This window comes from Achroia grisella, unplaced genomic scaffold (assembly GCF_030625045.1).
Source record: "Achroia grisella isolate CSIRO2021 unplaced genomic scaffold, CSIRO_AGI_Agris_v1 utg8986, whole genome shotgun sequence".
NCBI classification, from domain to species: Eukaryota; Metazoa; Arthropoda; class Insecta; order Lepidoptera; family Pyralidae; genus Achroia; species Achroia grisella.
In genome coordinates this window covers 8804-70291 of record NW_026713058.1, presented here as the reverse complement: position 1 = coordinate 70291, position 61488 = coordinate 8804, and the positions used below count along the sequence as shown (strand labels likewise).

At 39.2% G+C, this 61488-nt stretch overlaps 3 protein-coding genes across 3 annotated transcripts; 1 reads left to right on the top strand and 2 right to left on the bottom strand.

The window, feature by feature from the left end:
* Positions 1 to 11806: 11806 nt before the first annotated feature.
* On the bottom strand, positions 11807 to 14657 carry LOC131853153 (sterol carrier protein 2-like). Its single transcript, XM_059203975.1, has 2 exons — positions 13545 to 14657; positions 11807 to 11971 (listed from the first exon to the last, which is right to left on the bottom strand). The coding sequence occupies exons 1-2, from the start codon at positions 14655 to 14657 to the stop codon at positions 11861 to 11863; spliced, it is 1224 nt and encodes a 407-aa protein (XP_059059958.1). The 3' UTR covers positions 11807 to 11860.
* A 418-nt stretch (positions 14658 to 15075) lies between these two features.
* LOC131853152 (sterol carrier protein 2-like) lies at positions 15076 to 19809 on the bottom strand. Its single transcript, XM_059203974.1, has 2 exons — positions 18649 to 19809; positions 15076 to 15339 (listed from the first exon to the last, which is right to left on the bottom strand). Exons 1-2 carry the CDS (start codon positions 19753 to 19755, stop codon positions 15229 to 15231), a joined length of 1218 nt encoding a protein of 405 aa, XP_059059957.1. The 5' UTR covers positions 19756 to 19809; the 3' UTR covers positions 15076 to 15228.
* Positions 19810 to 42192: 22383 nt separating this feature from the next.
* On the top strand, positions 42193 to 54699 carry LOC131853151 (uncharacterized). Its single transcript, XM_059203973.1, has 8 exons — positions 42193 to 42376; positions 50364 to 50532; positions 50819 to 51141; positions 51707 to 51784; positions 52161 to 52244; positions 52876 to 52946; positions 53660 to 53721; positions 54578 to 54699. The coding sequence occupies exons 2-8, from the start codon at positions 50451 to 50453 to the stop codon at positions 54697 to 54699; spliced, it is 822 nt and encodes a 273-aa protein (XP_059059956.1). The 5' UTR covers positions 42193 to 42376; positions 50364 to 50450.
* The last annotated feature ends 6789 nt before the right edge of the window (positions 54700 to 61488 follow it).

Here is a 61488-nt window from a genome sequence, read left to right as displayed (position 1 = left end):
CCATTCAGAATAGTATAAGAATAAAAATATATTCTAATGTTTATTTCAATAAAAAATACTGCTATTTGTCTGTCTGGAGTCCGGATTAATAAATGTCAAAGTAACAAGGCGAAGATATATTACAGTCAAGTACACCCACACTTTGTTACGATATTTTTATTGATGCTAATAAAGAAATACCGTTACTGTATCATTAGCGTAACTTGTGACCTCGTGTCAACAATAGCTGAGTACTTTACGTGTGTTCTACTAAATATACAACGGACTGTGTTCTGATGAATTGTTCGACGTGATGCCTACGGCTACCTTTTACCATCGCACCGCTCGCCATCGACAGGGAATTCATCCCCACACGCTGCAACCTAAGTGGTCTCGGACAGTGCGGTTTCAGAGGAGCATCCGCCCACGTGTACGCGGGAATTACATTGTGGAATTAACTTCCAGCCGAGATTTTCTCACGAGGCTACAGCATGGGGTTTTTCAAGAAGGGTATATAAAGGTTTCTTAAGGGTCGGCAACGCGCATGTGTCACCCCTGGTGTTTCAGGCGTTCATATGCTTCTTTGCCACCTACGTGGTATAAAAAAAAACTACAACATGATTGAATTTTGTAATGCTACTTTCAAAGTTACTAATATACAACTTTACAAATATTTTAAATATTAATGAGATATCAACCGAGATGTATAAAAAGCATTACGTGAGCGAAATTATTTAAATTGCCTCTGGATTTATTAAATGCCCTGAATGTCTGTATTCAAATACTTGTTGTCCTAAATAATTATTATTATTTATACTTTATCAGCGTACAGTTTGATGCAGTCCTGTACTGGCATTCATTAAGCTTCTAATCAATTAATTTATGGTTTCCAGGGGGATATATTTGCGTGGAGGTCGATACTCTTGACATATTTTGTTCATTTTCATAATGTGTAGTTGCCTTTAATATGCTAGCATTTATACTCGTGGTTTATAATACGTTATTACTTTTAGTTGTCGGCTCGTTATCAATCCACATTACTTACAATCCCCTTCCCCCCGGTAGGGCAGGTAGGGCAGGTAGGGTAGGCCAAATATGCCTACCTACAGTTAAAATTAAATTAGTGCTACTTGGTGGTTTACATTCGCACGTTTCGACTTGGAAATGTAAAGTTACAAGGATTATTTAAAAGAGCAACACACAAGTTTCTTGCTCGTTCTTCTTGTGATGAGACAGCTTTCCGAATGAACGGTAGATTAAAAAAATCATAACTATTAATTCAAAACTGCTTAAATCAAGTTTATGTGAATAAATGATTTTCTTTTCTATTCAATATAAAGAGCAAATCTTTTAGAAGTGACTGGACGTAGTGGGTCCCTGCAATCAGCAGCGGTCGTCTGCGAGGGGCCCGGGCCGGGGCTCTCGCAACTGTAATGAAGGCCGGCCGCCGCAGCCCCTGCAGCCCCACCGCACACAACACAATTAATCAGCACCGAAAACCGCATGTTCACTACACTGACCCCCACCCCGTCGCACTCGACCCCAGTACACCTAGATGTATATACAACATCACCAGCTCTAGTTGATTGCGTGTATATAATTTTGATCTTCTTTAGTTAGAAATCTTACTTAAGTATCTAAACTTTAACTACAATTTGACAAATGTATCGAATATTTTATACTAGCTACTCGCCCCGTCTTCGCACGGATGTACATGTATTATATATTTCCTCTTGAATCACTCTGTCTATTAAAAGAACCGCTTCAAAATCCGTTTTAAAAATTTAATTCATTTCGGGTCGACCTCCACGCGATTCCCCCTGGAAACCATCGTGATGAAGTCTCCATTAGCGCAGGCGGGTACACCATTCCATTATCATCCTCTAAAAAATAAAATATTGGTTATATAATGATATATATAAGTATATTATATTATATATATATATAGTATATTATATATAGTATCGTATCATTTAGATACTGCATATTTTGTGGATATCAGGGCCGGCTCTAAAAGTCTTTGCCGGGGTTCAAAAAGTTAAAGACGTATTACGTAACCTGAACTAGAACCCCCGGTTAAATATTCTCAATGGTATGGGGCTGAGAATGATCGTGAGGTGGCGCTACCAAAGATCCAACTTTTGCATGCCCTTCGTCTTGTGTGAATGAAAAATGAAGAGCTGCGAACGGTACTTCCTCACTTCCGCTTTAAAATTTTTAAATTAAATAACAAAGTATTACTAGTGTCTTGTATTAATTGATTACTACAATATAGGAACCTTTAAGGACTCGACACACATGACACCCGCACCCCTTGCCCTGGTCAGCGGAGCCGGCCCTGTCACTTGTAGCCTATGTACATGTACATACATACATGTGCAGAGCAGTATGTAACGTAGTGGTCCCTTCCGCGCGCCTACACATCTTAACAATTCACACAAAGCACTTTATATAGCCGACACCCGGCATAGCGGCAGTTTAATGAAGAAATTGCTTCGACTCTCATAACATAACTACAGCGCTCCGCTACACCAGAATATTCGTAGAAACGCTAAGCATTCATTAAAACACAAATATTTTTACCGCTGTGTGAGACATAGAAGGAGAGCTGTCAAAATCACAATACCTATAAATATATAGGGTCATTGGGCTCCCTAAAATATGGTCGAGCGCAGTGATGGCTGGCTCATCCGTCATACTCGTGAACGAGTGTTGCTTGTAGGGATTGGTCTGCTCTTATCACTACGACTGATCTATTCTTATTGTATACTTATATTTAACCCATACCTACTAACTTTCGCGTTTATAATATTCTCGTTCGATAAACGTTCTCTTTTAAACTGGGATACGCATCTAGTGGGTTCAGTTAAAATGAACACTACATTATGTTTTAATATTTCTTTTAAGAGAACACACTAGACATGCTTCTCTGGTAGAATAAAATTAGAATGTTGTAGAAGGTTAAATAATTCTATGGGACATAGAACAATACCAATGTTAGTAAGGCCTTAAGGACAACGGCAATATAGAGCCGGCAACAGAACACCATTGGAGATGGGAAATTAGGAGAGCCGACCCCAAATGAAAATGGGATGAAACCAGAAGAAGGAGACGAATAAGAATTGTAAGGATGAAAATGTACTTAGTAAGTAGAGGATGCGAGCAGCGCAGGACCGATCGTCGTGAAGATCTTTGAGGGAGGCCTTTGTTCAGAAGTGGACGTGTTCCGGTCTGAGATGATAAAGTACATATTCATCCTTACAGAACAGTAGAATACCAATGTAACGTTTCATAAATAAAATACTGAACATGGTGTGGATCGGTGTATAATACAACATACAAGTATCACACTAACAGCCGTGTTCACATGTAAAAATTTAATATAATAGTACATTCTTGTAGTGTGGTGCGGGGCCCGCGCGGGGGGGTGGGTGGACAGCGAGGGCGGGGGTGCGACGTCACGCTGCGAGACTTGAATACTCAATTACAGATGTCCACATCGCCACGTATTGCACAGAGATTCCTTACCGCGCAATATTTACACGCCATTAGAAGGACGTACTGTTGTACTGTGATGGTAGGTGATTACTGCCGCCCATAAGCACCCGCAACGCAAGTGCATTGCCGACCTTACGACATTAGAAAGGATTCTGAGAAAGGTTTCAATATCGTATCAATTCGGAACCTTTCGGTTTATAGAAAAACTAGCTTTCCCCGACTTCATCCGCGTGGAATTTAACTTTATTTTCTAAAATAAAAGTAGCCTAAACCACTATATTAAATTCATTGTTGACCATCTTGGTGAGCATCGTAAACCGTTGTATTTTAAAACATCTTACTCGTCCCCTATAATATAATACAAGAAGAGTTCTCTGCATGTAACCAAAAGTCCTGGCCTATTTGGAAATGTCTAAATGCTGTCCAAATTTAAACTGGTAACTGCAGGTACAATTTGGCTAAATGAGACTGTAATGAAGCGGCATGTTGTGGAATCATACCACAGACTATGTCCAACGCTCCATACTATGTTACAGTGTTCGTGAAATAAGAGTTCTGTTCTGAAAAGGGACTTTGTATTAAGGTCAAAATGGTCTCCATTGTCTCATGTAGGTACGTCTACTGGTCGGTCTGTGGACGGTTAAGTTCTACGACCATTTTAGTTTTTTCTTGCATTCACTCTCTTCGGTCATTCAATCGGTCTTATGACCAATTAATATTTTGTAATTTGTTCAGTGCAAAAGAGTTTTTTGTTTATAATTTTTATTGTGTTCATAAGGTAGTCAGCGTTACCTGTTTCATCAGTTGAGTCGCTAGCTTATCTACAAATCTAAGCAATCTAATTGCAAATATATATAAACTAGATTTTGTCCGCGGCTACGCTGCATAACTTCATTACTGACTTTTAGATGGCGCTGAAGTAGCAAAATATTGATATTTTAATTTTATATTTTGTTTTTATAAAAAATATTTGTTTGTTTTTAATCAAAAGTGTCCTATGTCCCATAGGATACTTTTGATTGAACATATTCACTCAAATTTCATGATGTTCGGTTCAGTAGTTTTTGGGTGAAAGCGTAACAAACGTCCCTACTTTCACATTTATAATATTTGTTATCTGAGACATGCTACTCATATCATTGTACAATAATATAAAGAACATAGTTAATTACATCTTCATAATACTTCGTAAGTAAACAGGTGTACCGTCGGTGCGCAGTCTTCTCCGTATCTGCTGACACATTCCCGCCACAACAACTTTCTTACACAAACTACTAAGTTAGAGTATTATCTTAATGTATCGCACCTAATTAACCATTACAATCCCTATTAAATGCCGTGGCACGAAACGTCGCCGGCTCCCGCTAAGGCCCTTCGTACACAAGGCTACACAAATCTTGGATACTCCACGATTTTAATATATCGCGTGTCGTGCACAAATGCTGGACGGTACGTCCGCAATGTCGTGATCGCCAGCCATCTCAAGGTCCTCACGGTGGAGCAATTTGTCGACAGGCACACCTTCGCGGACTCGCCCCACTTCATGCGCGCCCACCGGACGCAACTCGCGCGCTCCCGTGCGACCTTTTCTCCATCGTGGAAACACGTCATTCGCGGCAGAGCGGCGTACAAAGTTGGCCGGACAACTGACACTAATTCCCCTCCACGCGACACTATTCCATCAGCGGGTTACATAACAGTAGCCCGGCCTCGCCAACTAACGGCATAAAAGAACGCCGCTGGGTTGGTTCACCCCAGCAGTATGGCCGGGTAAGGAGTACAAGCTCGAGGCTCGAACCCGGCGGCTCGCGGAAGGACCCTTGCTGCTCTACGATTTTAGTCTCCAAGCGACTACCGCCATATAAATCCATTGTGACTTCACGAGTCGCCATATAAATCGCGCGCGACGTTGTCGGCCGAGATTAGCGCTACATAAGTTATTCCTAGATTAGATTTAAACGTGTGATCTGTTTAGCCGGTACGCCTATTAGTGACTGAATAGCCGATTTGCATCTTGCAATACAATGTCGTGTGTACGGACCGTGCACTACTCGATACTAATGTACTATACAACATCAGTATAGAAGATTTGAGTAGCCTAGTGTACGAAGAGGCTTAGTATATACTACTATATGTGTGTACATGTAGACTTTATGTACCTTCATAAATTTGGGGCAAATAAACAGTTGGGCACGACATCGCGGCACACGATCAGTTGGAGCGCAGTATTAATAATATTTGATGAATCTTTACAGCTTCGCCGGACTGGACGTTGACCCGGTCACGCTGGAGACTTGATAAATTGCAGGCAAGTGTCTCTGTCATATATTAATATTATTCGATGTTAAACATTCTTTATAGCACAAACACAAACTTTTAGTAGTTTTTTTTATATGGATGATAATGGAATGGTACACCCGCCTGCGCTAACGGTTTACGCTGGCGGGTGTACCCCAGTGGAGGATGACAAGATGAGGTCAGGTTAACCAATCGTGGTAAATTCACCATGAATTTATCACTATAGTTTCCAGGGGAACCACGTGGAGGACAACCTGATATGTTACAACGTTATGTAGTTGTAAAGGTGTACATATATCTAGAGGAGATTTCTTTCAATCGATCAAACTAGTAAATACTCGATCCGTTCATCTTTACTCCGCACGGAAACATCTCACTCAGTTTAGATTCTTCTTGAGTTGTATTCCTTGAGGACATTCGATTGGAACATTCTGGTACATATGTGATATTGTATTGGACTAAATTGATAATTACAGAACAGTTCCATTGTACTCGTAATGTTCAACACACAGCACTTTTAATCAGATCTTTATATTCATGGCCACCAAAAAAATAATAATTGATTATTTCCTTCGATTTTATTCCGTTTCTACCTCGAATTAATTAGTATTCTTTGAATATAACAATTATTTTTATCTCACAGCTTTAGTTTTGAGTTCCATCTAACTTCCCTCATAATCACAAATAAGTTGAACATAGCAAATGTTCAACTTATTTGTGATTTAATATATATTTTGCTGTTGTTTTCGATATCGCTCCGTCAATAATATGTTGTGTAATTATAAATTATTAAATAATCCCGATTATTTTTGCTATATTTGTAGTGAATATGTGTGTGAAAAATTACGACAACCTATATCGAGCTCGATACTTTTTCGTCAACATGATAAAACTGTGCATATAAAAAATTTAAGCTATTAGCAATCTCCCAGTATTTTCTGCATACTCGGAGACATATAAATACTAAAAACCAGAAAAAAGAAATGAAGAAAACAAACCTTCTGTTCACCAGTATTATTTTTAGGTCACAATACCTACGTTCACAACTGGAACTAATCCGGTCCAATATTTTTAAACAGTGGCAACACACTTTCTACACGTGCCACCGTCCACGTCCACGCAACTTCCTAGAATCTTTATTCGCACGGCACGTGTACATTAGAAACGCGACACGTGTAATATCGTATATAAGATCCGAATATTTCTATAATAAAGCCACACCGATCGATCCCCCATCCAATTCAAACGGGGATCGATATTACGACGACCTAAGTCGAGGTCCGAACCCCTAGCGGTGCCCACAGAAAAAAGTCGTATCCGTCAGGCGGGAGTTAGCCTTCAGCGGCTCCATAAGTCCTTCCGCGGGTTTGGAGTGCCATCTGCACTCGCCCCTTATCGTCCAAGAAGCTGTAATGGCCAACAGCATTAGAGTAGTCCGAAAAAAAAATATAATAAACACACTTCCATTCTGTCTGTCGACTGTTTAATTACAAGCTCCCAAGTTCTCAACAAAGTAGGTCCTAGACCTAAACCTTAAAGGTACGTATACACACTCCCTTAAAAAACAAATTCCAATATAGTTCACCATTTTTGTTTCCAATTTTGTTGTACTTATATTGGAATCGTATGAAAATCGTTGGGTGCGGATGCGTAAAGGCTACACAAATTCGTTGTTTCCGGTTGCCATCATTAGATGCGAGCCGTAAAATAAAGGCCTATAATGGAACTGACACGCCGCCGCGCCGTAAGGGCTATGTAAGCTTTATTGCAGCCCTGCGTACCACCTGCCACCCCACTACCCCACTACCTGTACGAGACGGACAGCTGCTGTAACGGGTATTTTATCTTTAATGTTGCTTATCGACATTATTGTTCATTTGGATATATATTTTATTGAAATACTAGCCACTCGCCCCGGCATCGCACGGGTATACATGTATTATACATATAAACCTCTTGAATCACTTTATCTACTAAAAAACCGCTTCAAAATCCGTTGCGTACTTTTAAAGATTTAAGCATACATAGGGACGGACAGACAGCTACAGCGATATTTCTTATTCGAGATATGGTATGGTGTTAAACGGCTGGAGAATCTTTTGAACATCTGCATAGTGTCATGGTTTTTTTTTTCGGTCTACTCTAATGCTGTTGGCCGCAGCTGGCCTTTACAGCTTCACCGGACGATAGGGGGCGAGTGCAGATGGCACTCCAAACCAAAGGAAGTATTTATGGAGCGGCTGAAGGGCAACTCTCGCCTGACGGTTACGACTTTACTCTGGGGGCACCGCTAGGAGCTCGAACTTTGGGTCACTGTCGTCACGTCGGGTTTTTTTTATAACTTCGAAATTTGGAGAACTTCAAGAAGTTCTCCAAATTTCGATTTGATTTGAATCATTTCCGATGGGGCAGTCCAAAGCGCCTTCGAAGATTTTATTGATTCCTGTCCGAATGTTTTTTTTAGTAAAGAGATCAATGAACTACCTATGAGATGGCAAAAGTGCATAAATAGCAATGGTACATACTTTGATTAAATAAATATATTATATTTTGAAAGATTCGACTTTAGGTTACTCCCTTACAAAACGTCGATTTCATATGTTAGGACCTAATATATATTTTATTACTTTTTAAATACAGTAGTAAACTTAATTATATACAGAGTGAGCAAAGGTGGACATATCTCTAAAAGAGATCTCTACCAGTCGACCCGACAGTGTGACACAGCTATTACAGCCTGAAGGGATGCGTATGTTTCAAAATTTGTCATCAAATAAACATCCCCGTTTTAGTTGTGACTGCGCGGACGAATTCTAATTATCCGTTTCTTGATTTGCTTACTGTTACATCACTACATAGTATAATACAAAGTCGCTGTCGCTGTCTGTCCCTATGTATGCTTAAATCTTTAAAACTACGCAACCGATTTTGAAGCGGGTTTTCTAATAAATAATGTGATTCAAGAGGTTTATATAATACATGTATACCCGTGCGAAGCCGGGGTGGGTAGCCAGTATGTAATATATTGAACATATATGTTAAGAAATAACATTTTATTTTTTAAATTGTAAAGATATAATTTATTTCTGGTTTATGTTGACTAAGGGCCTAATTACAAATAAATATTTGAATTTGAACTTCTTACTTTAATGTTGTTTAATGATTAATTAAATAATATGTACTTCATTGCGCAAAGTCGTGGCGATTACAATGAACTGTAGGCACGTCCATCTTTGCATTCAGTGTAAGATGTGAGTGGGTACACTGCATCAGTTTAATTAAACATGGCACGGCGCTGTGAGAACAAAGAGTCGGCTCGTTGTGTTGCCGCTGCTATTGTGCATCGCTCTAGTGGCGTCGGGGATGAACGCGGGGACTGAGGGGGTAGAGGAGTGGGCGGGGGGGGGGGGGGCTAGCTCATTTGGAATGTAAACGTGAACAACTCCCTAATAAAGTGAGTTTGGGATGTGTCTCACGTCAACGTTACTAGCACATATATGAGTGCAGCAAGTGTTGATACACATCCGAGTAACATTAAACTTCTCCACTTGGCACATATATAGTTTGTTATAATGTTTTGAATGTAATAATTATGAAGTATGTTGTTCAGGCGCAGTATGAATCTGTGGCCCAATATAAAATGTTAAGACTGCAACACTGCAACGCAAGGGTTTCAGGGGTCAGAAACAAAACGTGAACGGTCACAGATTCAGTTTCAGATTAGCTTTGCTAACGAATTAGATTAGCTAACGAATGCATTACACATCTTGTTATTAATATTATAAACACATTAGTGTGTGAGTATGGACGGATGTTTGTTACACTTTCATGCAAAAACTACTAAACAGATTTTGATGAAGTTTTACAGTAATGTATATATCAGAATAACATATTGGCTATAAATTTCGTGCGGATAAAACCGCAGGCACTGCTAGTAATTATTTAAGTTATTGTATTAATAACAATTAAATGGGAATCACCTATTTTTGATATACATTTTGGAAATAAGAGAAATCAGCAGTGGGTTAAATATTAAAATGATAAAGTTTACATGTTGACATTACAAAAAAATCCTGATCTTTTACACTTTAAAAGATCAGGATTTTTTGTATAGTGACATATTCTATAAAAATGTACAAACAACTAATTCTACGATGGCCAGCATTATACTTCCAACAATACAATCAAGATTCTCATCTTATAAAAAAATCAAACAATGTTCTTTTTATGTCACAAAGATGGCAATCGGGCACATAGTCTATTTGATGGCAGTGGTTACCGTAGCGTATAGACACCTGAGACACCGGGGTGTCACGAGCGCGTTGCTGACACTTAGGAAATCTTAATAAACCATTCCTGAAAAACATCTTTTAGTATATAATTGCTGTAAAGTCCTGTAATTCGGTTGTTGGTCAGATAATATTAGTCATCATCATCTGCTTCTTCCTTATCCCATTTATTTGTGGTCGTCGTAATATGGTTTTCGCTTCCATTCATCCCTGTTCGCAGTCATCTAGTTATGTACTCCCTTTCTCACCATATCATCTTTCACACAGTCATCAATCTCTTTTTCGGCCTTCCTCTGCCCTTATAGCCATCCACATTCATATGTAATTGAGTGTGATAATAAGTCCGTATTGTTGTTCATATATATAGACGGCAGTTACTGTTTACCATCAGATGGGAGGCCAGCTCGTTTATCATTCGATATACCTTAAAAACTTAACATATTTCTATGGTGTGAATCACTATAAGTAATGGATGAAGAGTTGCATGAAAGTGGAAGGCTGGCGGGTTGCGAGGGAGTCAGGTCGCAAGACGTGGGATATTCAATAAGCTGTTAAGATTCAAGTTGATAAGAGAGCGCGTTCCCTCGGGAAATATCCCGCGCGGCCGCCTCGTGCCCGACCTGACCGCACTACGAATTTCGCTATTTCAAATACGAGTAACTTATAATGCATTAAATGCCAAGCGGGAGCACGACAGTACCAACTATTTGGAGATAGACCAAAGTGATGGCAGAATTATTGAGATAAAAATGTATTTGCTTTCATATACAGTGAAATGAAATTGTTTATTTTGCGAGGAAGGTGGTGTGCACAGAGGTTATAAAGTTGGTACATATAGTTCCATACAATCCGCCTTGTGCTGTCTGCACAAGGCGGACAACATTATATATTGGTTATATATTGGTTAAACAAAATTATATATTGGTTAAATAATTACATAATTCTGTCTTTCAGATAGCATATTACATTATAATATTATACAATTGTAAAAATTATTATATCTATATTATACTGTAAATATTTAATTTAGTTCGTTTTTAAGAAAAAAAAATGTTTATCTATGTATAGAGCAAGAGCCCACGACGGTCAGACATACGTCATATTAGTAAACGTGAAAGTTCTTGTGTGTGTCCCCCCAACACAGGTAAGAACGATCCTCAAACATGAAACCTGGATCGTGGTTCCTTTGGCAGGTAACAGGAAACAAAGGTGTAAAAATTTTTATATCAAATTCGTTATTTTAAGAAACTCCATATTTTCATATATTGTTCGTAGCAGTATTATAACTTGCGCTGCTCATTACCAGACACGTAGTGTGGTTCCAACCCCCCGCCGGACCCCTAAACTATATTATTTTATGAATAAACTTACGTTACTTTAATAAAGCTGTAATTTATATATATAATAAGAGGTGGCAGATAAATTATAAACTTTAACTGGGAATTTTCTCAATATTTTACGACTGTTTCGTTAGTCTAGCGGTTTAGCACGTTTTACTTCCGATGGTTGCGGATTCGATTCCTAGCACGGCACAAACATTTGTATTTATGAGTATGATTGTTTGTATCGGTCTGGGTCTTTTCTATGTCTAATATGTATGTATTTACAAAAAAAAAACTAAGTATTTATATCAGTTGTTTAATACTCATAACAAATAAAACGAAAACTGCAGAAAGGAACGAGAACGTACTAAAATTGTGTGGCTCCGTCCGCATAAAGCGATACAAAGTTTTTGCCTCACGTAATAATTAATGATAGAGAGAAAATATTTAATTAGCACTTTACAAATTGATGTTTTAAAGTTTGGAGTGTGAAGTGTGGTCGGTGAACCCCCTACGGTACAGTGCCACGACAGCAGCGCCGCCCAGTCCCAGGTTGTGCTGCAGACCGAGACGCGCATTCGGCACCTGAAACGATATATTCATTCAACATCTTTATTCACGTAGGTCTATTACAGACTCATACGAGGCTGCTTTTATTTTAGAAAAATAAAGTTTTATACCACGCGGACGAAGTCGCGGGTACAGCTAGTGTAAAATAACCTCAAAATTATTTAAAAGAGTAGCCATTACAGCTTTACGAATGAGCGGTAGATTGAAAAAAAATGTGATGACTATTCAAAAGTGATTAAATATAAGTTGATTTGAATAAATTATTTTCTATTTTATTCTATTTGTGTTCATGAGAACACACCGAGAACGTATCGGTAGGTAATGTGAGAGTACAGGCGACAGTAGGCACTGAACATACACGACCCAACGAAACTCACCGCCCACTGTTTTAAGTGATAGATAACCTTTGTCTCATTTACTGTCGTTATATTATGATAATTATTAGCTACGAACAATATATATTTACTGAAACATTATTACCACAAAATACTAGCCACTCGCCCCGGCTTTGCACGGGTGTACATGTATTAAAAATATAAATAATCTTAATTCAAATAAACTCATTACCAGCACTTATGAATAGTCATATTTTGATTCTACCACGCATTCGGAATGCAGATTCATCACAAGAAGAATGAGCAAGAAACTTGTGTGTTGCTCTTTTGAATAGATGTTTTTTTTATATAAGTAATTACAGTATAACAAGTAAGAGGCATGCGATAATCAACATAGAAATCGCTACGCACTCATTATTATATATATAAACCTTCCTCTAGAATCACTCTATCTATTAAAAAATCCGCTTCAAAATCCGTTGCGTAGTTTTAAAGATTTAATCATACATAGGGATAGACGGCGACAGCGACTTTGTTTTATACTATGTAATGATGATGATGATAATGATGAAAATTGTTTTCTAAACATTAGATGGCCTCAGTGGTCTAGCGGTTTCATACACCGCTTTACTTCCGATGGTCGCCGGTTCGATTCCTCGCACAGTGCAAACATTTTGATTCATGAGTATGACTGTTTGTATCAGTCTGGGTGTTTTCTATGTATAATAAGTATGTCAATCAACAAAAAAAATCTAAACATTCATGTCATTTGTCTAGTACCCATAACACAAGCATTGCTTACCGTGAGACTAGATGGCGCTATGTTAATTGTCCTGGGTTATTTATTTATTTGGTGATTAAAATTTTATATAAACAAATAATTATACATGATAAACATAGAATTAAGGAATAAAACTGTTCAAACAACTAATATTGAAAAGGCGTTTCATAAGTAATGCCCATTAAAAGATAGTACATATTTTGAAAATAAGAATTCATTTATTAATATATTAATTCTTGTAAAGTTTGTGTACGGTCATTTATATTACATGACTATATGTTTAACCATGTCAGGAACAGTTTCATGACAAAACGTAACAGTAACTAGTGTTTGCTGCAAAATATCGTATTTAATCTCAGAAGTAAATAGATGCAGTTCGATAATCAGTACATAGAGAAGATAATTACTGTTTAAATTTGTGTGTAACAAATAGATTGCGCTTTAGACAAACAACTGTGTAGGTATAGCTTACTTGTCTGGCGCCGGCTTCCCCGCGCAGCTGCCAACACAGCTCGGCGCACTGCGCCACGCCGGTGGCGGCCAGCGGGTGTCCTTTACCGATCAGACCCCCGCTCGGGTTCACAACCACTTGTCCGCCGTAAGTGTTCGCGCCAGCATCCACGAATTTACCGCCTTCGCCCTGCCCGCACAGCTGCAGGTCCTCGTAGGTGACGAGCTCGTTACAAGAGAAGCAGTCGTGGAGTTCGACCACGTCTATCTGCTTTGGACTAATTCCGGTCTTAGTGTAGAGCCGCGTCGCCGCTAGACGAGTCATATCCGAACCGGCTATTCTCATAAAACTCGGCTCTTGAAATACGTTTGGTGTATCCGTCGCCATCTCTATGCCAACGATTTCAACCGCTTTGTGTTGGAGCCCGTAACGTGCCACCGCAGCCTCCGACATGAGGACGGCTGCTGATGCGCCGTCGTTCGTAGGACAACACTGCAGTTTTGTAAGTGGCCCATGAATTTTTTTAGAATTCAGTATGTCTTTAACTGTATACGCTTTTGTATTGAAGGCTTTCGGGTTTTTCAATGCATGACTATGATTTTTGGCCGCTATTTTGGCAAAATGTACTTCGGTAGTTCCATACTTTTTCATGTGTTCTATTCCAGAATTACCAAAAATAAGCGCCGCCATTGGTACACGGGGTACTTTATTCTTTACTAAATCTATAATTTTTTCCATGTGTATATCAAAAGAGGAAGCTCTATCATCAAAGACAGAGACTTTCAGTGCTCCAGGATTCATTTTCTCAAAGCCCAGAACTAGTGCTACATCAATGATACCTCCCTCCACGAGCTGTTTGGCGAGGAAGAGAGCGCTGCCACCGGTAGCTCCGCTGTTGTTGATGTTGTAGATGGGCACGCCCGTCATTCCGACCTGGTAGAGGACCCGCTGGCCGCTGGTGGAGTCGCCGGCGACGTACGCACACACCGCCTGCTGCACCGCCTCGTACTCCACGCCGGCATCTCGCAGCGCCTCTACCACCGCTTGCTTGCCAAATTCCGGATAGTCTCCGATGGTGCCCGGCTTGGCAAACTTTGTAACACCAACTCCTACCACGTACACCTTCCTGCCCATTGTAGATATGTGCGCGCCCACTGAATTATATTTAATTACTGATGTACTTGTGAACGTATTTTTATAATTATTACTCGGTTATAACACTAAAAATGATAACAATTATCTCTAAATGTTCCATGATTCTTATTAAAAGATCTTGTCATGACATGCAGCATCATAATATTGTTATTATATATGTGATAAGATATACCATTAATTATACGAATATGACTTTGTCTTTTTTTTATGTAATAAAGGAAAGATATATATACCTAAATGACATGAGAACCTTCTTTTTAAAAGTTGGATGAAAATACTAAAAACGGTGTCATAAATGAAGAATAACCTACATTATTATATTTCATTAAATGTTTTCCTATACGAATACAATTACCACTCAACGCTTGTAATTCAATGTGGAAAATTAAATAAGCAATTTACGATATTGTTTAATATATAAATAGAAAAAATGAGAACATTTTGATATCATTGTTCGCCAAATATGAATGTTAGCTGATCACAATATTTTTTATAACATTTTGAAATATCACACTCCCTGTTTTTTGTTGGCTGCTTTATTCAGATCGGTTCAGAGTTTGGAGAGGCCGGCGTAGTCCGTGAATCCTTTCCTGTACAGCGCTATGACGACAGCTCCCCCCAGGCCCAGGTTGTGCTGCAGCGCGATGCGAGCGTCCGGCACCTGCATTGTATACAAGAGCAACAGTCAGTTCAGTCCATATAAAAGGCAACAATCCATATTTAATTCCAAAATCAATTGCGATAAATACAAACAAAATCGAGATTGTACCAATACAACAGTATTGTGTTATCTTATATTAATTCTATTATTGTAAATTAGAACTACTAATATTAGAATGGTTCAAAATTATAAAAAGAAATTAATAAACATTTTATGTCGACTCTTGTGTATAATAATTCTGTTAGACTTTCGCCAATGGTTCGTCTAGTCTTTCCTGTGCTGATTGAGACTGTGGGAAACAATGACCATTGTGTTTTCATAGAGAACTATTATGTTATATGAAAATAAAATTGCATATAATATAATATATCACATTCTTCTTATAATAAGAAGCGTAATTTATACTTGAAGTACAGATGGTCAAAATCAAAAAATACCCAAAATAACTATCACCACTATACAAAAATTTTAAAAAGATGTATTCAAAACGCACAACAAATAGATAATACTAGATATATAACCCACTCTAAAAATATATGCAGGGCCGCTTGGCAAGTAATTAAGGACAATATTGACAGTACAATAATAAATAATGACATACACATAATTAAACATAATGACATAGAATACAATGACTTAAATTCAATTGCAAACCTATTTAATAAATACTTCATTGACATTACAAATATTAATAATAACAAAATACATAGACCAAATAACCATAACATTATTAGTAACAGTAAAAGCATGTTTTTAACGCCAGTGACAGAAGAGGACATTTATAAAATCATAAAAGCATTAAAAAACACAAATTCAACAGGATATGACTGTATAAAAACAAACATTTTAAAAAAATGTGCATCATCTTTAGCACATCCATTAACTTATATAATTAATTTGTCTTTTACACAAGGTGAATTCCCGAAACGTCTGAAATACTCAATAGTTAAACCTCTTTTTAAAAAAGGCAATCGCAATAATTTAGACAATTATCGACCAATATCATTACCTCCAGTTCTGTCTAAAGTATTTGAAAAAATCATGTATAATAAACTCTATAATTTTATAATATCATCAGACATTTTAAAAAATGAACAATTTGGTTTCATAAAAAACAGATCTACGACACTTGCATGTTTTACTTTAATTAAATATATAACTGAATGTCTAAATGAACGAATTCCTATAGTATCTCTTTTTCTAGATATGAGTAAAGCCTTTGATTTCGTTAACCATGACAGACTTCTTGATAAATTATATTGCTATGGTATTAGAGGTGTAGTACTAAAATGGATCAATAGTTACTTAGAAAATCGACATCAACGTGTTGAAATTACTGCAATTAATATGATAAATAAAGAAAAAATGACGTTTAGATCTCATTATAGAGATAGTAATAGAGGTGTTCCACAAGGGACTGTTTTGGGACCATTAATGTTTTTGTTATATATAAATGACTTGCCAAATGTTACTGACGAAAAATGTATTCTTTTCGCTGACGACACTACAATTTTAGTTAAATGTTCCAATAAAAATAATTATGAAAATCAAATTAATAATACTATTCAGGATATCGAAAGTTGGCTTACAACAAATGACTTAAATTTAAATATTAATAAAACAAATCTAATACAATTTCAGACATATAACAGTGCTCCAATTAATTTAAAAATTACTTGTAATGGCATTAAAATACCAAGAGTAGATAGTGTCCCTTTTTTAGAATAACTATCGACAAATTTATAAAATGGGATTTTCACATAAACAAGCTTATAAATAAATTAGATAGATTTGTTTATGTACTAAAAAGAATTCGACAAGTTGCTACCCTACAAGCATCTCTTTCATGTTATCATGGCTATGTTTCGTCACTACTACGATATGGTGTAATATTATGGGGAAATTCTGTAGACTTCCAAAAAGTATTTAAAATACAAAAAAAATGTATCAGAGCACTATGTGGAGCGCATATAAGGGACAGCTGCGTACCACTATTTAAAAAACTTAATATTCTCCCTCTTCCTTGTCTGTATATATATGAAATGTGCATGTTCGTTGACAAATACCCACATATATTTAAGAGAAACTGTGACATTCCAGAAAGTAGAAGTAGACATAAATACAAGCTATATGTCCCTAAACAAAGATTGGCACTTTTTTCAAATAACGTATATTGTATGGCCATAAAAATTTTTAATCATCTTCCAGACAATTATAGAAATTTGAATAATAAACAATTTAAAAGTAAATTATTTAAAGAATTATTAAATAAATGTTATTATTCCACAAATGATTATTTAAATGATAATAATGGATTGTATTAATAGTTTTAAATAAAATAATTTCATAATAATGTATTGTATTAATAATTTTAAATATAATAATGTGATAATAATGTAAATGTAATAAATATTATTGTAAGATTTTACACGCCGGAAACGGCAGGGCATGTTTTGGAACTATTATAATCTTAAGACCATTATGTACACATGTTCCAGTAAATAAATTGAATTGAATTGAATTGAGACAGCTTTCCGAATGAGCGGTAGATTGAAAAAAAATGTTGATCATTCAAAAGTGTTTCAATGTAAGTTTATTTGAATAAATGATTTCTATTCTTATTCTATTCATACATAGGCTCTACGATACGATTATCTCTAGAGATGAACGAATCAGTATGTTATCTGACATACGGAAGAGAAATAGAAGTTTGTATTTTGTCCAGCATAATTCATACATCCAGATCGTCTGAACGATGTCACGGGCCGAAGCTTGTTTCTAAATATTAGGTACTAGCGACGTTACTAATAGAACATTACATTATTCCCGGCTTGTACATATATACAGGCCGCGTCTATAATTAAGTCTACACACAGAACCTGAAAAGATTTCTCTCAGCTGTAAGGCTTCTTATTGTATTTATACTTACACGTATATCTTTTGTATTCGCTACTGATCTATTGTTATTCATTACAACGTTTATAGGAAAAATACTTGTAAGTAGCTGTCGTCCATGCACCCTTGTATTCATTGCTAAATTTGGCTTCCAGTTACATTTTAGAATAAATATTTTTTATGTTTTTAAGTCATTTGACATATTATTAAACTAGCTACTCTCCCCGGCTATGCCCGGGTGTACATATATTGTACATATAAACCTTCCTCTTGAATCACTCTATTAAAAGAAAACCGCATCATAATCCGTTGCGTAGTTTTAAAGATTTAAGCATACATAGGGACGGACAGACAGCGACAGCGACTTTGATTTATATAATGTAGTGATTACTTGAATTATATAAAATTACTTACTTGTCTAGCGCCAGCTTTCCCCCGCAACTGCCAGCAAAGCTCAGCACACTGCGCCAGGCCAGTGGCTCCGAGCGGATGCCCTTTAGCAATCAGTCCTCCACTCGGGTTCACGACCACTTGCCCGCCATAAGTATTGGCCCCCGCATCGATGAACTTGCCAGCCTCGCCCTCTGCGCACAACTGCAAACCTTCGTAGGTGATCAGTTCGTTACAAGAAAAGCAGTCGTGAAGCTCCACCACATCGATTTGTTTCGGAGTGATTCCAGTTTTCGTATACAGACGTGAAGACGCCAGGCGAGTCATGTCGTAACCAGCTAGTTTCATAAAACTCTTGTCTTGAAACGTACTCGATGGGTCCGTAGCCATTTCCATGCCAATTATTTCGACGGCATTGTTTTGGAGACCGTTACGGATGACGGCATCCTCCGACATGAGTATCGCAGCCGCCGCGCCGTCGCTGGTGGGGCAGCACTGCAGCTTAGTCAGCGGTCCGAAGATCTTTCTAGAACTCAGTACTTCTTCGACCGTATATGCTCTCGTACTCTGAGCTCTAGGATTCTTTGCACCATGTCTGTGATTTTTTGCTGCTACTTTTGCGAAATGTACCTCGGTGGTGCCGTATTTCTTCATATGTTCTATACCAGCGTTTCCAAAATATTGCGGTGTCAGAGGACCAGGCGGTACCTCTGTCATTTCCCTCATTTTCTCCTGATGTACACCGGTAGCCGGAGCTCTATCGGGGAAACGAGATCCTTTGAGCGCTCCCGAAGCCATTTTCTCAAAGCCCAGCACTAGAGCGACATCCACTCTGCCCCCTTCAATGAGTTGTTTCCCGAGAAATAGGCCACTAGAACCCGTCGAGCAGTTGTTGTTGACATTGTAAATGGGAATGCCGGTCATCCCGACCTGGTACAGCACCCGCTGCCCGCTGGTGGAGTCTCCGGCGGCGTATGCGCACACCGCCTGCTGTATCACGTCATACTTGAGGCCGGCGTCCTGTAGAGCTTCCAGCACCGCTTGCTTCCCAAAATCAGGGTAGTCTCCTATGGAGCCCGGTTTGGCAAACTTCGTCATGCCCACTCCAACCACGAACACCTTCCGTAACATGATGAATACGTGCGCGCTGGTTCATTTACAGTGAGATACTAATGCACTCGTCAATGTGTTTGTTATATTTAGTTTGTATTCGTTTATCATTGTAAACAGACTGATAACATTATCACGTCCCAGATAAATTGTACCTGAACTCTGAGCAAAATACGAGATATAATAATGTGGAAAAGATAAGAAGTTCCAATATGTGAGAGCAGAGAGTTGATAATAAAAGCGATTAGAGGTCAAACACCTACGAATAGATGGACCACTTACATTTGTGTTTCACATTATCCTCCGTATCGGCCGACTCAATTACTGAGCTCGCTCTCCCGCGTTATCCCCGGACCTAGATTATCTTTCATTGTGTGCGGGGACTTTGACCTTAGACGTTATATTATACACAGACTATTTGAAGAAAACAAAAGTTTAAATTGTTATTTATTTATAAATGGAATTCAGTGGTTTATGATTTGTTTTTTTTCTAGATATGGCAGAATCAAGATTGGATTAGTTCCGCGCAATAATGTCGTGTTCGTTATATATACGTTCAATGACAAGAACATACAGCATACAATTCAATAGACCGAAGAGCTGGCAGCTACCTCGGACAAAGAAGAAGACATAGAAGCCATTCAAAGAGGGAACGCTGCCAGTATCTTCGGAACTTTGCCTAAAGGGACCCCTTTTGATAATATATTTTAGTCATCATTGCTAATTTAATGTATAAAATATTGCTATTATGATATTGAGAACGTATGAATATATACAGTACAGGACTAAATAGTAATTATATTATTATACAGCCTCGGTGGTCTAGTGGTTTAGCACATCGCTTTACTATCCGATGGTCGCGGGTGCGATTCCTCGCACGGTACAAACATTTGTATTCATGAGTATGATTGTTTGTATCGGTCTGGGTGTTTTCTAATAATAAGTATTTATTTACAAAAAAAAATGTATCTATGTATTTATATCAGTTGTCTCGTACCCTACACCTACACAAGCTCTGCTTAGTTTAGATGGCACTGTGTGAATTGTCCTGAGATATTATCATTATATATACATATATATAATACATTCACGCATTAACAAATTATCGTGTAACTCTGCAATTGTTATTGTATTATTGTCAAAGTAGCTGCGCGATGTGGCCGGGAGTTGCTTGAAGGTGGTTGTGACTGGAGCGGGAGCACGACGGGAGCACGACGGGAACACGACCATTATTTTATTGAAAATCACAATAGTAGTGATATATTTCCCAAAAGGACCCACATATATATATATAAAAAAGAGATATCAACAATATAAAATTTATAAAAAGAATGTTAGACGAGCTGCCAGCAACAGTAGGGATGATAAACCGACGCCTGATGTTATTAACAAACTAGAGGAATAAGGAACAACTACTGACACTAACCAACCTGTACAGTACGTATATACAAAAATTGAATACTTACATATTTTCAGGTACATATAGTACAATACTATATGTATCTGAAAATATGTAAGTATTTTATACGTATGTTGATTATCTTTGCACCGCCAACAATATTTCTCTGTACTGCCTATGGTTGACTGGTAGAAAATACCGCATGGTGTTAAGTCCGCCAAATGTACTGTTACTTTTGTACTGTGTGCATTAAAGTTATATAAATAAATAAATAAATAATACTAGCTCTGTGCACGCGGTTTCACCTACGTGAATTTTTTTATGTGTTATTCTGCTGTATACATAAACTATGTCACTGTAAAGTTTCATCAAAATCCGTTCAGTAGTGTCTGTCTGCTTGAAAGAGTAACAGCATCGATACTTGTAAACTTTCGCGTTTATAATATTAATACGATATATATACATAACTATATATTTCACAATATCTATATAAATATCAATTTTTTCTCATTGCCTTTGCAAATTAACAAAAGTTTAACAACATTTCACGATGTAGAAACAAATCAGATATATTGAATTGTGGCGGGAGGACAAGAGTCGCCGTGGAGTGTCGCAGTCTTGATTGGTGGCGTGTTTCCTAAAGTCGGCCCATTAAAACGGGCTCCTTGGCTACTTGTGAACTGTCTCTATTTATTAGGATTTCGCTTCATCTCGAAACGTCACTATAATTAACTGTCTGCCTTTAGAACTTGAAAGCAATTTATTAATTTGTCATTTAAAATTAGTCTAACAACAACAGGAAATTGGATATCTGTGCGAGTTAATGAAAACATCTCGCGCGACAACCATTAACTTAATCCGGCCCCCAACTGAACCTCACTTCATGTACTTAATGAGCTCTTAACGTTCCAGATATTGTGTGGACATAATTACTTAGTTGATATTAACAATCATAATAAATAAATAATCCTGGACAATTCACACAGCGCCATCTAGTCTCACGCTGTGACTGGAGCGAGGACACAACGACTATGTTAATAAAAATATTTAATAATAGCGATAAATGTATATATTTCCCAAAAGGGCTTACAGCGAACAAATTAACAACAATTAGTCAATAATGAGATATAAAAAACAGATGGTAGACAAGCTGCCAGCAACACACGGTAAGCAGAGATCGTCTTATACATTACATATATACTAACAAATGATATAAATACTTAGATTTTGTTTTGTAAATACATAGATATTATACATAGAAAACACCCAGACCGACACAAACAATCATACTCATGAATACAAATGTTTGTGCCGTGCGAGGAATCGAACTCGCGACCATCAGAAGTAAAGCGGTGTGCTAAACCGATAAACTACCGAGGCCGTCAATATATAAATATCACCATAAGATAATACTAATTATAAATTAACAATTTTATCATAAACTCTTCAGAACTATACTATTATGTCTTACTTGCAGCATATTTTGTATAAAATATTTGTTACTCCATAGTAATAAAACTATTTATATGACAATTTATTTTTTATACACACACTTTTAATATTTTATGCTTAGTTCCATTTTTATTGTCAATTATGAAATATTAATATGTCTATTACTACCAGCGACCGGCGACCGCATTTTCTATTTGAATTAAAATTATTAATATAAAATATACAGTCCATAATAAACCTTCACCAGTTATAATAGAAATCATACAGTTTGTCCAATACACAATCACATCCACTCAAACTGAATAGTATATTGTATTTTAATATAGAATTGAAACTGTAATTAATGTGACGGTCGGTTACTGCGAGATACGGAGATAAATAATAAAGCAACCGTTCACTTATCTGATATATTTCGGAATGCCTTCAACAAAATCTGTTTGTCTTAAATTCTACAAGCCACCTATTACTTACAAATATCTTATTACCTACAAAGTATAAAACTAATATATAAATAGTAATAATAATAATATATTTATTTGTCAGGTATATGGTATGTACAATGGTGGTAATTATACCCGCGGCTTCGCTCGCGTTAATTTATCCCCTTAGGGGTGGAATTTATCAAAATCCTTTCTTAGCGGATGCCTACGTTATAACATCTACCTGCATGCCAAATTTCAGTCCGATCCGTTCAGTGGTTTGGGCTGTGCGTTGATAGATCACTATGTCAGCAGTCACCTTTGAGTTATATATTTAGATGTATGTTTCATCATATTCTGCTGTTTCCAGCCTACAAATATTAATTATGTAATCCAAGCATTATAAATTATAAACAGTAGTCATACATCATAACTTCTTACTTTAAAAACATTATAACAGAATGTCAATATTTAATTAATTGTAAATATTTTACTTAAATACATCACAATCACATTACTGGCCGTTATTTGTCAGTAAGTAATTCATTAATTGAATGTTATTAACGTTGTTCAAGTATCCATGAATATACACTTTTTTAAAAGAATGTAGTATTGAGACTTTTATAATTGTAATACACTACAGTTACGTCGCGTCTAGTCGCGTCGGTCGGTAGAGTCGGTAGAGTAGTGACAATGACGTCACAATGTTGACATCCCCACAGTAATGTGAGCGGCCGCGCGTCGACATGCTCATTGGCTCCCTGATTGATCAACGTGTCATGTTCGCCGTCAAACAGCGCCGCCTGCAACCGATGAACTCGTCTCAATCGCAGTCACCTCGCCGCGCCGTACCGGCACCCGGCACCCGGCACCCGGCACCCGGCAACGTCAATATTCTCCACATACCCACCGAATATAGTTCATTATATACCTATACGATAGCAGTCACGTCATATTACATACGATTTATATTTACATACCAGTTGTACCCGCGACTACGTCCGCGTGGAATTTTACTTTATTGTTCTAAAATAAAACTAAAAAAAATCCCTCAAAATCGGTCCAGCCGTTTCAGAGAATAGCCCGAACGACTTACGGACAGACAGATAAAAATTATAAAAAATGTAATTTGGTGTACTATACCGTATTTATATTCATATATGTATGCATGTAGTAAAAAACGGTTATTTCAATATTACAAATAAAGACTGGGGCGGTGCGGCTAAGGCAATTTGTTCACTGGTGAGGTAATGGAGGGATTGGTTTTAGGGTACAATGGGACTCACATGTACTTAGATGGTACAAAAGATCCTAAATTTAAAAGAAATAAAAAAAAATACTGCAAATTTATTTATATGTACAGATTACGCCGCATTATGAATGTTTACCTGATTTTTTTATGTTATGACATTATAATTCTGTTCAATAATGTATACTTTGTTACACTTGTAACACTATGAAATAAAAATATGTTGTACAAAAATGCGAGCAAGCGCGGGCTCATCCCTGATAGAGATCTCTTCCAGCCAACAACGCTGTTACAGAGGTGGTAGTTAGCGGGTATTTAAAAAGATAAAACATACAAACACTTACAAAATATAAAATATATATTAAGATATGACAAGAAAACGTTAATATATATTCAATACCATTAAATAGTATGAGATAAAATCGCCGTCCCTATGTATGCTTAAGTCTTTAAAACTATGCAACGGATTTTAAGGCGGTTTTTTTAATAGATAGAGTGATTCAAAAGAAAGGTTTATATCTATAATACATGTACACCCGCGCAAATCCGGGGCGAGTAGCTAGTATTTAACAAATAAATGAATATGAATATATACTATTTGCTTTTTGCCCTATCAATGGCGAAAGATTTATGTGAATTGAAGAGAAACAAAAATCTTAAGTCTTAATTCGAGACCAATAATGTTATTAAAGATCTCACTGTACCTAAATAATAAATTAAGTATTTTAAACACTGACAGAATATATTAAAACATCGTACTAGACGTGCGTAGATATATTAAATATGTAAAACAAACTAGTGCCGGTAATAGAAAAAAATCTACTGACACCTAGCGACATTGACTTCGATGCTTAATATCTGTATAAACTTACTTTCGTCAGCCCGTGACCATGGCCAGTCGAGGGCCAGCAATCTAGTCGAAACGGCGAGAGGTAAATACCTTTATTTACCATAAAATTATTCGTGTTAAGACTCGGTTAACGATAATAATAATCTCAGGACAATTCACACAGCACCATCTAGACCCAAGTTAAGCTAGCTAAAGCTTGTGTTATGGGTACTAGACAACTGATACAAATACATAGATATATATTTTTTCGTAAATACATACATAATTACATAGAAAACACCCAGACCGACGCAAACAATCGTAATCATGAATACAAATCTTTGTGCCGTGCGAGGAATTGAACCCGCGACCATCGGTAGTGAGGCGGAGTGTTAAACTGCTAGACCACCGAGGCCGTCAAAATATAAATAAAATTCTAAATTATTTATAATTTCTATATTCTGCCTGCGTTGTACAGGGCTACAGTGATTTCCCTGGAGTCCTGTATATTAGCTAAGCTTTTCACTACGTGCATACTCAGTAAAGTGCGGCCAAGGTAGAGGTCGCCTGGGTCGAGAGAACAACGCCAAGATGAAATAGTCCCCACGTAACTAGCCCACACCTCGTGTGAATATGAAACATCTTATATAGTACAATACAACATGTAAGTTATACAAACATTTCTCAATTTATATTACAACTTACTATTTCATAATTCTAACAGTTTCCTGCTGACTTGTTGAGCTGTAAATAAAACGACAAATGGTCTCGGTAGGCAGGACTGTGCTCCTCAGGACGTTATTCCGACTTCAGGCAACTAATTATCTACTGAAATATCCAGCAGCCACTGATACATCAAAGAAATGAAATAAATTCAAATTCAAAAATGATTTATTCATGTAAGACATTTTGGCCGCTAATGAACGTTAAATTTTTATACTATAATTTTAATTTTTTTCCCTACCATCCAGTTCAGTATATAGTTCCAATTGAGAAGAACTGGTAAGACTCATTTGAATAACTTTTTTTTAAAAGCCAGTTTATTTACAATGTATATTTATATAGGTGTCTATGTCTAACATTAAATGAAAATCCCGTGCATGAACAACTATTGCCATGCACACTCGTCATTCAAGTAATCGTTTAGGCTTTGCTCAGTAAATATGATTTAACAGATGTTTTGATTTATTTAAGGGTAATTCCAACATATCCTTTGGTATCTTATTGTAAATTTTTATACCTATTCCCATAAAAGACCCATTGACTTTTTCTAAACGATATTTGGGGCAGCAAGTTTGTCTTTAAATCTAATATTAATATTATGAATATTGCTGTTTTTTGGAAATAATTCAAGATTTGCCTCTTTGAATTTATCTCTTAATGAGTCACCACTCCACATACAGTAGATCGCTCAGAATAGAAATAGAAATAGAAATAATCTTTATTCAAATAATTACTAATTTCGTCGCGCCACAACACATTACGGTATATTTCCATAAATAATCCAACCATTTTCTAAATGAATCATAACAATTAAATTATAATAAACTTACGGCATATTAAATACATGAAATACAATACATTGAGATTCATTTAATAGTTGAATTCGGTTAAAAATCATTTACGAAACTTCCTTGGGGACGCTCGTTAAAAAGTTGAACTTTCGCTGAGCTATTGTATCGGGTGTATTGAGAGTTGAGCCGGCGCGGCGGCGACCGGCGACCGGCGACGGGCGGCGGCCCGAGGCCTGCGGGGGGTTGTGTATTTTCGCAATTTGCATTCCTCTCGAAAAGGAAAGCGTTTAAAGACAAACATCAGACGTCGGCCAGAGTTGAAAAAGCTGAGTAAATATTGAATCATGGCTGCTTCATTGGAAATTGTGCCATCGGCGGGGGAGGCGGGGGAGGCGGGGGAGGCGGGGGAGGCGGGGGAGGCGGGGGAGGCCCCGCTCGCGACTACCTTCACGGCAATCAGTAGCACCAGGAATGGCAACACTTTCACTCATGCTGTACATTAGGTACATTTTCGTCAACATTGCAATGAGTGCAGGACTAATGAAATCAAATGTTAATAGTTTATATTACACTAGCTGTTCGCCCCGGCTTCGCCCAGGTGTACATGTATTGTATATATAAACCTTCCTCTTGAATCATTCTATGTATTAAAAAATCCGCTTCAAAATCCGTTGTATAGTTTTAAAATTTTAAGCATATATCGGGACGTACAGACAGCGACTCTTACTTACTTTGTATACTGTGTAGTGACATGCACAATCGTGCGAGGCCGGGCGGGTAGCTAGTTTGAAATATATCTAAATGAACCGGGAACCCTCCAGGCGTGCGCCACCGCAGCGTGACGACTGAGGCGGACTGAGGCGGACTGAGGCGGACTGAGGCGGACTGAGGCGGACTGAGGCGGACTGAGGCGGACTGAGGCGGAGTGATGAGGGCGCGCCGCGACATCGCGCCCGCACAAATTGTGCATGATAAACGAGCGCGCCCCTCGTTTCCCAGATTTCCCTATACATTTTATTTTTTCATGAAACAAAAGAGTTAATTCAATTTCCATTGAATTTTATCCGCATGAGAGATGGCGCTCAGATTTATCACACGTCACACATTATAAGAAGTGTCACGGCCATAAAGCAAATACATTCAACAAAAGTGAAGTCGTCTGTCGGTGTGTCCACACGACCGCGGCGTGTCGTGAATCATCACAAACATATCTCAAATACCTGAGACACTTCTGTGTCATAGACGATGACATTTGACCTAAGTGGTCTAGCGGTCTAGCACATCGCTTTACGTCCGATGGTCGCGGGTTCGATTCCTCGCACGGCACAAACGTTTGTATTCATGAGTATGATTGTTTGTGTCGGTCTGGTTGTTTTCTATGTATAATATATGTATGTATTTAAGAAAAAAAAATGTCTATGTATTTGTATCAGTTGTCTAGTACTTATAACACAAGCTTTAGCTAGCTTAATTTGGGTCTAGATGGCGCTGTGTGAATTCTCTTTGTCTGTCTTGAGATTAACATTATTATAGAAGCACCTATCCTATAATATATCGAAAGTGACATTAGATTCCATTTCAAATAATGCTCCAACGAGATGCTGTGTTTTAGCGTCTGAAATATCAGGAGAATAAACGACATAAATCTACAAAGACATCACGTTGAATCACATATCGGAAAAAGTTCAGTTGTTGGCTCAATTTAACACTAAACTTTAATCGAGTAGAACAGTGAGCGTTTACCGTCAAAATAACGGCATTCAATACACGTACGTGGGTGTATGAGCTCAGCCCTGACTGTTGGTAGCCACTGTGCGCTGTGGGCCTGAGGTACAGTCCCGGGCCGGGCCGGCAGCGAGCTGCAGGGACACACTATCCCTCGACCCATTGATTCTAGCGCGGTCGTTTTCCGACATTTCGATTAACAATTAAATGCTGCTCCATACATACGGTATATAATCGCTACTGTTGTTGGGAATATGGACTGTTAGTAATGTGGACTGATGATCTTATTGCTAGCAATGTACCATGTCAGGTTGACCTCCACGCGGTGCCCCCTGGAAACCATAGTGAAAATTCTTGGTGAATTTGTCACGATGGGCTAACTGACCTGATACCATACTCATTTTATCATCCTCCACTGGTGTAAATGACATCAAAATCAATAACTTATTAAAATTATTTTTAATAAGTTATTATTTTTGAAATTTGATCTTGAAACGTCCAAAATTTTGATATTGAAGACATGTAATAGTTACGAAATGATGCTGTGCATATTATATTACACCCTGTAATTTAAAATAACTCTATGTTGCTGATCTTATGAAAGAAAAAAAATCGGCTATGTTGGAGCCGCTATTATTTATATATATTGTGTGTTCCTTGCATTGTAGCAGCAGCAGGAAAGGAGGAGGTGAAATGATCAGCCCAGTGATGACTGTTTACATTTTACATTACATATTGATGAAATATTTACAATTATAAATGTACATAGGACACATATTTACAAGAGGAATCAGTCTGAGGAATGACATACCTGTTATTTTATTATCAACGTCGCCGCGTCGTAACTGCACGGGCGACGTTGTAGCGCGATAATAGTAAATTAGCCACAAGAAGATTGAGGAGAATGATTGATAGACCAACACAATCGACCAATGAGGAGCTACGGAGTCCTGAAGACGGTGATTTAAAACAACTCTTTGTTAGAGATCGTATTAAAGAAAAGAAAGAAAGAAAGAGAAACATTGAAAAAGAAGATTGAGGACAAAGACCAACACGATCGACCAATGAGGAGCTACGGAGTTGTTCACATGCGATGAACACGAGACTCGGAGAAATGTAAAGAGCAGCAAAGACGCCGTGCAGTCACTACGAAGAAATGAGAACCGACAAAGTACGAGAAATTAAATGTTGGCTACGTTATTATTTACGGTGATCGGTCACGTTTGATACAAGAAAGATACACCGACATATCGTACCGTGTACTCTGAACTGTACGATATTAATTCTAAATCCTTTGTGTTGAGCTCACAATCGCATGTTTTGTTAATGATACAGTTTTTTTAGGGATAACAGTGGACTCGAAGTTACAATGGGGGCCCCATATTTCAAAATTAGCCAGTAGACTTAGTTCTGCTGCTTATGCAATTAGAAGGATAAGGCAATTAACAGACGTGGCGACGGCAAAACTTGTATATTTTAGTTATTTCCATAGCATTATGTCATATGGCATACTGCTATGGGGTAAATGCTGAAACGATATAAATACTATATTTATTTTACAAAAGAGAGCCATACGTTCTATTTATGGTATGGGTTCTAGAGAGTCATTACGTCAATGCTTTAAACAATCAAATATCCTCACCGTTGCCTCACAGTACATTTATGAAAATATTATGTATACAAGAAAAAACTTAGATAGTTTCAAGAAACTTAAAGACTGTACAAGTAGAAACTTACGCAATAAAAATAAGCTAATTTTACCTAAATGCCGTCTACACAAAGTTAGTAATTCATTTTATGGTAATTGCGTAAGATTATATAATAAACTGCCAGAGTCTACGCTAAATCTTACAGAGAGGCAATTCAAATCTTATATTAAACAAATGTTATGTAAAAAAGCCTATTATAAGATAGATGAATTTATAGATGATAGCAATATATAGCAAGAATAAGTTTATTTGCGGACAACGTTATAATTTTAATTTTCATACTGCTTTCTTGATATATGATAGCGTAGCGGCTTTTGTATTGATTGCCGCATGCATCCTTATGTAAAGTGCGAATACTGTAACTACCATATAGTAATTTTTGTAGCTGTGACGTGGTCGTGTGGAATGAGTAGTCATGCTCACTAAAATGTCCAGACATGTGGCGGCGTGGTGGGCCGGGTCAATGGGCTCCCTAAAATATGGTCGAGCGCAGTGATGGCTGGCTCATCCGTCATACTCGTGAACGAGTGCTGCTTGTAGGGACTGGTCTGCTCTTATCACTACGACTGATTAAATCTTATTGCATGATTATATTTGACCCAAAAAATTAGTACTTGTTGGTAGTTTGTATTCACACGTTTCGACTTGTAAATGTAAACTTACAAGGATTATTTAAAAGAGCAACACACAAGTTTCTTGCTCGTTCTTCTTGTGATGAGACAGCTTTCCGAACGAGTGGTAGATAAAAAACAAATTGTTATGACTATTCAAAAGTGCTTAAATTAAGTTTATTTGAATAAATGATTTTCTATTCTATTCTATTCTATTCATGTGAACAATAAAGTTCTTATTAGGTTACCAATCGTGTCAGTGGCAAGTGGAAGTGACACTTCACTACCCGCTGCAGTATTTATGGCCGATATGGCTGCCACACATACGCTGTGCGGTTGGTCCTAAAGAATTGTTCACATTATAATGGGCACAAAACGTTTTAGTTAAACGCGCTTGTTACCAGTTTTATTGATGAGGTGATGTACATGTATAATGTACAGTACTCTGAATATAGTCACGACTAAAATATCAATTATTATTCTTTTACCTAATCAATTAATTTCTTTTTTTCAATTATTATACTTGTGTCAGTGAGTGATAAATCTTTACTAATGTTATAAATGTTGAAACTGAAATCACTGAAACTACTGAACTGATCACCATGAAATTCTGCGACGACGAAATAGGAACGTACGACTTCATACAAAGTGTAAGAGTCGCTAAAACACTGAGAGTAGTGAATAACATCTTCTTGGTTTTGTTATTTGAGTGGAAGCGATACCCATCACTATCACTTCCTGAATAACTACACTAACTGCTAGTACCGACAAGGAAGCAAAGTAATTAATTATTATGAATGTACTCATATATTCATTACTGGAATATCTCCGTTTGATGTACACATGTGTACAAGTCTCCGCAACATTGACTCCATTTCACATTGGTATGTACGAGTACACGAGGTACCTACGGATTTCGAGACCACTGCGCGACCGCCATTTCGAGGGAGTCTGACCCAAATTAATATGTAGTCATTACTCTTAGTGATAAGACGGATTAACTCCATAAGGTCGGGTTGAATGATAAAATATGGCATTTATTGTAAGTGGCAGCCAAAACGGAGCTGAGCGGACGATTGGCAATTGTGTGATGCTCGTTTTACTGTAGCCGAATATATATATACATATATCGACTCATCGCATCGGTCGGTTGTCTGTGTGTCACATGATATTTATATAACTATCATCTATAGGAATAAAAAAATTAAACAAGAACTAGAATGAATTAAAAACCGTTATATTAAATGGCCGGCGACTCAACATAATAAGAGTGTGGCGAGTCTCCGGATAGCGCGCGGCGACACCGTTGCCTAGCGACATACAGGGAGGAATAAAACAAGGTGGTCATTGCGGACCGAATTCCTTCTTTTCTTGTATAATTTCTGTTTATATTATTATTATCATTCGCCAACTGTAAATAACATAAGAATACACATATATACAAAGCCACCTTTAACCTCCCTTGTCCTGCTGCTGCCTGTAGCAGGCGAACACCGGATACATAAGTCACAACAACCCTATTTTTTTTTCATCATCCATGGCATCCGAATGCTCTCAAAAATAGATAATGGTCTCATCATCATCACCGAACCAGTTGCTTCCTTCGTTACTTTCATTACTAGTGTAAAATTTTAGCAAATTAAAGTGTGGTCAATGAAATATATATTTTTCAACAATCGCTACATCGTTACTGTGGTGTGATGAAGGGACGTCATAAAACTTTATTCATTACACAACTCACACATGCACGGCCCGACACGCCGTGCGGCGGACTCCTCTGTTTTATTAATGTACATTTACACATAATATAATATAATATAATATAATATAATATAATATAATATAATATAATATAATATAATATAATATAATATAATATAATATAATATAATATAATATAATAGAACTGATAATAACGCAGCCATGGTGTGTATTTTTTTTAATGTAACTTTTTTGTAGATACCATCGCTAATACTTACCGCTGCTGTTGAGTTTACTAACATTTTACTATTTTAAAATAAATAATAAAAATTATGATTATTATTTTACTACTTCTGTTACAAATTAGTGGCATATATTATAGTTGTTACTATTCTGCTAGTCACTACGAACGTGGTAGCTAAAATATATACCTACACAATTTTGACAACTATAGTTTTTAGTGAAATTCAATATATACATTTTTTTATTCTACCGCTCATTCGGAACGCAGACTCATCACAAGAAGAACGAGCAAGAAACTTGTGTGTTGCTCTTTTAAATAAATATGATTATAATTATTCATCAATTTTCAGAAACACAAGAGAAAATTGTAAACATTGTATAGCGCTAATCACCGTATGATACAGTATCTTAGTATGTAATCAACTTGAAATAATTAGAGAAAAGTTAAAGTAAGTTCTGGTGCGGTTGAGCCGCGTGTAGTATACAGGCCGCCGCCGCGCCGCGCCGCCCGCCCCGTGTTGTCCGCCCGGCCCGGCCCGGCGCGGCCCGGCCCGGCCCGGCGCGGCCCGGCCCGGCCCCGCCCGGCCCGGTCCGGCCCGGCCCGTGGCGGCGGCCGGCCGTCGGCCGCGATCAGCTCGTCATCGCTCACCTTCCAAACGATCAGCGCGTCCCTCGTCCGCCGCCGGTTGTCTAAATAATTCACTACTTCCCGTCGGGGGCCCGCTTACCTGTAAATCCATCCCGTAATCTCCGCTGAAGGTTGTTAATCCCCAACTCGAATGGGGACACAGCGGAGCCGGCGGGGGGAGGACGCGGGGTGCGGGGCGCGGGGCACGGGGCGAGCCCGCCTCGCATCTGAAAGGACGGATTAATGGGGCTGCGGCGAACTAAACACCTCGTGACAGCTGTTTTCGTCGATAACTAGGTCCGTAATTATAATAAAAACTGGGACGCGATTTAATAAACGTTCCGCTGCCGACGCAGGGCACGCTTCATACGAGTGAATCACGGCCGCCCCGCGCCACCCCCATATATTATTTAGTGCGACGCGGCGCGGTACACTACACACGCCGCCTGATTATTTACTACCCCCGCACCCCCCCCCCCCCCCCGCACCGCACTACTACAAATAGATCGGAGCGGAGCTCGTTTGCCTGCGTACTGACATCATCTGCACCTTGAATGTGTAATGGAGCAGCTCGCAGCTCGATACACTCATACGATACTCGATCAGCACGTGTCTGTGGTTGAACTAACTGACTCACGACAACCCGCATAAATCATATGCATTGTGTTCGCTACATACAGGTAATAGGTTATATATAAATAAACAAGTAAACAATGATGAAATAATAAACTATTCTTAACATCTGTAGCTGAGGTTTGTTTGTTTGTTTGTTTGAAAACGCTAATCTTAGGTATACTTCGAATTGAAAAATTATTATTGTGTTGGATAGTCCACTTGTCGAGGAAGGTTTTAAGCTATGTAACATTACACTACGACGCTGCAATAAAAAATATTGAAAAGGTGGGGAAATGAAACGCAGACGAAGTTGCTAGTTGAAAATAAAACAAGTACATAGATTGATATGTATCGTACATACAACATTTAGCGAGTTCAAGTGTTACTGTGGCCACGCAATTGTAACATCAATTGTTTGGGAAACTACTCTGCCACCAAAATGTTAGGGAATTTACTATGTGTATATATATATATAGTGAAAAATGAGTGGAAGCGTCAGTCACGTACCTGTATGGTTCTGCGGATATCTTCGCTAGCTTTCCAGTTTCCCAGTAGGTTTCTGCGTACAACACAATGCGCGCGCGTCATGGCCGCCGACAGTCGGTTCGGTATGGGTAAGGAGGGAAATTGGCGGGAACAGAAGATGTTACTTCTTGGGCTTCAGGGTCTCGAAGATATCTTCGCTAGCTTTCCAGTTTCACAGTAGGTTTCACAGTTCTAATTTATTTTAATTCACAACACAATGCGCGCGCGTCATGGCCGCCGTACAGTCGGTTCAGTACTAGGTAAGGGAGGGGAAGTGAAAGCGCGGGAACAGAAACTAATATACGGGCTCTAATAATCTGTGCTTACGATGTTACAGGGTAGATTTTGAACATCAATAATTTTGTACTTCATTGCCATGTTGCTGGCACCTGTATTGGCACGCACACGCATGTATATACTGTTTTGTTTAATTGTTATTGCCGGTTCAAGCTTGTGATCTTTTTGTATTTACTATTCTGGTTAAATTCCAATCTTATTATTAGTAGTAGTGACCCCCACCACTACTACTAATAATTTAACTCTGGCAATTTCAACGTGTTTCGTCATAACATAGAGAACATTCAGCAAATTTCATTCAAAATGGTAATTTATAGTAACATCTGTTGACAGCGCGACGCCCAGTAATATGTAATGGCTGCGTGGTGAGTTGGGATACCGGGTGGCGTCGTCAACTGTGCGCCACCATCACCATCCACCACTCTGCACCAGGGGCGGATCGTGAATTTGTGGTCTAAATCTACCTAATTATATTAGTTCTTTTCGATAGACGCGCACTTGCATGTGTTGATTGATCTCAGGGTTGACAACTTTATAATGGGTTTTTTAACATTCTAGATATTTTTTTATATTCTAAATATTGTTTCAGTGGGGACTGGGGACCGTTTGTATCCTCGGGACCCTGGGCTGCAGCCCAAAAAACCACCCAACCATACATCCGGCCCTGCTCCGTAGGTGCTTAGTGTGTTAGCGTTCCGTTGAAGCGTCTATTGTCAGCGTTGATTACTAGCGAGCCGCGCGCCGCGGTGGCGGCATACGGACACAGCGCGTGTGACTGGGCACTGTCTGCCGGCCGGCTGCTACATACCGACGATCACATCTCGAGTTCATTACAATTTAATAGTAAAGGGGGACTGTACGATCTGGTAAAAGACAAATTTCATTGTAACGGTATACGAGGTATACGATGAGGAATACAGAAAATTTAAAGACAATCGACATACATGAAGCACGACAAATACTGTCATTTCGAAAATACCATAATATTGTCCAGCCCGGAAACACAGCGCCACCTACCGGATTAGATCCCGTTTTATATGTTACTAGTGCCAGGCAGGAGTTGTCCTTCAGCCGCTCCATAAGTCCTTTCTTTCGTTGGGAGTGTCATCTGCACTCGCCCCCTATCGTGCGGTGAAGCTGTAAAGGCCAGCTGCAGACAACAGCATTAGTGAGAGGAAACCGAAAAAGTGTGTTACTAATGGACCAACATTAACATTTTTTTTTGGCGTGCCTAACGTCCTCGAAGGCATGTAAAATACACTCGTACACCGCCACCTAGAGATAGTGATTATAACGAGAAGAATAAATAAGAGTATCTATACGACATTACGTATTATTTGATTAACAAATTATTTCATACAATTTATTGTAGACTTTTCAGAACACATTGGTTACCGTTACCATTTGAAGGTACCGTTACTATTCCCAACTTTTCTAGCTTATATGTCGATCCATATTTAAATTTTCATCAAAATTTCTACAGCTTCTTTTATATAAAACATTAACACAAAAACGGTTCTCACGATATTTTTATATACATTTTAATATCTGAAATGCTTGCCATTGTGAAATTTTTCACGATCCATTGTGGTCCTGAAGTCAGCGAGCATTTAAAACCAACTTGGAAATAATACATGAGTGGAAGATTAATATCATATGGAGTGTATGTGTGCGCGGAGTATATGTACACATGGTACATAACTTCGACCGGGTGGCGAGACTGAATAAATAAATCTATCACATTATGCAGGTAATCGACAATCGACAATCGATTACACTACTATAAACTATTTATAGTATTTATATTCATTGTCTGTCTTTTAAAAACTTTTGTACGACCAAGAATTAATATATATACATAAGTGGCACATATCGCGTGGTCAGTATTGGTTTCCGAGCGGTCTGAACTCTATAATTTACAAATAATTGCCGTGTGTGTGTAAGGTAACTGACTTGTAACTTAGAAACAAACACTCGTTTCGCCTATTCGACTTTGTTGAAACTGACCACAAATATTCAAATCAATTTGGAAGTGAGTATTTATGGAAAACTGGTGTTTTATTAATATTTATAGTCCGCATGGTTACGTTGTTGGATTTGCTTTTTATATTTTCTAGTTTCTACTTCCATATTTCAGAATATATCAGGTTGCTTGTTTCGTTTGTAGTGCTTGCTGATGAGGCAGTGAACTTACAAGGCACAAGACAACGTGATGTCCGTTGACGGTCATCGCCTACCGTCCGGTGGTCCGTCAACTTGTTTACCATGTCAATAAAATTAAAAAAAACACAAAATATATTTCGTAAGTCTGCCTCCTGGTTTGCCGGCAAGCTGGAAATTATTATTTTATTTTGTGACTTGTTAGTGGTGCAATGTAATAGAGTTTAATATGCCTTACTAGACATGCACTCTGTTTCTATAGCTTTTGAACAATCTCATCAAGAAACCAACGAACCTGTGATTTTCCGTTGATATGTGTTTATAATTATTACCAAAATTAAAAAAACAGTGAGCATGTACGTTATTAAATTTAGTAGATTGTTATTTTTTGATGTATGATTTTATAAGTACCTATGACATACACGCCTCTCGTGGTACTGTAATTTATTTTATACTAGCTGTACCCGTGACTTCGTCCGCGTGGAATGTAACTATATTTTTCCAAAATAAAGTAGCCTAAGTTACTCCTTGTTACTTCAGCTACCTGCAAAAGTACCGTCAAAGTCGGTCCAGCTATTTCATAGATTAGCCGGAACAAACAGACAGACAGACAAATATTGTAAAAAAAATGTTATTTTGGTGTATGTACCGTATTTATACTCATATATGCATGTAACTAAACTGTAATAAAATTGTTATTTCAGTATTACATACAGACACTCCAATTTTACTTATATGTATAGATTACATTTGTTTCCGTAAAAACCTGTAAGTGGGCGTTTTGATTTAATACGTTTGTAAGTAGCCTGGTTTTCCGTTTTATTAAATAAATAATTGCATGCTATAACTCCAATACCACTGGTGTGTAATGTCCTGGTGGAGGGTGTTGCGGTGTGACACGTGGCGCGCGCAGCTCGCCGGTGTCTGTTGTATCTGAAGAAGTGAACTGGAAGATCGTGGAAGGTGGCGGGAGCTCCACCGACAAGAGCACGCTCATAAATTATGAATGAATAATATAAAACAGACTGGGTGCCGCTGACTGTACTGATCTTTAAATCTTTTTAAATTACACAACGTATTTTATTGGTTTATATATATATATATATATAATGCGAGTACGTCATAAAAAATAAAATAAAAAAAAATGTAATGCTGTGTGCATTGCATTTTTTTAAATTTTATTTTTTAACCACCGAACACCGAACCGAACAACCGACAAAACCGAAGCTGATTACTAGTTTATTTTAATTTTTTTATTCAATTAGTTTCCCAAAAAACTTTTTCAGTGTCAAAAACTTTCTCTATTTTTGATCACACAAAAAATATTGATTATTTTTATATTTAATATTAGTTGTATTACCTACTTTAAAAAGATAATTTCCAATAAAACTAGTTATTCATATCGGTAACAGTGCGGTGTACTTTGTGGACTCAACAATATGTTCAGAGGTCCATTGGTACTGCACTTGTGACGAGATCATAACAGTATATCTGATCCGCCAGTGTGTCGGGGCGAGTCTATGTGTCACTGCTCCTTGTCATTGGTTCGTGGAATGTCGTGAGAGACGATTAGGGGAACAATGCACAACTACACACTAGCAAAGGAAATCAATATAAAATTGTAAACGAAACAGTTCACTGAGCGGCATCATATCTATTTTATATTATTTATTTACTAGCTACTCGCCCCGGCTGCGCTCGAGTGTACATGTATTATATATATAAACCTTCGTCTAGAATCACCGTATCTATTAAAAAAACCGCCTCAAATTCCGTTGCGTAGTTTTAAAGATTTAATAATACATAGGGACGGACAGACACCGACAGCGACTTTGTTTTATACTATGTAATGATTATTTAATAGAATTGTCTGACATGATGCTGACGGCAACCTTTTACCATCGCATCATCATCATCGCTCGCCATCGACAGGGAATTCATTACCACACGCTGGAACCCAAGTGGTGATGCTGCGACCTCTTGTTATAAAAGATGTGCGGGAGTACCGACCAGGGTACTACGCGCTTACAAACGTTGCAGGCTACACACACGTTATGGACATGAAACATTTTAACTCATTTAAAAAATGTAATAAATTTTTTATCAACCGAGTTCCTGTTACAAAGTATTACGGGCCGCTGGTAATTAAATTCCATATTTTTTAAACAACACTCTAATCTCAAACATTTACGAGTGGCGTGTGGTGTACTCGTAGTACATACATACATACATACATACTCGTAACGTTACTGCATGCCGCTACACTGAGTTGGTGTTGTTATTCATTTTGTGCAGTTCCCACCTGTTACTAACTACTTTGTTGCATTATTATTTACTATACATAAAAGGTCAGTTTGTTTGTTCAGTTATATTGGCAGTTTATTGTACATTGTTACAGTAACTAAATATAGTAAAAATATATGTCTTATTGACGGGGATGTTCATTAGCAGCAAATATACTTTAATAGCATTATAGAAGATTGATCACAGCTGCACGTTACATATAACCCGTTACTTAGCAACATGAACACTAGTTTAAATGTGATGTACTAGAGTTGTTCTTCTAAAATCAATCTGCCTAATACTTATGCGGCTTCAAACATCGGCACTTACTTACTAGTCACTTACATTTAGCGTCAAGTGGACCGGAATTCCTTTTGAAATAAAAATCTATGTGCTATAACATGATCACTACATAGTATAAAACAAAGCCGGGGCGAGTAGCTAGTCTAATATATAAAATTCTCGTGTCACAGATTTTGTCTTACTCTTCTGAAACTGGGTGACCGTTTCGATGAAATGTTATATGTATATTCAGTAGGTCTGAGAATAGGTTTATAACTCATTTTTATACCCCAAGTATTAAGGCTTACCCCAAATTTTTTTTGTTCATTTTTGATAAACAACTATTATTTTATTGTTTTATTATGTGGCATTAAAAAATACATACAACTCAAAATTTTCACCCTTCTATCACCAACCCCTATTTTTTACAGCGTTATTAATTTATATGGTAAAACAACGTTTGCCGGGACAGCTAGTTTCTATTATATTTTTAATGCACATGGAATGGCAAAAGCTGTCTGCTTTTGTGATGGTAAGTGTTTAGCGGCGGTTATAGCCAATATGGCAACACCAAGAAAAAAGAGGTGAAGAGACATATTAAGTCGCGAATATTTTCTAGTATATATTGTAAGAATATTACAGATGCCGAGTATATTTGTACAAAATAGTTAACTTAGATATAATATTAAAGTGAGAGTATAGAAGGGATTCCGTCCGCAGCGACTGGCTTCTTGATAGTCGCTAGAGTCGCCACAAGGGAAATCCGTTGCCTAGAATACAATATAATAGAACTTTATTGCCTCATGTACAATACTACGGGCATTACGTCATCAGGTGACGACGTGCGCCTCCCGCGTTGCCATTCCGAAAAACTACGATGTCACGACTGACAAACAAATTCTAAATTACAACTCTATGTACATTGTAATTTTACAGCGTTATAATGTCCTTGAACCCCTGCTGACCACGCTGCTCGGTGGCCTTAATAGGCAACAGTCACGCGCCCAGATGATGACTACAAACTACCTCCATAAATATTGTAGATCCAGAATATTTTGCTTAAAAAGATGATGAAACTGTTTAAACAGTCCTATTATCTTGTTTGGTATTAAGTGTACATATTTTGTGCATACGATATACTGAACTGTAGAATATCGTTCAGTTAAGTTACTTCGAACTTCACAAACTATATTCTATAGTTCAGCGTACTACAAAACTAACTACTTATAAAGAGCAACACTCAAGTTTCTTGCTCATTCTTCTTGTGATGAGTCTGCATTCGGAATGAGTGGTAGAATCAAAATATGACTACTCATAAAGATTATTTCTATTTCTATACATTTCTGGTGAATTCATGGTGAGTCTGGTATCGGCGCCGCGGCGTCAACTGACTAGTGTGTGGTGTAGGGGCGCGTGTCGCGGCGGGCTCGCGTGCTATCAAATGCCGCGCGCCGCTGTGACGTCACACAGTCCCGCCCCTCTACCGTCACACCCCCGCCCCCGCCCCCGCCCCCGCCCCCGCCCCCGCGACTCGATCTGAGTCGCCGTCGCCGTCGCCGTCGCCGTACACCGGCACGCATCCCAGCTGCCTTCGTTTCAGCGTTACAGTCGATAAGAGTGTCAGAGTGGACCAGGAGACGGCAACGACTGCAGACCATGAAAGATTAATTTAATTAAAAATTGTAACAATTTCATATATGTATTTAAAATCGCTAGTTAGATTATAAAATAAGAAAGCTCATAATAATATAAATGTATTTATATTCCGAATACCACACGTACAAAGTCGCGGGTAAAGCTAGTAAAAAATAAATGTAAAAAGTCGCCATGAGCCAGTTTAGACTGGATGCTTACTGAATTATATACCGCTGACATCCGAATCTGTGAACATATTGAATATAAACCGAAACATTTTATTGACATTTCATGTGTGTTGTCGAATTTAAAATAAAAAAGATCACAAATTCAGTAATGCTGTAGTTATTCCGAATACCTACTGCTTGTACACGAAGAGTAAAATGCACAGCTAGTAAAGGCTACGGGCGTGCTACGTACCCGACTACGGCGTAGCGTATGTTTAGAACATACGCTACGTAGCTCGTAGAGGGAGTCGGCTTGCTACTATATACAAATTACAACAATATTCCTGTTACATCATTTTAATACTCTATACTGTAGGTTACTACGTGATTTTTAATAAAATTATAGGTGATTCTGATTACTAAAATACTTCAAATTTAATAAAAGAAGCCATTCTATGCCACCATGAGTTTACCATCGAGTCTACCACTATTACCATAAGAACTTACCATAAAGTCATATAAATACAACGTTATGGTGAGTATGGGACACAGTTACCTAGATACATCAATACAATAATTGTATTTAATAATGTCTAGTAAGATAAACTCAATATTGTCTACTAAGCACTGCCGTGTCTAAACTGAGTCACTCCACCTTACATTTTCCTATTGTCATTTAGTATATAAGATCAATATTTTCATGTACATTTTGTGAGTCTATTATCATCTGTAATATACATCGTGTCAACCGACAACATCGTATTATTATCTTAGAATAGTTTATTACGTATACGTTTATTACGTATACGTTTATTACCTTAGAAATATTTTTTATAAATTTCTCTGCCTGTCCGTGTCGTGTGCAGGCTCTCGGTCTACATGTGCGAGTTTCAGTTTCGTGCGTTTCCGCGGGCGGTCGCTGGTTGTCGGCTCAGTATCAGGGCGACCGTGGTGCGGTGCGTGTCTCTGTCGCCGCCGAGTGTCAGACAGACACAGTAGTCCGCCGCGGACGTTCCGCGCCGAACCCTCCCACTGGCGACCGGCAACTGAACTACCGAGCCACTAGTGCTGTGTGAACCGCGGACAGTGCACCGCCGAAACATGTGAACCTATGGATTGCCACCGACTTGTTACAACTTTATTATAATTGACTTACACTTACAATAATTGCCAAACGTGACATGACAATACGTGGGCAGGTAACTGATCGCACTCAAGTTACAGTACTTGTACCCAGCAATGCTACCTATTAATACCTATTAATAAGAATAAAGTGCTTCATGAAGTTTATATTATAATATGACTATGTTGAAATCCTACAGAACTACATAGAAGTACCTACCCACAAAATATTACCAAACAAACAAAAATAACCACAGCTTGAAACTTTTATCAAATTATAAACCACCAATAGTTAGTTGGTGCCATCATGTATTAATCATTGAATGTTAATAAATAATCTAATTAAACTCCAGCGAACTTATAAACTTGACGTTTATTTACCGTCTGTGTAGGCTGGTTTACTTTTAAATTACATGGTACTTATAAAATTACTATAATTATGAACCAGTGTTATACGTTGTCCGAATAGTTTAGTGCCTCCTCGTGCATACATACCTACCTATGTTATGTATGTAAGGTACACATTCGACATGTACCTAAGTAAAGAAACTACTTAAATAACGTCCCAACGTTGATCTACAAGTTTGTATGTAAATAATCTAACTTAATACTTGGATAGTTTACAATCAGCTCTCAGAAGAGTTTATCATGTGAGACAGCCCTCGAAATGAGTTGATGAGAGACGGCTACAGTACATACGTACTTGGTTAAGATTCAACTGTGCAGTTATTACAGTGAACTTATTATCTTAGGACTGTAATAACAATTATACCCATCAATTAGAGAAAATATCTCACTGTAGCCGTCGGAGGTCTATAATTAAATAGCTGCCAGGGATCTCTGGAGGGTTCGTATTCTCTCCGTAGCTACATCGCATTACGATAAGTTAGTGATAAAAGTGAGAGATGTGAGATGATACAGACTTTATCGACCTAAGCAGTATTTCAATAACATAGGGAAGTTACTTTAAAAAATCAATATAAATATTTAATCTAATTAGGTGTTATTTTGCGGAAGTCCATTTCACTACTCGATGGATTTACATTATTTTGTTTAATTCCGCTACAATTAGCATGTGTGAGATCACAATATATTCGGTGTGAAAACTTGAGTTAACTCTTCGGCGCAGAGTCGCGGTTTGGTCGCCGAAGAATGAACACTAGGCTTTCAAGCCAACGAACTCCGAACTCTTCAACGCCTTACAACGCCTCGTTCAGAGGCGAAACACGTGTCGCAATATGGATGTAGACTCAATAACGGTCGGAATTTGATCGTCATTAGAGAAGGTCGTAACGGTAGTCAAGTTTCCGCACTGAATATTTGTGATCTCACACATGCTAATTGTAGCGGAATTAAAATAATATAAATCTTACAAGTGCGTAAAGAAGGTGTGATCCTCGTCATCATCTCTCGGCTGGGCTGGATTCTGTCCTACACCGACGTCTCTCAGCACAAATAGATCCTTATTAGTAAGAAGGCGACACCGAGCTGACATTGGTTCATAATAATTTCTTAATTGGTTGCACGAATTTTAAACAAATCTATTTACCTACTCTTGATGTTTCTCCTAATATTGCTTGTTGCTGATATAGTTATAATCGCAGTTTTCTATACCGCTTCATCATCAAATTCTAAGATTATGCTAGTACTAGTACAGTAGTACCCTTGTACCATCTCAAACCAAACTACAACACTTACGAAAGAAATTTCCGCCACTTTGTATAGCTATATTTGTCATCGTATATTTTTTTTTGTAAAGGGTTTTGGGCTACTGCCAGGCATGTTATGACGACGCATCCCCAATATTGATGTTAGTGATATAAATTTTTCTTAGCAATTACAAATCATTCGGAGCTGATATTTATGTATTTAATTTTTCATATATTTGACATCATTTTACAGTACATACAGTCTCCTTACATGATTGATTAGCTTTTGTAACAGAGAAAAAAACTCAAAGAATGGTCTTGTAAAACATAGATTTACGTGGTATAAGAAAACAGGAGTGACCAAGACTGAAAATTTTCAGTACACATTATACTAAGTAAACAAATAAGTTCAATAGAGTCATTCAACGGAGGTGTCAAATAGAAATAGAAATAATCTTTATTCAAATAAACTCATTACAAGCACTTTTGAATAGACATATTTTGATTCTACCACTCATTCGGAATGCAGATTCATCACAAGAAGATTGAGCGAGAAACTTGTGTGTTGCTCTTTTTAATAGATGTTTATTTATATAAATAATTACAGTATAACATGTGTATACAGTATAGAAATCGCTATGCACTCATTATTAGTGTAATCAGATAATATTGTCAGTGCTATGGATTTAAAGTTTTTCTATAAAAACATTATTATCGTTAACGAATTCTTCAACTTTTATAGTAGACTTTTTTTGCAAAGAACTGTTTTATTTGACATTTTAATAATTTTTCTGGCAGATTTATAACAGACTCTGGTATTTTATTGTAAAACCTTACGCAATTGCCATAAAACGAATTACTAACTTTAGCCAAACGACATTTAGGTAAAATTAGTTTGTTATTGTTACGTAAGCTTTTATTAGTGCAATCACTAACTCTTTTGAAACTGTCTATATTCTTCCTGGCGTACATGATATTTTCATAAATGTATTGATGATGTATTGCCGTATTCACATGATGAGACTTGCGCCTTCAACTAATGTCAGTAAATGTTTATTTTTGCATTATTAATATATACTAGAGGGGGAACGAGATTGTTAGTAATGTGAACTCACGACCCCATTGCTAGCAATGTACCATGTCAGGTTGACCTCCACGCGGTTCACCTGGATACCATCGTGATAAATTCCTGGTGTATTTGTCACGATGGACTAATTGACATGACCTCATGTTCACCTTATCATCCTCCACTAGTGCTTCGCTACTAGCGATATACCGTTAACGCAGGCCGGTGCACCATACCATTAAAATTCATAAAAAAAAAAGTTCCCAAGTAGAGTTGTGTTGTACTCCGAAACTCCGACTAGTTATTAGTATTGATGTAAATGAATTACTAAACTAATGTATACTAGTAACGAGTCAGTGTGGGCACTTATAGAGAATACTTGTATGGCTACTTGTCTCGAACGGATGATTGATGAGAGTCACTCTAAACAACTACGAGGGCGTACGGCCGCGCCGGCGGACGGCGGACGGCGGACGGTGGACGGCGGACGGCGACAACGGCCGACCTCACCCTTAATAGTTTTGATAGTTAGATAGCCTTACGTCTCCAATCAAACTTGATGTAATTAAGATATCAGGCTCCGTATTTAGTTTGCAATGCAGCCTCCAGGATGACCTAGTTCACACACCAATGGATGGGAAGTGATAAGACATTGTGCCGTCGTACACACAGGGTGGAACAGAACACTGGTTGTATTATGTTTTACTTTTAAATTACTCCAATACAAGAGATTTAATAATTATATAATTATGGTATAGGAAAATAAGTAGGGATACAAATAATAGAAGTGGAGGTAGCTTCATGTGCCGCATAGGAGAATAAGCAACCAACTCAGCATAAAGCTACAGATAAAACTGCAGCGCTGATATTCTGTTGGCTTCTATTATTAAAATTCATCCTCATCCTCATCCTCATCTTGAAATCATTCCGAACTGACGGTAGATTTGACATATCATAACAGTGTGTAATAGACCTACGTGAATAAAGATATTTTGAATTTGAATTTGAATGAAATTAAAATAGTTTACAAAATAGCGTAATGTATCAAACTAAATCACATCACAGGTATGTGATGTTTTAAAACACGCTAAGCTTTTTAATAAGTATTGACCAGTATTCGGACTAGATAAGGCAGATAGGAATTCTATGTAACATTTGATCCATTCGGCTTTTTTTAAACATTCGGTATAGAAGTAGAAATAAACTTAACGTAAGCATTTTTGAATAGTCATATTATTTTTATTCTACCTCTCAATCGGAAACTGTCATCCCGAGAAGAAGGAACAAGAAACTTGCGTGTTGTTCTTTTGAATAAATGTTGTTTTAATATACAATAACAAGGATTAGGCATACGACAATCAGCATAGAAACAGTTATGCACACATTCTTTGTACAATCAGGTAAATGTTGTCGGCGCATGAATTTTACGTTAGATCACTTATTATTTAGTTAAACATTTATAAAATTTTCAATTTTATAATAAGCTTCTTAACAAAGAAAGTGTTTTATAAGACATTTGAATCTTTTGTCTGCGATATTTAGGACAAGGTCTGACAGTTGGTTGTTATAAAAACTTACGCAATTCCCATAAAAAGAATTACTAAGTTTAGTCAAACGCCGTTTAGGTAAAACGAGTTTGTTGTTATTACGTAAGCTTTTTAGTGTAATCACAAACTTTTTTTTTCAACTGTCAATATATTTCCTAGTATATATATATAATATATAAATATTGAAATATGTCATGATTTCATGGTATATATGACATTTTCGAAACGTATTGAGTAACTGTGAGGATATTTGATCTTTAAAACACTCTCGCAATGACTCCCTGGAACCCATACCATAAAACTATTGGGGCAGGCGATTTTGCCATTTTTGCGTATGGACTATTTTTTTTTTGTACCTGTATTATATTTTATCTGTATTGTATTGTATTTTGTTGACTGACCAATGTAACTGTGTATCTAGTTTTGATGTTTGTTTTTAACGTAAATAAAAATTTTATTTACCTATCTATTAATTTTAATATTGTATTTATATCAGCTGCTTTACCTCATGACAAAATACTAAATAGTTTAATCGTTGCTATGCTAGTCTGTTAATTGTCTAATTATTTATGTATACGCATATCCAACAGAACCAAGTCTACTCGCCAATTTAAAGATTTCGGAATCCCTTTGCAACTTACAGTCTAATGTAAAAATAATATTAATCTAATAAACTTTATATAAGCACTTTTGAATAGTCACATTTTTTTTTTTTTTATTCTACCGCACATTCTGAACGTATACTCGTTACAAGACGAACGAGCAAGAAACTTGTTAAATTTTATTGTATTTATATGTATGTAATTGTGATTGACATTAAGGATTAGGCATGCGACAATCAACATAGAAACCGATACGCACTTAATCTCTGTTCAATCATATAACATTGAAACACGGTATCATCAACAAAATGAATAGGTCCATTGTCCAATTTGACTTTTGAGTCCACCTGCCTTACATTGGGTTCACCAAATAATAAATTTAACACACTTAGTTTTGTTTGCATTTAATAATTGTCGTGTTTGTTCACTGTACAATGGTTGCGATTATTATTGAGGGTTCATGCCACTTTTGTACTTTTTCTGTTCATGTACCTATATGAAGGATTCGTGTATATTTTCTTTAATGGACGATAATGGAACGGTGGGCAGGTGGCCCACGCTAACGATTTACGATGCCAGTTTTTGTATACTATATACTAGCTGCGCCCGCTGTTACTCCTGCATGTAATTTATAGCCTATGTGTTATTCTGATGTAAAGTTATATTAAAGTTGTAAAGTTTTATTATTTTATCTGTGGTTTTATCAAAAGTTGTGTAGTTTTTGCGTGAAAGAGTATCAACCTTCCATCTATCCATCCATACTCAAAAAATTACGCGTTTTTTTTATTAGTAAGACTATCAAGACTATTGAAGTTCCTTTGAATTGAATGTAAACTTCAATCGTTGCATACAATTATCAATATGGTTCCAGTGCTGCAGTGCAGTGCAGTGCAGTGCAGTGCAGTGCAGCCAGAACGCATGCTACACGTTTTTATTTTCACATTCTGCTCTTGTATCGTGTACACAGCTGTGTCATGTGCTATATACTATTCTGAATTGAATAAAGTGGTGATACCTAATGTACGTAGGTTACGCCACCGACCCAAGTTATGATATTTGTGCGCCTCCTAGTAAATCAAATTTAGGACAAACGAATTGTTCGCCATGTGAACGGTATCGATTGGATACATCTAATAGAATGCAAGGTCACGGCCAGTTAGCGCGGAATCGGAAATTGCCGTGTCGCGGACCTGTTAACATTACGCGGGACATCCTAGCTTGTAGCAGCTACGGGTACTCGCGCTCTACTCGCCTGTACTCGCCTGTACCCGTGCTGTACTCGGTTATATGTAACGTGACGAGAGTACCACTGGTGTTGGTACCACCGAATATTAAACTCGTATGTGACAGTTAAGTTAAATGTAAATGTGGAATATAAAAAAATAGAAGCAAGCCTTTATGTGATGTTGGATTTCAAGTATTCTTCTAATATAGTATATTAAAATAACATAGCGATACTTCAAAAAACATATTATAAATTGTAATGTAATATTCATATATTTGCTGGGATTTCTTTAATATTCCCACTTGTAGGTTGCGATAAATATTGCTAAATTATTACAAATTTTAATTATTGATAATTTTTTATTATAGCTTGTGACAAAAATATTCACTAATTTTGTTTTCGGTTAATAAATAATTCGATGTCCAGCCCGTGCCCCATTCTTATGACTTTTAAATGAGAAAGTAACTCTGTCTGTTTGATTAGTTAAAACATAACAATGTTTTCATGTCTGGCCTGTAAAACCAATTTAAAAGATATGTTGTATACACCACTGATAAAATGTAAACCTTTAGGATCGAAAATAAAATGGTTTGCTCATTACAATGATGATCATAACGGTGTTTCTTTGTAATAAGGTAACCGTTTTATTTTCGACTTCGTTCAGCTAAGTTTTTTTTTATAATTTCAATAAATTTTTATGTGAGAGATTTTGACTAATATGAGTGTTGATTCTACGAATTGGGGAACTTTTTCTGGATCGCCACGAAATTTGATCACATTTTACTAAAGTCGAAGAGGAATATGTGTGTGTGTGTGTGTGATGTCTGTAGAGTGCAGTATATATTGTACATGGCGTGTCATCCCATACGTAACGTGTGTTCCCGCGCGGGCTGCTGCGGCGGCGGCGACGCAGGAAGTACACAACACTGTACCGACGTGTACAGTGTACAATGTACAGTACACATCACCTCGTAAAAAACACATCAATCTGGTGCGGGGCGGGCGGGGCGGCGGGGCGGCGGGGCGGTCATCAATCACCAGCATTAAGTTTACGGCGGTCGGCGTGTCCCCGCGCCCCGCGCCCCGCCTCGCGCCCCGCAACCTGTCCGTAACCGTCGCCACTTATTTACGATAACCCTTTCATGTCACCGCATATAAAAACATCTCTCCTAAACGGTAATGTCTCGCCCCCTCCGCCCCCGCTGCCCCCGCTGCCCCCGCCGCCCCCGCCGCCCCCGCCGCCCTCGAGAGCGCCGATCGCGGTCTCGTGTTGCGTTGCATATTCAGATTAGCAGATTGATGCAACTCCACGCACTAGATTATACTATAGCAACAACATTATACTATTTGTTGAAGGATCGGACCCAGCCTACATTAATACCATTGAATCTAATAAATAAAAAGTTAAAACAGACCTATATAGGTATATACGAGTATTACGTATACATAGGATTTCAATTATGTATATATATTTTTATGTAATAGGAAAAATACTACTTTATTTTTGATCACAAAAACAAGCTATCCCAAAAAAATCCAAAGAAAAAAAGTTTCATTGTTCTTACTTCAAAATCACGGATTTCCATACAAACTGCATTCCCCTATTTTCTTTTAATCTTTTAGGGGTATATTTTTTTTTTTTAATTTTGACTGTCATATTATTTTAATTTTAATCAATAGCCTAACAAATAAGTTTCACACTTCTAGCTTTAACAATGACGATACTTCTAAACAATCTTTCATCTCCTCTTATAACCCCTTGTTGCAATAAAAAAAATGTTGGCCTGTACATTATAAGGGCTCAGACTAGCCGTATACAAAATTTCATTAAAATCGGGTTAGTACTTGTGACGTGACAGCGCGACAGATAGATAGACAGAGTGACATATATAATATTTATTTAGAGTGTTTACCTTCTAATTAGTAGGTGCTTTAGTAGAACAATAAGTAGCAGTATGGTATTGCTTGGTTGCAGGGTAGGACACGTAGGCGGATGGCGTGGGTGCGGCGTGGTGCAGCGTGCGGTACTGAGAGGCGGCCCGCGCTGTCCTAAGCAGCCGCCATGGTGGCCGCCGTCGTCACGGTGGCGCTCATCGCAGCGTTCACAGCCGCCGCCGGAGGAGGCCGCGTGGCCGCACCCCGCGGTCAGTACCTACCACTCACCACTCACCACTCACCACTCACGACGACAACACACCATACGACACACTTTATATATATATATAATGATATGCATGCATGATAATGGAATAGTGCCACCAGTGGAGGATGATAGGATGAACATGTCAGATCAGTTAATCGGGAATTTATCACGATGGTTTCCAATGGAGAACCGCGTAGAGGTCGACCTGACGTGATACATTGCTAGCGGGCCTCACTTTATATTAATGTCAATCATAAATTAAATCGTCAATGGTTTTGAATGCACAGAGCGGCTGCGTCGCGTCGGGAGGTCGTCTATAGTGGCGGTAGAGACGGACCAGGAGGGCGGCGCGGCGGGCGCGGCGGGCGCGGGGGGCGCGGCCACCGAGGCGGGCGGCGCGGACGAGGTGGACGTGGCGCAGATGGCGGAGATGGCGGAGATCGCGGAGATGGCGGAGGTGCCGGCGTGGCGCGACCTGTGGTACGGCTCGCTGGACGCGCTGCACGTGCTGCGCGAGCCCACCATCAACAACACGCAGGAGGACGTGCTGGCGCAGCTCGGCGCCGTCGCCTTCCTGCACTGCCCCGTGCGGAATCTCGGGGAGAGAGGGGTCAGTACACCGCCCACACACACACACACACACACGCACACACACTCACACACACACACAGGCACACGCACACGCACACATCTCCTTAAATCATTAACTTAGTAGTTTTTCAGTAACTTATCTGTTTGTCAGTATTCACGGTCTATGTCTACTGTATTCACTCTATTAACTAGGCCTGTGTATCACTACACTGTGACACGATTCATTGTAACCATCATGAGAAAAATAAAAAAAATAAATCAGAAATATAATATATCACATGCAGTTTGAAAATTATGGGCATTTAAGAAAAACCATTTGGTCAAACTGTAACCATTTTTCGGTTATGGTGGTTAATTTTTATTATTTTTGTTCATTTAAATTTTGGAACCGTAACCCAAAATAGATTTCTAGAACCACAGTCAAAAATAACGACGCAATTGCCCCAAGTTTTCTAGAATTAAAACTATTTGTTAAACTATGAATTTAAAATTTTCAAAATTTGTGGACTTTGATTTTTTTTTTTTAATCTACTAAAGTGCCTTGAGAAGTGCCATTAAGTATAAATAGCAATTACTGATTGCAGGTGTCGTGGGTGCGGCGCCGAGACTGGCACATCATCAGCTCCGGTGTGCTCATGTACACTAACGACGAGCGCTTTCAAGTAAATTAAAGCATTGAATCATTATAGTAGAGCAAGAGGCCATCGCGGCCAGACCTCGACCTCTATGTGTGTCCCCGACACATGAAACTTGAATCGTGGAAACTTGGGCAGGTAACAGGTAACAAAGGTGTATAAAATTTCATATCGTTTGTTACCTGCCAAAGGAACCACGAACGAACGACGCAGGTTTCATGGGCCCCACCTATGAAACCTGCATCGTTTGTTCGATCATTGTTACCTGAGTTGGGAAAACACATAGAAGAAATTTCACATTTACTGATAGTACGAAGGTCTGGCCGCCATGGGCTCTTGGATTATAGTGTTGTCAACTCATTGATATGTGTAGTAATGTACACGTGGTGCACGTTGTGGCCAGGTGCTGCACAGCGAGGGTTCCGACGACTGGATCCTGCAGATAAAGTACGTGCAGAAGAGGGACAACGGCACCTACGAGTGTCAGGTACGTGACACGTGACACGTGACACGTGACACGTTTTAATATATATGTAACATTTTGTTAAACACGTGAAATTACTTAATATTAAATAAAGTGATCGTAATCAGTTCAGAATTGATGAGGATATATAATCAACTATTGTTTAACATATAAATGTTATTTTAATTGGCTGTCAGTGAGAGTGTACCGGCCGGTTGGTTGGTGGTGCACTAATGGTGGTGGCAAGCTAATTGACTTCTAACTCCACTCCACTGATTGCTTTGTGTGGTTATTACTAATTTCAAAACTAATTTAGTATTTGTTTGCCATGTTGTATTCAACACGTATTAGTTTTGATACTCTGCATCGCTCACACAGGAGAGGTAAGTAGCGAGGCGAGCAGTTATAACCAGTAGGTACTACATCTTACTATACTACACCATAATCTTATATATAAAATTCTCGTGTCACAGTTTTCGTTCCCATACTCCTCCGAAACGGCTTGACCGATTCTCATGACATTTTGTGAGCGTATTGAGTAGGTGTAAGATATTTTTTTTTTTTTTTTAACAAAAAAGGGCATTTAAAAATGTAACATGTGTGACATAATACTATGGATGTATATCAGTGTGTGTGTGTGTGTTGTGTTTGTCAGGTGTCGACGGGGTCTGGCACGCTGTCGCGGCTGGTGCACCTGCACATCGCGGTGCCGGAGGCGTTCATTTTGTAGACGAAAAAAAAACGCAGCATCCACCATCAATGTATTAAAAAAGTGTGACCATGCATACTATCATGATATTTTATATAATGTGTGTGTGTGTGTTTCGCTTCGGAAATTCAAATTCAAAAATCAAAATTCATGTAGGACATTTTAGCCGCGACAACCCAGTCAAATTTTTACATTATAATTGTATCTTCCCTACCGCCGAAAAATATAGATCCAGAGAAGAACGGCCCCGCTTGAAGTTGGAACACAGCTTTTTTTTTTTAAGAGGATTTACAATGTATATTTATATAGGCATCATGTCTAAAAAATTATAATTCAGGCCAACAACTGATCCGTTGAGCACTCGATTCAATTAGATCGTTTTAGGATTCTGCTCCTTGGCGGTGCTCAGTAAATATGATTTAACATATGTTTTGAACGAATCATTACAAGCATATTTTGTATTTCAAAATTTTTATACGATTCCCATTGACATTAATTTTTCTAAAGCATTCACAAAAAGTCATTAAATCTGTGGTAATATTATGATATATATATATATATATAGATATATTAATATCTATATATATATATATATTGAATTATAGATTGTAATTGTAATGTAGTATGTATGTGTGTGGTGTGGTTGGCAGAGTCCGGTGCCGCCGCAGTACGTGCTTCTTTTGTAATATGAATATATTTTTAACTCGCGCATGATCATATTCCATACGAGAATAAACTATGCGCGCGGCGTCACCGTCGTCAATCTAGCAGGGCCCAAGACGCAGTGCAAGGGTTTGCCATTTGTGCCGCCATTGTGTTTTATTAACTAGTGTGATTCCGGCAACTACACCTGCTGCGCCGCTATAAATTGAGCGTTTGATAACAGAGATTCGCCCACATCTACGTATGTCGCTTAGTATTAAAACTTTTAGACAGTGAAATTAATTACACACATAACATTGTTAGTTGTAAACTACCTACCTACCTACACACTCACACTCACACACACACACACACTATTAGTCATTCTATTAACTTTAAAAATCAATAAAGTATATAATACTATCCGCATCTATCCTGCACACCGGCTTCATTAATGTAAACTAGGAATAAAAATGGACCGAGAATATATCCTTACATACTAACCATGTTCCCGCGACTTCAGACGTAGCGTTGCTAACCTTCACTTTCTTTTGCTAAAGATAGAAAGTTTTAAAATAAAAATGTCTTTGACGCCATAAAAAGTTTTTTTTTTTTTTTTACAATGTATTATCAACGCAATAAAAGCCTTAGAAAGTCACAAAAAACATCTATCGCATCCATTTTAGTTGTCAAAATCAGTCCAGCCATTTCAGAGATTAACCGGAAAAAAAAAAAAAAATTAAAGGATATTTTGAAAAAAATTAATAAAAAAAAAAAAAAAAAAAAAAACCGAATTGACAATCGTGGTGTGTGTTTCGTCATCAATATTACAAACAAACACTCCAATTTTATTTATATGTATAAATCTACCTCTACAATAATTCGCTTCAAAATCTGTTGGGTAGTTTTAAAGATTTAAGCTCACTTAGGCACCGACAGACAGCGACAGCGACTTTGTTTCATACTATGTAATGATTATACATGTATAATGTATGATGCGGTGCAGGTGACAAGATGGCGGCGACCCTGAGCCGCAACACGAACGCGGCGCGCGCCCGGTCCGCGTCCGCCGCGGGCGCCGCGCTGCGCCTGCTGGCCGCCGCGCTCGCGGTCGCGCTCCGCTCCTGAACTGACCCCACCACCCACCGCCCACCGTGACCCTGTGTGACGTGTGTGACCCTGTGTGACGTCAGCACCACCGACACTCGTCTACCGGAGTGATACGTGTGTCGTACATTACGTTGCTCACGATAAACAAATGAGGTTGTTTATGTATTTATTTAAATGTTCTACTGAACTTTAAATGACAATCACGAGAGAAAAATAATTCTGGGTTCAGATATATATATATATAGCACATATTAACGATATATATATATATATTGATATTATAATCAATTCGCTAGAAGCGTGTTCGCGACTCGGGACTGTCGCCCTGTGATTTGACTACTGCATTGTGATGTGGCTGTTGTGTTGTCGGTGGAGAGATATATGACGATGACGATGTTATTCAGGATTAGTTGTTTACTGTTAACATATTCACAAAAGTGGACATCTGTCCCTCGGAGGGCAGCTGTTGTGTGTACATTGTAAATACCTACTTACTATTTGTAGAGACCGTCTTTATACTCTCTACAGCATTCTACATGTAAATACAAACGTTGGTTAAATATTACATTGATATAATAGTTTTAAAATAAAGTAACTACAAAACAATAAATTGGTGAATCAGTCGTGTCTTTGATTTTCAATCCCTATATCAACAGCCCTTCAAAAAAAAAATTTTGATTACAGGTATCAGTATTTAAAAAAAAAAAAAAAAAAAAAGACTTATTTCAAATTAAAAAACACTCCAATTTTATTTATATGATAAATCTACCTTTCCGTTGGGTAGTTATTTATATTAGAAAAATGAGATTAACTGAACTATAAAAGCACTTATAATTGTACAGATTTATTAGTATATGAAATTGATGTAACAGCATAAAAAACAACAATCTTTTTTTTTTTTTTTTTTTTTTTTTTTTTTTTTTTTTTTTTTTTAATTTAGTAATGGGAACAGAAATCAATTATAATGTAATTAGTTAGACTAATCTCTAATAATCACAGTATAGGATAGGATAGGAACGAAAGTAATTGAATTTATTAAATAATAAAGTAGATAAGCCTATAAACAAAAACAAAAACAATAAATTGGTGAATTTTTAATCCCTATATCAACAGCACCCCCCCCCCCCCCCCCCTTTTTTTTTTTTTTTTTTTTTTTTTTTTTTTTTTTAGCTTAAAAAATCAATTAAAACAAGACTCGCAATATAACAAAACCAATTATCACATTGACAATAGTTTTAAAATTAAAAATTATATTATTCTAAATCTTACAAATGATCAGACTCATCAATTGTTATGTCATCGTCTTCTAGATTCATAAGTTCTGTTTTCTTAGCACTTATAAAATGATCAGAAGTACTCTCATGATCATAGCACTGTCCTCAGCATTCTTTCTATTATATTAATTTTCTTCATAATTCTAATCTAAAATGTTAAAGTAAAAAATAAATGCTATAAAATACTTACATTTTACGTTTTCATGTCAAATTTAACAGTGATTAGCTGCATCTCGAGATAAAGATGACTGATGACCGTGTGCGCTGAACGGCAACTGAGTAAATTATAACGCGATTATTTTGACTGGAAAATCCATCATGGAAAACCATTCCCTTAGGGAGGAATGGATACTGCCGGACTCCTACCTGTTAAAAACCTGACGACTATTCCTCCTTGAATTATATCGCCCGGGCCATGGGAACGCAAAGCATTCGCCCAAGGCACCCCCCTACCTCCTAGGGAGATCCCAGTCCTGCTCCCTAGTCGATAATCTGTTCTCAGGCGACATCACGCAAAACCGCACTGGCTGTTAAGCTGGCCGCTTCACAGCGCATGCATGCTGTATGCCCAGAGGCATCGAAGGTCGCGCTTTCGAGCGAACATCACCTTTACATTTGTCGGGAGGTTCCTCTGTCTGACTGCGGCGATCCACGATATACCTACAATGGTTGTGGTGGCCGCCTCTTTTGCCATACTCTGGTGTCCATTCACCATTCACTGTTCGGCATTTGCGTACAGAGTGAGAGCGACGTTTTGTTGCACCTGAAGTCTGCGCGGCTGTGAAGCCGAGCACAGTGCGTACTATGCGCGGGGGGAGGGCATATGTGAGCTGCCAATGAATGTAATGTAACGGTGGCGATTGAGCATGTGAGCATATGGTGAGCGATTGGACATGCGGTGGAGTCACAGTTCTCGACCGAAACCTAGAACCGGCAAGGTAGTAGTCACGGGTGTGTTTGACAACCAGGTGGTGATCGCACCCTTCCCCCTTTCCCCCCCGCTCCCACTCCTCCGAATGCAATCCGAATTCCACGTAATGTGACAGAGATGCGACGGCGATACTACGTTGGGTTCATTGTCAAACGTAAATTAATAAAAATATAATAAAGATATCTGGGTAAATCTCCGATATTAAAGTAGTAGTAGAAAGAGCGATAGCGCCATCTAACGTGCAGCAGCATAACCCCCCCTAGCACCTTAGCACGCTTAAAGTAGCGATAGCGCCATCTAACGTGCACTAGCATAACCCCCCCCCCCCTAGCATTTTAGCACGCTTAAAGTAGTAGTAGAAAGAGCGATAGCGCCATACTACGTTGGGTTCAAACGTAAATTACAGATATAATAAAGATATCCGGGTAGATCTCCGACATTAAAGTAGTAGTAGTAGTAGAATATGCGATAGCGCCATCTAACGTGCAGCAGCATAACCCCACCCTCTAGCACCTTAGCACGCTTTTCGCAAATCATAGAGCGAATTAAGCCACTGCGCGTTAGATGGCGCGGCAAGCAATAGTTAGAACGCGATACAATTTCATAATGTGTATTTCCTATCAATGACATGCGAACAAATTAAACCTCCGGTTAGGTTAGGTTAGGTTAGGTTAGGTTAGGTTAGGTTGGGGCGTGTGTCGGGCAACCTCCAAGTATGGGCCATCCATTGGGAGGCTTCCCCATCCTCGTGGATACGTCCGCGGGGAACGGTGGCCGAGCAATGGTTTGGTTCTGGTACGCCCTGGGCGGGATAGTAGACGTTCCTTCGGGATACTGCTACTATGTCGGCCGATAGTCCGGCGAGTAGGAGTAGGCACTTCCTTTTGTCTTTTTCTGTTTTCGTCTTTTTCTTTTCTTTCTCTTACAATCTTTTCTGTCGTTCTGTTTTCGTTTCCTCTTTTTCTTCTTTGCCTACTGGCAAGTCAGGTCCGGTGGGTGCTTAACTGCGCAGCCGGACAGCACTTCGGTGCAACTGACTTCAAACCGTAAACTTGCACTGGGTGTCGGTGATCACGTCTATCGGCCCAGTGTGGGAGCGGGGGCTCTTGGCTTAATTGCCCGGGGCCGCGAGGAGTCAACCTCTATAAAAAACCTCTTGTTTAAGCTCGGTGCCCGGCGAGGGACAGGTCGTCCTGCGGAGCACGCTGCTGGAATTTTATTTCAGCTAGCGTGTTTCCCAGGGCGTCCGGGTCGGAGGAGTAACTTCGGCCGCGAGGGCACCAACTTCTGAGAACTAGCCGCACTCAGTCGTATGAGGCCGCAGATAGGTATAGGAGCTCTGCCTACTGTGCAACTTTCTCCACTACTCGTGGGACTAAAATGGAAATGGACAAAAAACAAAAAATGATGAGGTGTCTGAGAAGGACGTAGTGAAGAGAGTGTCCGAGAAGGACGTGGAAATGGCGGAAAAGGTGGTGAAGGAAGTGATGGCAAGGGAGTGCATCGTGGTGCTGGATAGGAAGGTGTCAGAGGAGACTGGCCCTAGAGGCCTTGGAAACACGGACGTGGAGTTGTGGTCAATGTCGGGAGCGGAGGTGACGGACCAAAGAGTGGCGCGAAGGACTAGGTCTAAGGTTGCGCGCGGGATCGACTGCGGTTCTTCGCGGTCGAGCTCGCGGGCAACAACTATGGATGAGATGGAGTTTGAGGATGCCGCGCCATCCGGGCGCAAAAGGCGTCTGTCTGAATATGACTCAGACTCGTCGGCGGCAAACACCAGTCGCTCTTCAAAGAAGGAGGGGAAGAAAAGAAGCGCTGGTGCCAAAAGCAGAATATCGGCTGCAAAGAGGAAAGAACTGGACTCGTTCCGGTATGAATTCTTCGAAGGAGGAAAATCGGCGATGAACCCGGACGTGACGGTAGAGGATGTACCACCTAAAACACCTCAAGAAGATGGCAACACTGCGGCGAATGAGGCGATAGATAGAGTTCGTCTCGCAGTGTATGAGCACACAGAGGCCATCGCAGAGTTAATCCGGAAATCCGGTAACCTAAAGGGTACGTCGATCAGGGACATGAAAGAGGGACTTGCCGGAATAAACCGGATAATAGGCGCCCTATCGGCTGATGTGGTCCCGCGCTCTGTCGCGCCCATCCTGGCCCGAAATCTCCGGCTGGAAAGGGAGGTGGAGGAACTCCGCAAAGAAGTGGCTGAACTCCGAGCTGCAAAAGCGGCACCGGCTAAGGCCACTCCAGGAGGCGGGCCCTCGTTGGACGACTTAAAGTCTTTCAGGGCCCAAATTATGAGGGACGTCGGGGGCACAGTACGCTCCATGATGGGGAACTTGATGGGGCAGTTCATGGAGGAAGTGAACACCAGGCTTCCTAAGCCCTCCCCATCAAGCGCCGACCAACTTGCGCAGGCGGAGCAAGGAGCAGCGGTGTCACAGCCTGTCGCTCCAAGCGAAGAAGACCGGGGTCCTGCTCCCCAAAGCCAAAAGGCCGCAAAGGGAAAGAAGGCGCGAAAATCTGCGCCGCAGGGGCAGCCCCCGCGGTGGAGCCCCCGACTATCCCAGCGACACAGCCAGCTGCCGGATGTTCCTCGTGGGCAACGGTGGTGAGGGGTAGCCGGGGAAAGATGGCCACAGTACCCGGCCAAGAGGCGGTCGCCGATCCCCAACCGGCGAAGAAGAAGGTGAACTCGACGCCCCCAAAGAAGACTGGCCCGCCGCTTCCTTCGAGGCTAAAGCCGCCCCGCTCTGCGGCGGTGGTAATTACCATCGGAGAGGCGGCGGAAAAGGAGGGCGTCAGTTACGCCAACATCCTCCGCGAGGCAAAAGGAAAGATCGACCTCCGCCCCCTCGGAATAGAGGACATGCGGCTTAGGCCCGCAATCACTGGGGGGCGGATCCTCGAAATTTCCGGCACCGCTTGTGCAGAGAAGGCTGACGCTCTGGCGTCGAAACTCCGGGCACTAATCCCGGAGGACGTGGCCAAGGTCTCCAGGCCCTCAAAAACTGCAGAAATGCGGATTATGGGTCTGGATGACTCTGTGACGCCGGAGGAAATCGCCGCTGCTATAGCGCGCGCGACGGGGAATGCAACGCGGAGGATGTACGTGTAGGGGAAATCCGCCGAAGCAGTCCCTCTAGCCTAGGGTCATGTTGGGTCCGCGGCCCAGTGATGGGGGTCAAGAAAGTCACCACCAAAGGGCACATCCGCCTCGGGTGGGTGACAGCGAAGGCGGAGCTGCTGCGGCAAAGGCCGTTGCGGTGTTTCCGGTGCCTGCAGAGCGGGCATGTGAGAGGTCAGTGCACCCAAAGGAGGACCGCAGCGGTCTTTGTTACCGGTGCGGTGAAAACGGGCACAAAGCCGCAGTGTGCACCGCCGCCCCTAGATGTGTTGTCTGCGCATCACAGGGCCGGCCGGCAGACCACTGGGTGGGGAGCAACAAGTGCACCCCGCCCAAAAGGAAGGGAGGGAAACGGCCCGCCTCACAGGTCCCAGGCCGTAGGAGTGGGGCAGAGGAGGGGATGGACACCTCCCCTCCCAGCGATCAAGCAGGCAGGGGCGGCCCAAGCCGCCCCTAGATCGCTACCGGGCCGGGGTGACGACCGCGGGGGCGGTCCCACCCCATCACACTAGGCCCGAAGAAGTCGCGCGCATGTCCCCGCGCGCCTTCCCCAGGGAAGACGCAGAGATGGGGCCCGCTGTAGAGTGGGCCACCGCCGTCGGAGTTGCGGTAGAGTATAATTTGATCCCGCGACTCCGGCATATGGCGTTGGGTGAGGGACATCTTGGAGTTTTTAGTGAGTAGGAGTCTCACAGTACCCGCGGGCCTCCCCCGGGGCCGGCGGGTCTCCATGAGGGATTTTCTCCAAGTTAAAAAAAAAAAAAAAAAAAAAAAAAAAAAAAAAAAAAAAAAAAAAAAAAAAAAAAAAAAAAAAAAAGGTTAGGTTAGGTTAGGTTAGGTTAGGTTAGGTTAGGTTAGGTTAGGTTAGGTTAGGTTAGGTTAGGTTAGGTTAGGTTAGGTTGGGGCGTGGGTCGGGCAACCTCCTAGTATGGGCCTGCCATTGGGAGGCTTCCCCATCCTCGTGGATACGTCCGCGGGGAACGGTGGCCGAGCAATGGTTTGGTTCTGGTACGCCCCGGGCGGGATAGTAGTCGTTCCTTCGGGATACGGCTACTATGTCGGCCAGTAGCCCGGCGAGTAGGGGATGGACAATTACCATCGGCGTCCATCCGAAGGTGTCGGTAGTTCGGGAACTCCCAAGCCTCGGTTCAGCCGAGGACACCGGAGCCCGAACAAACCGTGGAGCAGGGGGTGTATGCCATCTCTGGCACATGCCCGTGTACTTAAAAGTACATTCTGCGTGTACATATTGTGACGTCTCAATGTTTAATGTTGTACATAGTTTTGTGTTTGTATCGTCGTCGCCGTCGTTCGTCGTTTATGTCGTCGTTTTCGTTCGTCCCTCGGCGTCGTCGTTTATGTTGTGTGTTTGTCGCTGTCTGTGACAGTTTTATCTCCTCCTCGTGGCCTCTACTGGCTAGAGGGACACGGATGAGTGAGACTTGGTCGGGCCCGGTGGGTGCTTCACT

Excerpts from the sequence above, each read along its gene's own strand:
- LOC131853153 (XM_059203975.1), bottom strand. The coding sequence starts at position 14,657 with ATGGGCAGGAAGGTGTACGTGGTAGGAGTTGGTGTTACAAAGTTTGCC. Across the intron at positions 11,972-13,544 it reads GGGAAGCCGGCGCCAGACAA|GTGCCGAATGCGCGTCTCGG; the intron begins GTAAGCTATACC and ends ATATCGTTTCAG.
- LOC131853151 (XM_059203973.1), top strand. The coding sequence starts at position 50,451 with ATGGTGGCCGCCGTCGTCACGGTGGCGCTCATCGCAGCGTTCACAGCC. Across the intron at positions 51,142-51,706 it reads GGAATCTCGGGGAGAGAGGG|GTGTCGTGGGTGCGGCGCCG; the intron begins GTCAGTACACCG and ends TACTGATTGCAG. Across the intron at positions 52,947-53,659 it reads GTGCCGGAGGCGTTCATTTT|AATAAACTATGCGCGCGGCG; the intron begins GTAGACGAAAAA and ends ATTCCATACGAG.
- LOC131853152 (XM_059203974.1), bottom strand. The coding sequence starts at position 19,755 with ATGTTACGGAAGGTGTTCGTGGTTGGAGTGGGCATGACGAAGTTTGCC. Across the intron at positions 15,340-18,648 it reads GGAAAGCTGGCGCTAGACAA|GTGCCGGACGCTCGCATCGC; the intron begins GTAAGTAATTTT and ends TATACAATGCAG.